The sequence below is a fragment of the Arachis stenosperma genome, chromosome 4 (genome assembly GCF_014773155.1).
Source record: "Arachis stenosperma cultivar V10309 chromosome 4, arast.V10309.gnm1.PFL2, whole genome shotgun sequence".
NCBI lineage: Eukaryota > Viridiplantae > Streptophyta > Magnoliopsida > Fabales > Fabaceae > Arachis > Arachis stenosperma.
The window spans coordinates 21,533,758-21,605,846 of record NC_080380.1 but is presented as its reverse complement, the minus strand read 5'-3'; the positions used below and the strand labels follow the sequence as shown (position 1 = coordinate 21,605,846).

At 38.1% G+C, this 72,089-nt stretch overlaps 1 long non-coding RNA gene and 3 other non-coding genes across 4 annotated transcripts; 2 read left to right on the top strand and 2 right to left on the bottom strand.

The window, feature by feature from the left end:
• Positions 1-5,367: 5,367 nt before the first annotated feature.
• Positions 5,368-5,475, bottom strand: LOC130977402 (small nucleolar RNA R71). The gene has a single exon (XR_009085093.1). It is a non-coding gene; the product is annotated as a small nucleolar RNA R71 (small nucleolar RNA).
• Positions 5,476-11,954: 6,479 nt separating this feature from the next.
• LOC130973794 (uncharacterized) lies at positions 11,955-13,462 on the bottom strand. The gene is made up of 2 exons (XR_009084299.1): positions 13,022-13,462; positions 11,955-12,264 (listed from the first exon to the last, which is right to left on the bottom strand). It is a non-coding gene; the product is annotated as an uncharacterized LOC130973794 (long non-coding RNA).
• Positions 13,463-37,648: 24,186 nt separating this feature from the next.
• LOC130978644 (small nucleolar RNA R71) lies at positions 37,649-37,756 on the top strand. Its single transcript, XR_009086265.1, has one exon. It is a non-coding gene; the product is annotated as a small nucleolar RNA R71 (small nucleolar RNA).
• A 7,517-nt stretch (positions 37,757-45,273) lies between these two features.
• On the top strand, positions 45,274-45,381 carry LOC130977908 (small nucleolar RNA R71). Its single transcript, XR_009085579.1, has one exon. It is a non-coding gene; the product is annotated as a small nucleolar RNA R71 (small nucleolar RNA).
• Positions 45,382-72,089: the final 26,708 nt, after the last annotated feature.

Sequence of the window (72,089 nt, the reverse complement as noted above, 5' to 3'; positions counted from 1 at the left end):
ATGAGAATTCCAGGAATCATGCAATGTTAGTCTAAAGCTTTAGTCTAAAGGAATTAGACATGGCCGGCTAAGCTTCAGCAGGACATTGCATTCAAGAGCTAAATTGATGATGATCAATCAGCTTTGGTGATGATAAGAACATCACCTTGAAACACTAGAATTCATTCTTAAGAACTCTGAAGAAAAATAATACATAATCTAAGCAACAAGATGAACCGTCAGTTGTCCATACTCAAGAACAATCCCCGGCAACGGCGCCAAAAACTTGGTGCACGAAATTGTGATCACTACAACTTCGCACAACTAACCAGCAAGTGCACTGGGTCGTCCAAGTAATACCTTACGCGAGTAAGGGTCGATCCCACGGAGATTGGTGGTATGAAGTAAGCTATGGTCATCTTGTAAATCTCAGTCAGGCAGACTCAAATGTATAATGGTGATGAACGAAAATAACATAAAAGATAAGGATAGGAATACTTATGTATGTCATTGGTGTAAGAGCTTCAGACAAGTGTATGAAGATGCCTTCCCTTCCGTCTCTCTGCTTTCTTACTGTCTTCATCCAATCCTTCTTACTCCTTTCCATGGCAAGCTTGTGTAGGGTTTCACCGTTGTCAATGGCTACCTCCCATCCTCGCAGTGAAAGCTAATGCACGCACTCTGTCACAGTACTGCCAATCACCGGTGTGGTTCCCTCCCCTACCGGAATAGAATCCAGTGATTCTTTTGCGTCTGTCACCAACACCCAGCAGGTTACAGGTTTGAAGCACGTCACAGTCATTCAGTCATTGAATCCTACTCAGAATACCACAGACAAGGTTAGACCTTCCGGATTCTCTTGAATGCCGCCATCAGTTCTTGCCTATACCACGAAGACTCCGGTTAAAGAATCCAAGAGATATTCACCAAGCCTCGAATGCTTGTAGAACAAGAATGGTTGTCAGTCACCTTGTTCATAGGTGAGAATGATGATGAGTGTCAATCATCACCTTCATCAAGTTGAAGAACAAGTGATATCTTGGTAAAAGAACAAGCAGAATTGAATAGAAGAACAATAGTAATTGCATTAATACTCGAGGTACAGCAGAGCTCCACACCTTAATCTATGGTGTGTAGAAACTCCACCGTTGAAAATACATAAGAACAAAAGTGATCATTGGTTTCGGCCCCAAAGAGGGAACCAGAAGAACCAAGATGAAAATACAATAGTAAAAGGTCCTACTTATAGAAAACTAGTAGCCTAGGGTGTACAGAGATGAGTAAATGACATAAAAATCCACTTCCGGACCCACTTGGTGTGTGCTTGGGCTGAGCAATGAAGCATTTTCGTGTAGAGACGTTTTCTGGAGTTAAACGCCAGCTTTCATGCCAGTTTGGGCGTTTAACTCCAAGTTTTATGCCAGTTCCGGCGTTTAACGCTGGAATTTCTTGAGGTGACTTTGAACGCCGGTTTGGGCCATCAAATCTTGGGCAAAGTATGGACTATCATATATTGCTGGAAAGCCCAGGATGTCTACTTTCCAACGCCGTTGAGAGCGCGCCAATTGGGCTTCTGTAGCTCCAGAAAACCCACTTAGAGTGCAGGGAGGTCAGAATCCAACAGCATCTGCAGTCCTTTTCAGTCTCTGAATCAGATTTTTGCTCAGATCCCTCAATTTCAGCCAGAAAATACCTGAAATCACAGAAAAACACAAAAACTCATAGTAAAGTCCAGAAAAGTGAATTTTAATTAAAAACTAATAAAAATATAATAAAAACTAACTGAAAGATACTAAAAACATACTAAAAACAATGCCAAAAAGCATACAAATTATCCGCTCATCAGAGCTACAGAAGTCCAAATGGCGCACTCTCAACTGAGTTGGAAAGTAGACATCCAGGGCTTTCCAGCAATATATAATAGTTCATATTTTTTCCGAGTTTAGATGACGCAAACTGGCATTCAATGCCAGCTTTCTGCCCTATTCTGGTGTTAAACGCCAGAAACAAGTTGCAAAGCAGAGTCAAACGCCAGAAACAAGTTACAAACTGGCGTTCAACTCCAAGGAAGACCTCTACACGTGAAAGCTTCAATGCTCAGCCCAAGCACACACCAAGTGGGCCCGGAAGTGGATTTCTGCATCATTTACTCATTTTTATACCCCTAGTAACTAGTCTAGTATAAATAGGACTTTTTACTATTGTATTTTCATCTTGGTATCTATCTTTGATCATTTAGGCGATCTTAGACATTGGGGGCTGGCCTCTCGGCCATGCCTGGACCTTCATCACTTATGTATTTTCAACGGTGGAGTTTCTACACACCATAGATTAAGGTGTAGAGCTCTGCTGTTCCTCGAGTATTAATGCATAGTACTATTGTTCTTCTATTCAATTCATGCTTATTCTTATTCTAAGATATTCATTCGCACACAAGAACATGATGAATGTGATGATTATGTGACACTCATCACCATTCTCACTCATGAACGCGTGATTGACAACCACTTCCGTTCTACATGAAAACAAGCTTGAATGTGTATCTCTTGGATTCCTAGTCCATGTGTTTGATTGCCTCTCCTGACAATAGAGCCTTCAATTCCTTGAGATCAGAGTCTTCGTGGTATAAGCTAGAATCAATTGGCAGCATTCTTGAGATCCGGAAAGTCTAAACCTTGTCTGTGGTATTCCGAGTAGGATCGGGATGGGATGACTGTGACGAACTTCAAACTCGCGACTGTAGGGCGTGGTGACAGACGCAAAAGGATAGTAAATTCTATTCCTACACGATCGAGAACCGACAGATGATTAGCCCTACGTAACCCGTAGCTGGACTATCTTCACTGAGAGGATGGACGGTAGCCATTGACAACGGTGATCCCCCTACATACAGCTTGCCATGGAAAGGAGTGTGAAGGATTGGATGAAGACAGTAGGAAAGCAGAGATTCAAAAGGAATGAGGTATCTCCATACACTTATCTGAAATTCCCACCAATTAATTACATAAGTATCTCTATCTTTATTTTATGTTTTATTTATCTTTTAATTATCAAAACTCCATAACCATTTGAATCCGCCTGTCTGAGGTTTACAAGACGACCATAGCTTGCTTCAAGCCGACAATCTCCGTGGGATCGACCCTTACTCACGTAAGGTTTATTACTTGGACGACCCAGTGCACTTGCTGTATAGTTGTGCGAAGTTGTGAAAAAGAGTTAAGATTACAATTGTGTGTACCAAGTTGTTGGCGCCATTGAGATCACAATTTCGTGCACCAAGTTTTTGGCGCCGTTGTCGAGGATTGTTCGAGTTTGGACAACTGACGGTTCATCTTGTTGCTCAGATTAGGTAATTTTCTTCTTATTTTAACCATTAGTTTATTTTCAAAATGTTTTCAAAAATCTTTCAAAATTTTTCTTCTTTTTCGTTTTTCTAAAAATAATTTTTGAAAAAAATCCAAAAGAATTTATACAATCATAAAAACCAGAAAATTTTTTTGTGTTTCTTGTTTAAGTCTAGAGTCAATTTTTAAGTTTGGTGTCTATTGCATATTTTTAATTTTCTAAAAATTTTTGAAAAAATTCATGCATTGCATTCTTCATGATCTTCAAGTTGTTCTTGACAAGTCTTCTTGTTTGATCTTTAATTTTTCTTGTTTTGTGTCTTTTGTTATTTTTCATTTGCATTTTTTAATCCATAGTGTCTAAGCATTGAAAATTTTTAAGTTTGGTGTCTTGCATGTTTTTCTTTTCTTGAAATTTTTTTAAAAAAAATGTTTTTAATGTTCACCATGATCTTCAAAGTGTTATTGGTGTTCATCTTGACATTCATAGTGTTCTTACATGCATAATTGGTTTTGATCCAAAATTTTTATGTCTTGGGTCATATTTGTGTTTATCTCTCTCATCATTAAAAATTCTTAAATAAAAAAATATATTTCCCTTATTTCTCTCATAAATTTCAAAATCTTTGGGTTGACTTAGTCAAAAAATTTTAAAATAAATTGTTTCTTGTTAGTCAAGTCAAGATTTCAATTTTAAAAATTTATCTTTTCAAAATCTTTTTCTTAATTTCATTTCAAATTTTCAAAAATTTTACTAACAATTAATGTGATTGATTTAAAAATTTGAAGTTTGTTACTTTCTTATTAAGAAAGGTACAATCTTTAAATTCTAGAATCATATCTTTTAGTTTCTTGTTAGTCAAGTAATCAATTTTAATTTTAAAAATCAAATCTTTCTAAATTTCTTTTTCAAATCTTTTTCAAAATAAATTTTAATCATGTCTTTTCAATCATATCTTTTCAAACATATCTTTTTCAAATCAAATTTAAAAAAAAGATATGATTTGAAAATTTGATTTCAAAAATCTTTTCTAACTTCTTATCTTTTAAAATTTGATTTTCAAATCTTTTTCAACTAACTAATTGACTTTTTGTTTGTTTTAAAATTCTTATATTTTTCAAAACCACCTAACTAATTTTCTCTCTCTAATTTTCGAAAACCACCTTCCCCTTTTTCAAAAATCTTTTTATTTAAATAATTGATTTAAATTTTAGTTTTATTCTATTTTTTCTCCTAATTTTCGAAACTAACATCATCAATAAAATAAAAATAAAAATATTTCTCCTCTCTCTTCTTTTAATATTTGAATTCTCTCTCTCTCTCTCTCATCTCCTTCTATTTATTTATTTATCTACTAACACTTCTCTTCTACTCATAATTCGAACCCTCTTCTCTTCTCTCCCTGTGTTCGAATTTTTCTTCTCCTATTCTTTTTTTCTTCTACTCACATAAAGGAATCTCTATACTGTGACATAGAGGATTTCTCTTCTTTTCTGTTCTCTTCTTTTTCATATGAGCAAGAACAAGGACAAGGACATTCTTGTTGAAGCAGATCCTGAACCTGAAAGGACTCTGAAGAAGAAGCTAAGAGGAGCTAAAGCACAACAATCCAGAGAAAATCTTACAGAGAATCTCGAAAAAGAAAGAGACATGGCCGAACCCAACAATAATGCAAGGAAGATGTTTCGTGACTTTACTGCACCAAATTTCAACTTACATGGAAGAAGCATCTCAATCCCTGCCATTGGAGCAAACAATTTTGAGCTAAAGCCTCAATTAGTTTCTCTGATGCAACAGAATTGCAAGTTTTATGGACTTCCATCAGAAGATCCTTTTCAGTTCTTAACTGAATTCTTGCAGATCTGTGATACTGTTAAGACCAATGGGGTTGATCCCGAGGTCTACAGGCTTATGCTTTTCCCTTTTGCTGTAAGAGACAGAGCTAGAGTATGGTTGGACTCTCAACCTAAAGATAGCCTGAACTCTTGGGATAAGCTGGTCACGGCTTTCTTAGTCAAGTTCTTTCCTCCTCAAAAGTTGAGTAAGCTTAGAGTGGATGTTCAAACCTTCAGACAGAAAGAAGGTGAATCCCTCTATGAAGCTTGGGAGAGATATAAGCAACTGACCAAAAAGTGTCCTTCTGACATGCTTTCAGAATGGACCATCCTGGATATATTCTATGATGGTCTGTCTGAATTGTCTAAGATGTCATTGGACCACTCTGCAGGTGGGTCTATTCACCTGAAGAAAACGCCTGCAGAAGCTCAGGAATTCATTGACATGGTTGCAAATAACTAGTTCATGTACACTTCTGAAAGGAATCCTGTGAGTAATGGGACGCCTCAAAGGAAGGAAGTTCTTGAAATTAATGCTCTGAATGCCATATTGGCTCAAAACAAAATGTTGACTCAGCAAGTCAATATGATTTTTCAAATTCTAAATGGATTGCAAAATACATCCAACAGTACTAAAGAGGCATCTTCTGAAGAAGAAGCCTATGATCCTGAGAACCCTGCAATAGCAGAGGCGAATTACATGGGTGAAGCCTATGGAAACACCTATAATCCCTTATGGAGAAATCATCCAAATTTCTCTTGGAAGGATCAACAAAAGCCTCAACAAGGCTTTAATAATGGTGGAAGAAATAGGTTTAGCAATAGTAAGCCTTTTCCATCATCTTCTCAGCAACAGATAGAGAATTCTGAGCAGAGTCCCTCTAGCTTAGCAAACATAGTCTCTGATCTATCTAAGGCCACTCTAAGTTTCATGAATGAAACAAGGTCCTTCATTAGAAATTTGGAGGCACAAGTGGGCCAGCTGAGTAAAACAGTCACTGAAACTCCTCCTAGTACTCTCCCAAACAATACAGAAGAGAACCCCAAAAGAGAGTGCAAGGCCATAACCTTACTTGGTGTGGCCGAATGCACAGAGGAGGAGGAGGACGTGAATCCCAATGAGGAAGACCTCCTGGGACGTTCACTGACCAATACGGAGTTTCCCTTTGAGGAACCAGAGGAATCTGAGGCTCATACAGAGACCATAGAGATTCCATTGAATTTTCTTCTGTAATTCATGAGCGCTGATGAGTACTCTTCCTCTGAAGAGGATGAAGATATTACTGAAGAGCAAGCTGCTAAGTACCTTAGAGTAATCATGAAGCTGAATGCCAAGTTATTTGGTAATGAGACTTGGGTGGATGAACCCCCCCTTGCTCACCAATGAACTGAATGACTTGGTTAGGCAGACATTACCTCAAAAGAAATAGGATCCTGGCAAATTCTTAATTCCTTGTACCATAGGCACCATGACCTTTAAAAAGACTCTGTGTGACCTGGGGTCAGGCATAAACTTAACGCCACTCTCTGTAATGGAGAAACTGGGAATCTTTGAGGTACAGGCTGCCAAATTCTCATTAGAAATGGCAGACAAGTCCATGAAAAAGGCTTACGGATAGGTAGAGGACATGCTAGTAAAGGTCAAAGGCCTTTACATCCCTGCTGATTTCATAATCCTAGACACTGGGAAGGATGAGGATGAATCCATCATCCTTGGAAGACCCTTCCTAGCCACAACAAAAGCTGTGATTGATGTGGACAGAAGAAAGTTGATCCTTCAATTGAATGAGGACTACCTTGTGTTTAAAACTCAAGGATCTCCCTCTACAACCATGGAAAGGAAGCATGAAAAGCTTCTCTTAATACATAGTCAAACAAAGCCCCCACAGCCAAACTCTAAGTTTGGTATTGGGAGGCCACAACCAAACTCTAAGTTTGGTGTTGAACCCCCACATTCAAACTCTAAGTTTGGTGTTGGGAGGTCCCAACAATGCTCTGAATATCTGTGAGACTCCATGAGAGCCCACTGTCAAGCTATTGACATTAAAGAAACACTTATTGGGAGGCAACCCAATTTTTATTTATCTATGTTATTTCATGTTATTTTCTTTTTTTTAGGTTGATGATCATGTGGAGTCACAAAAACAATTGTAAAAATTAAAGAAAAATAAAAAATAACATTGAAAATAGCACACCCTGGAGGAGAAATTTACTGGCATTTAAACACCAGTAAGGATAGCAGAATGGGCATTTAACGCCCAGTCTGGCACCATTCTGGGCGTTAAACGCCAGAAACAAGCACCAGACTGGCGTTAAATGCCAGAAACAAGCTACAATCTGGCGTTAAACGCCTGAAACAGGTTGCAACCTGGCGTTTAACGCCAGGAAAGGAATAAAAGCTGGCGTTTAACGCTAGAAACAAGCAGCAATCTGGCGTTAAACGCTAGGATTGCACGGTAAGGGCATTTTGCACGCCTAAAAGGAGCAGGGATGATAAATCTTTGACCCCTCAGGATCTGTAGAGCCCACAGGATCCCCACCTACCCTACCCCTCTCTCTCTCACACTCACCAATCAAATCATATCATATTCCCTATATCATCCTCACCAATCACCTCCATATCTCTTCTCCAAAAACACCCCACCTACCTCACTTCAAAATTCAAACACTTTTCCTCCCAAACCCAACCCTAATGATCGAAACCCAACCCTCCCATCTCCCCTATATAAACCTCTCACTACTCCTTCATATTCACACAACACAAACACCTTTTCTCCCTCTTGGCCGAACCACCTATCTCCTTCCATCTCCTCTATTTTCTTCTTCTCCTCCTTCTTTCTTTCTTTTTTTGCTCGAGGACGAGCAAACCTTTTAAGTTTGGTGTGGTAAAAGCATTGCTTTTTTATTTTTCCATAACTATTTATGGCACCTAAGGCCGGAGAAACCTCTAGAAAGAGGAAAGGGAAGACAAAAGCTTCCACCTCTGAGTCATGGGAGATGAAGAGATTCATCTCAAAGGTCCATAGCTCAGTAGTAGAGCATTTGACTACACATCAAGAGAGCTCACTCATGGACCTCAACAAGAGCATGAGGAATTCCCTCATCAAGAAATCCCTGAGATACCTCAGGGGATACATTTTCTTCCACACAACTATTGGGAGCAACTAAGGATAGGAGCACCAAAATCACTAGGGATGAAGCAACAGAGGCAAGGAAGAGACATAGAGGAGCTCAAAAGCACCATTGGTTCTTCAAGAGGAAGACGCCACCCTCACTAAGGTGGACTCATTTCTTAATCTCCTTGTCTATTTATTTTTCTATTTTCAGTTTTTGAGCTTCATGTTTGTCCATGTTTGTGTCTTCATTACATGATCATTAGTGTCAAGTGTCTATGTCTTAAAGCTATGAATAATTCCATGAATCCTTCACCTCTCTTAAATGAAAAATGTGCCTATTGACAAAAGAACAAGAAGTACTTGAATTTCAAATTTTATCTTGAAATTAGTTTAATTATTTTGATGTGGTGGCAATACTTTTTGTTTTCTGAATGAATGCTTGAACAGTGCATATTTTTTATCTTGTTGTTTATGAATGTTAAAATTATTGGCTCTTGAAAGAATGATGAACAAAGAGAAATGTTATTGATAATCTGAAAATCATAAAATTGATTCTTGAAGCCAGAAAAAGCAGTAAAAAAAAGGTAGCAAAAAAAAGAGGAAAAAAAGAAAAAGCAAGCAGAAAAAGCCAATAGCCCTTAAAACCAAAAGGCAAGGGTAAAAAGGATCCAAGGCTTTGAGCATTAATGGATATGAGGGCCTAAGGAAATAAAATCTAGGTCTAAGCGGCTAAATCAAGCTGTCCCTAACCATGCACTTGTGTCATGAAGGTCCAAGTGAAAAGCTTGAGACTGAGTGGTTAAAGTTGTGATCGAAAGCAAAAAGAGTGTGCTTAAGAACTCTGGACACCTCTAATTGGGGACTTTAGCAAAGTTGAGTCACAATCTGAAAAGGTTCACCCAGTTATGTGTCTGTGGCATTTATGTATCCGGTGGTAATATTGGAAAACAAAGTGCTTAGGGCCACGGCCAAGACTCATAAAGTAACTGTGTTCAAGAATCAACACACTGAACTAGGAGAGTCAATAACACTATCTAAAATTCTGAGTTCCTATAGATGTCAATCATTCTGAATTTCAAAGGATAAAGTGAGATGCCAAAACTGTTCAGAAGCAAAAAGCTACTAGCCCCGCTCATCTAATTGGGACTAAGTTTCATTGATATTGTGAGATTCATTGTATATTCTCTTCTTTTTATCCTATTTGATTTTCAGTTGCTTGGAGACAAGCAACAATTTAAATTTGGTGTTGTGATTAGCAGATAATTTATACTTTTTTCGGCATTATTTTTATATAGTTTTTAGTATGATTTAGTTAGTTTTTAGTATATTTTTATTAGTTTTAAGCAAAATTCACATTTCTGGACTTTACTATGAGTTTGTGTATTTTTCTGTGATTTCAGGTATTTTCTGGCTGAAATTGAGGGACCTGAGCAAAAATCTGATTTAGAGGCTGACAAAGAACTGCTGATGCTGTTGGATTTTGACCTGCCTGCACTCGAAATGGAATTTTTGGGGCTACAGAAGTCCAAATGGCACGCTCTCAACTGAGTTGGAAAGTAGACATCCAGGGCTTTCCAGCAATATATAATAGTTCATACTTTTTCCAAGTTTAGATGAAGCAAACTGGCATTCAACGCCAGCTTTCTGCCCTATTCTGGCGTTAAACGCCAGAAACAAGTTGCAAAGCAGAGTCAAACGCTAGAAACAAGTTACAAACTGGCGTTCAACTCCAAGGAAGACCTCTACACGTGAAAGCTTCAATGCTCAGCCCAAGCACACACCAAGTGGGACCGGAAGTGGATTTCTGCATCATTTACTCATTTCTGTACCCCTAGTACTAGTCTAGTATAAATAGGACTTTTTACTATTGTATTTTCATCTTGGTATCTATCTTTGATCAGTTATGCGATCTTAGACATTGGGGGCTGGCCTCTTGGCCATGCCTGGACCTTCATCACTTATGTATTTTCAATGGTGGAGTTTCTACACACCATAGATTAAGGTGTGGAGCTCTGCTGTTCCTTGAGTATTAATGCATAGTACTATTATTCTTCTATTCAATTCATGCTTATTCTTATTCTAAGATATTCATTCGCACGCAAGAACATGATGAATGTGATGATTATGTGACACTCATCACCATTCTCACTCATGAACGCGTGATTGACAACCACTTCCGTTCTACATGAAAACAAGCTTGAATGTGTATCTCTTGGATTCCTGGTCCATGTGTTTAATTGCCTCTCCTGACAACAGAGCCTTCAATTCCTTGAGATTAGAGTCTTCGTGGTATAAGTTAGAATCAATTGGCAGCATTCTTGAGATCCGGAAAGTATAAACCTTGTCTGTGGTATTCCGAGTAGGATCGGGATGGGATGACTGTGACGAACTTCAAACTCGCGACTGTAGGGCATGGTGACAGACGCAAAAGGATAGTAAATCCTATTCCTACACGATCAAGAACCGCCAGATGATTAGCCCTACGTAACCCGTAGCTAGACCATTTTCACTGAGAGGATGGACGGTAGCCATTGACAACGGTGATCCCCCTACATACAGCTTGCCATAGAAAGGAGTGTGAAGGATTGGATGAAGGCAGTAGAAAAGCAGATATTCAAAAGGAATTAGGCATCTCCTTACACTTATCTGAAATTCCCACCAATGAATTACATAAGTATCTCTATCTTTATTTTATGTTTTATTTATCTTTTAATTATCAAAACTCTATAACCATTTGAATCCGCCTGACTGAGGTTTACAAGATGACCATAACTTGCTTCAAGCCGACAATCTCCGTGGGATCGACCCTTACTCACGTAATGTTTATTACTTGGACGACCCAGTACACTTGCTGGTTAGTTGTGCGAAGTTGTAAAAAAGAGTTGAGATTACAATTGTGCGTACTAAGTTGTTGGCGCTATTGAGATCACAATTTCGTGCACCAAACACTGAAACAGAATTCCGTAGCATTGCATCCACACTTGAAGAACTCATTTGGATTCATACTGTTCTAGCTGAGTTGCGAATCACAACCTCTCATCCTGTAGTGATCTATTGCGACAACCTTAGCACCTGTCTCCTCACTGCAAACTCGGTTCTTTATGGCCGATCGAAACATTTTGCTCTTCATATGTCTTTTGTTCGAGAAAGGGTAGAGAGAGGCAATTATTTATCGAACATATTCCCTCAACAGCTCAAGTCACGGATGTTCTTACGAAGCCTCTATCAGAGTTGAGTTTCAAACTCCTCAAAGCCAAATTCAAGTTTCTCTCTTCCGACTTTCCCCTGAGTTTGAAAGGAGATATTAGGAGATAGTCCCTCCCTCTGCTTTTCTATTTTAGTGTCAAGGTTTTGAAAACCGGACCGGTCATTGAACCGCTCTAGTCACTGATTCACTGGTTTATTGGTCTAACCGGTCTAACCGTGGTTCAACCGGAAAAACCGTTCTTAATAAAATAATAAATAAATTATAAATAAACATCATAAAATATCTTTCAAATCTAAAACCCTATATAAAATATCACCAACTAAATGTAATTAATCATCAAAATACTCGAATTTACAGCAAATATGTTGACATTTAACATAATTATACTTTCTTTAAAAATAGTTGGATTGAATTGTAGTGCACAAGTTAAAAATAGAGAATATAGCCTTAATGTAGCTAAGTAAAAAAGTAAAACAAAACAGGATTCTTACGCTTGTAGGCTTCAATATAATCATTACCATACAGAAGAACTTTCTTGAAGGGATTTATGGCAACCAAAATTGTACAAGATATGATTAACAAGGTTAAATTAAAAGAACACTTTCCAGTTGTCTCACTGAGTCCAGCTAGATGGAACAAACATCACTGTGTACTATGGTAATTCTAGATCAAATCTTACTTTTCCATCAGGCAGTAAAACAACAGACTCAGTTCCAGAAGATGTTATTATCTTCACCAGCTCCCAATTACCATTTGAAAGTTGAAGCCAACACTAAACCTTCTGAAACAATGAACTTCAGAAGTAAGGGAAAGAAATAGAAAATTCTAAACTATCCATGTCTTACTAATAATGAGAACAGAAAAACTCAATCTCTTGAACTCAATAATTACATCAGTTATTCAACTAAATAATTGCATCGGTTATCATAAACTGATTTCAAAGCCTAGAAGCAGAGTGAAATTAAAAACATGAGGCATATAATCAATCAAAAGATCAATTGCAAATTTTTTAACAAGAACAGCAGTTAAGAACAATGAAATTAATAAATCATTCACGAAATTAAAAACAGCAGCAGCATTCAGCAACAAACACTTAGCATTCAGCACAAACAGCATTCAGCAACAAGACCATATCTGAACTCAACAATCAGCATTCAACAACAAACATTACAAAACATTAACCAATAATCACACTAAACCTCCAACCAGCAACCAGCAATGACAAAATAGCAACAAACATTAGTACATAAACACTCCAAAATAGTGATGACACTAAACCTGCACCCAGCAACCAGCAATTACAAAACAGCAACATTATCAAACATTACAAAACATTACACACAAATTTGAACAAAAATTCCAGAAATTAAAAAGAACAAGAACAAAGCATTCAGAAATTAAACAGAGCCATCACTTATCAGTAAACAGAGCAAATTAAAAGGAAGAAGCGAATGCGAAGCAAAATTAAACAAACCCATCAGTAACCAGAAACAAAATTAAACAGAGCCATCACTCATCACTCATCAGTAACCACTAACCATGGCAAAATTAAAAGGAAGGAGCGGATGCGAATCAAAATTAAACAAACTAACAGAGCCAGGGATGGGGGCAAGGAGAAGGAGAGAAGGGGGCAAGGGGCTCTCAGCGCTACCGAAGCTTTGTTTATTTTTTCTGGGTTGTAAACGAAATGGCGACGAGACGACGGCGAGCTGCTCCAAGGCTTGAACAGAGAAGCCAGGGATGGGGATGACGTGCCGCGCTAGAATAGAGGTCCTGGGTTTTGGCTCGGGAAAGGGGGAAGGAGGAACCCACGGAGGCGCCGACAACCACGCACGGCGGTAGTAGAATCGTTGAGGAGGAGGCTAGGGTTTTGGTTTGTCAGTATTGTGAACTTTGCTTTAGAAAGGGATGAGATGAGTGTGGCATTCACGAATGAGAGAGGGGTGTTGGGGGAAGGGGGTGACTGGGTGAGAGTGACGCGTTGCTTTTGCCTTTTTTCTTTTTTCCAAAAAACTTCAAACGGCGTCGTTTTTAAGGAACCGGTCGGTTTTCGGTTCGGTCCAACCGGCCAGTTCTGATCCGGTTCAACAGTTTTTAAACGGTTCTTGACAGAGCGGTTATAGACAGCAGACCGGACCGTTTTGGTTGCCGGTTCCCGGTTAAACCGGTTCGACCGGCCGGTCCGGTCCGGTTTTCAGAACATTGTTTAGTGTAATGGTCACTTTAGTATAATAGTCTTTTTCAGTTAGTAGGATATTTTAGTCAATTTTTCTTATGCACTTGATATAGATCTTGTATATATATTACAGATCTATCCTTCATTGTACATTGAATGGAATAATATCAATAATTTAGTTTTGCCCTTTTTCTCTTAAAAAATGTTAGTATATTCTTTTTTTACACTCTAATATTAATTACAATTAGATTACAATATTTTTCGCTATTTTCTTCTAAATTTGCCAACTAACCTCATATAATTCTCATGTAATTATCCTTTTAATTTGAATCCAGTCCTTTCACGTGCAATATTCAAATTTTCCTTTGATTATCCTTTGTCTTAATTCTTTAATTCTTTATTTTTGTTCAATGCTTCTTACCTCAATTTCTGAAGTGTATTTCATCCTTCTTTATTTTTAATGTTCGAGAACATATTCAGCTATATTCACACTCATACACACACAGAAAAAATTTTAATGTTCGAGAACATATTCAGCCATATAGAAAGAGTATTTCACAAAAAATTGTATTTTCTTCTAATATTTAGTATTAAAGCTTATTAATTTAATTGTTATAAATTTATTATTTTTCGTTGTTATTATTTTTTTTGCACATTAAGTTTACGAATGATTTTATAATATGACTTATTATATTTTTTTATTATTTTTTAAGTTAATTACTGTGAGTGATGAATTGGTTTACCGTTTACTTTCTTTTCTTGTATATTATATATTTGATAAATTGTTTTTATTATAAATTCATTATATTTTTTACTATTACTTTCTTATACAGAACATATTTGATGAATTATATTGTATTATAAATTTATGTTTTTCTTTAATATTTGGTATTAGAATTTATTAGTCTTACCTTATTGTAATTTATTTACCATTATTATTAGAAAGAAAAGAATAAATTTTATTAAAGAAGAATATAAAAGAAATGGATTTGGATTTTTTAAAGTTTAAATTTTATTTTAGAGAGTAAAGTGTGATTTTTTACTATTAATTTTATAGGTGGGACCAAGAATAAATATGAGAGAGAAACCATTCAAAAATAAAAGATCACACTTTATCCTCTAAAGTACAAATTTAAAATTTAGAAGATCCAAATTCAAAAAAAAATAGATTAAAAAGAAGATCAATATTATTACTAAAGAATAAATAACAAAAAGTATCATGTCTAATGACTCTCAAATTAACGAAAAGAACATAAAAAGTTTTCATAAAAAAGAAGTACTAGTTAATATGACTAACAAAGACTGAAAAAAAATCTTTTATTTATATCGGTAAAAATTCAAGAAAAAATTACCAAGAGAAGAAGTTTAATGCAAATATTTGACCTCTATAAGTACTGCTCGAATCTCAACAAATAATATATTTAAATTTTATTTATGTCTATTGACTCTATATTACAATTAAATATTTTAAATATTTTTTTATTATATTCTATCACAGTTAATTTTAGTAAAAATATATCATAATATTTTTATGAACGAAAATACTAGTTAGCATCTATTTCTTTACAAAACAAATCTAACAAATTTAAAAAAAAATAATTTGATTTATCCGCAAAATATTTGAAGATCATTTTAAGTTAATTTGATTTTGAATTTGAGAAATATTATATACACCATTTTGTACATTTTTTTTTCAATAATTTTAGGCAATCAAATTTTTTACATAACCAAATCTAATTAAATTATATATTTTTTTTATTTGTTCGTTTTATTTTTTTTTTCTTTTTCCTCTTCTTCCTTCTTTTTTTTTTATTTAATTTTTTTCTCTTTCTTTCTCTTTCTTCATCATCGGCATCATAATTATCGTTATCGTTATCGTTAACATTGTGTTATTCTTCTTATACGTTTTTATTCTTTGTTCTTATTATCTTGTTTGTTTGTTTATTTATTTGTGTATTTTAAAAAATTTATGAAGGAGAAGAATAAAAAAATATAATACAAAAGAAGATTAAAATTTTTATATTAAATACAAATATACAATAGAAATGAAAAATTTGTTATAAAACACACAAATTTTATCACGATAAACATATAATTCGAATTGATATCCATGCCACATTACAAAAGAGTTTGTTATTTAGAATTTAGGAGTATACTAAATAACTTTAAAATGAATTTATTTAGATAAAATTCTCCATTTTAAAAGTAAAATATAAGAACATACAACAAAAAAAATCAATTTAACAAAACATGAAAAGAAAAACATGTTAAAAAAAAGAAAAATTAGAAAAATATGTTAAGAAAAATTTTGGTGCCATGATTAAAAAAAAATACAGACAAATTGAGAAGAAAATATTTGTATGTATAGCAGATTTTTTTTATTTTTTATAACTTTTTCTTTAGCGTTTGAAATTATTAATGAAAAATAAAAAACTAAAAAATATTATTTATACTATAAAAAATATGAAATTTCACTATACATCTAAAATTTTTTGGCAACTAAATTTAATTAAATTGGCACAAACTCAAAAAAATTCACTCACATAACATGCGCGTGAAATTACATTATTCTTCTTCTTCGTGCGCCTCCTCTTCTTTTTTCTATTGGTGCTGCTGTTAATATAATTTTTGTTTCTTCTTTTCTTTCTCTTTCTCATTTGATATTGTAGTTATTTATTTTTCTTTGTTTAATTTTTTCTTCTTTTTTTAGTTTTATTTCTGTTAAGAGAGTGAAATAAGAAGAATTATGAGAAAATAAAATAAAAAGAAGAAGATGAAAAAAAAGAAATAGCAGAATATGAAGAAGAAGAGGAAGGGTTTTGAATTATGTAAAATTTATTAGAAAAGTAACATAAAAAATTTTTAACTATATAACACATAAATTTCTTATTTTTGACACCGAAATTTTGTTACAAAAGTACAAAATTGTCTTCTTTAAATGCTTCATTTTTTCTTCTTTTTTTCTTTTTTTTTGTTGCCCTTATTTCTTCTTTTAGCTTCTCATATTAGACTTGAATGAACATGTTTGGACTATATTGCAATCTTATTTAGTTGAATAAATGTGTTTCTCCTCTTTTTACTTATTTTGCAACATGATGTGTTTTTTTTTCTTCTTGTTTGTTTGATTTTCTTATTTCTTATTAAGAGAGTAAAATAAAAAAATCATGAGAAAGTAAAATATTAAGAAAAAAATGAACAAAAAAAAAAGAGGTAGAAGATGATGATAATGATAATGAAGAAGGAGGAGGAGGGGTTTTGAGTTATCATTGAGTAATTTCAGTATATTTTGAATTTAATTTCGGTACATTATCAATTTAAATAAGGTACACTTAGTCTAAACTTGTTTTAAATTGAATTTGTTTGTGTGTCATCATCGTTAAAGAATTTTAGTGCATTCAGAATTTGAACCGTTATACGTATAAAAAAAATCTATAATGACAATAACAAGAGAAAAATTCCAAATGAAAAAAAAGAGGAGGAAAAAGAAGAAGTGGTGGTGACCGCAGCCATGATAACGAAAGAGAGAAATAAAAAAAATAGAAGAGAAGAAGAAGCAACAACAACAAGAATGAAAAAAAGATGCAGCACCAATATATAGATAAAGAAGAGCGTGCACGAATTTAAAACTATTCATAATAATTTGGTTAGACTTAGTTAAATATTTTATTTAGCTGTAGAAATTTTTTCAAAAAAAAATATAATACAAATATAATTTTTTTAGATTTTTTTGTTTCCTTTATTTTAATTATAAGCATTTTAATAAAATACCGTATCTCATATTCTTAGTGTTGTTTTCCGCTGATATTTTAAATAAAAAAGTTTTTTTTATTAAAAAATAAAATATTTTTATTTAATTTAAAATTTATTTAAATACAACTTTTAAAATAATATTTTTATTTAATTTTTTTTTTAAATTAACAATACTTTCTTTAAAAAAATAAAAAATATTTTTAACATTTAAAAACTTTTTTAAAAAATTTATTTAAATATAAAAATTTTTATTTATTGAAAAAAATCTTTTAAAAAAATAAAAAATAAATACTTTTTTCAAAAGCAAGTTACTTATTCCACCAAAATCTTCACCTTGTTTTTTCCTTTTCCCAAAATACCTTCTTTCTCTCGCCCTCTTCTCCCCTCGGTTCTCGCCCCAGCTGGTGGAACCTTCTCTGCTTTCACGCCATCGGCAAAGTCTCGCTTTTTACTCTCTAAACTGCCTGCCTTCCCTTTTCTTCTTGCTCAAGTAAGTGGTTTCTTCCTTCAATCTCATAAGAATTCTTTTATGCTTCTATAATTCTATCCTTTTTGTTTGTTGTTTTTTGTTATCACTCGTCATTCATCAACCAACATGTTTAACTCCCACCGTTACAAATCCCTTATCTATCTAAACCTAAAAGTTCTATCCCGAAGAACACCACCACACATGTTCTGCACTTCACAATCACACTCTTTGACGGTTTCATACCTCATCAATAACCTTGGCTTCACCCCACAATCCGCTCTAAACACCTCAAAACGGCATAGTTTCAAGACCCCACACAAGGCAGACTTAGTCATCGCATTCTTCAAGACCCATGGATTCTCTCATTCCCAAATCGTTGCCATTGTTGCCAAGCTACCTAAGATACTTTCATCCAATCCACAAATGATCCAGCCAAAGTTTCATTTTCTGTCCTCCAAATGTGCTTCCACCGATGACATTGTTCTGCTATCCACTAGGAACCCTAGATTCTTGCATTTGAGCCTCAAGAACAACATAATCCCTACTTATGCAATGCTGAAAACCTTTTTTCAATCCGATGAGAAAACGCTCCATTGCATTGCTTCTATCCCTGGTTTATTTATGGAGGCTCGCTTGGTGAAAAATGTCAAGTTGTTGGCTGGTGCAGGAGTCTCTTAACAAATTTAAGAAATAGTCTTTTTTTAGTTTCTAGTTTAGTTTGACTCGCCACAATATATGTGCGGCTAAAGATAATATACTTAGGTAACAAAAATACATAAAAGATAAACAAATAAGTTTTGAATTCTGATTCTATTAATTGAATATTCATAAATACGGGGTTAAATTAAATGCAATCAAAGTATAAATAAATATATGATTTGGTAAAAAAATAGAAAAGATTACTTGAGAGCTGTAAAAAAAAATAGGAAAAAGATTCATTATTTAAAAGATATTTTTCCTATTTTTTTTACTAAACTAAAAAAAATCTTTGTTTTCAATTTTTTTCAATAACTTTTTGGTATTGTTTTTGTTGTATTTTATTTTATTCATTCGATCTATAACATAAATATTTTTTTACATTATAATATAGATCTAATTTGAATATTATTTAATTAGAGTCTATTAATATTGTAAATGTAAATATTAAGAACTTTAACTTTGAACTTGGTAGGATATTTTTGTTTACGACATGTGATTAAAATGGATATTACATAAAACTAGAACGTATTTGTATTTCATTCATATTCAATTCAACAATAAATAAAAATTCCATTTAGATCACTCAAATTTCAATATTTCGTTGCAAAGATTCAGCGGCGGAGAATTTATAAACAGATACAAATCTTTGTTCTCGTCCTCCATACTAAGGTATATTATAAGGCCAATAAGTTGATTCGATATTTCACTATCAACCTCTTGGCCTAAAAAAAGTAGTCTTTCTCTATAAAGTCGGTTGATTAGGATAAGATTTTATCCTTTAAGAGCCGTACATGCATCTTTAGCATACAGTTCACAAAAGATCGCAAAAATAAATCAATATGTAGATTTTGTTGTGAAATAAAAGATATATATATAATAAAAATGAATAAATAGAAAACTCTAGTATTAAAATAATTAGCTCAATAATAATTTATATATATATATATATATATAATAATATTATATGTTGTAATGTGTATATATATACAAAGATAGAAAGAAGTATTAAAAATAAAGAGAGAGAGAATTGCATATGTTTATTGTTACTATCTCAATATAATAAAGATGATTAATATTGCTATTAATATTATATGTAAAGAGTAATAGAAAAGAGAATTTAGAATACTAATAAAATAAAAGAAGAGAAGGAATTGTAGTAGAAATATAAAGAGAAGAGTATTTGATTGCAACATAAAGAGAAAATTGATCTTTATTTTGTATTATTGTGTGTTCTACGTAAAGGCTATGAATTTATAGTAGTACAAAATCAACTTTCATTAAAGGTTGGTCTTCAAATTTCTTCCTTGAAAATAAATCTCTTTGCATGGGAAAGATTATTAGCCGCCCAATTGATAAATGGGCATTCATTTCATGTTTATCCCAACACTCCCCCTTGAATGCCCATTAAGGATTATGCCTCGTTAAAACCTTACTAAAGAAAATCCAGTGGTAAAAAACTGGTGCACGAAATCGTGATCACTACAACTTCGCACAACTAACCAGCAAGTGCACTGGGTCGTCCAAGTAATAAACCTTACGCGAGTAAGGGTCGATCCCACGGAGATTGTTGGTATGAAGCAAGCTATGGTCACCTTGTAAATCTTAGTCAGGCAGACTCAAATGGGTATAGATGATGAATGAAACATAAAGATAAAGATAGAGATACTTATGTATATCATTGGTGAGAGCTTCAGATAAGTGTATGAAGATGCTTTCCCTTCCGTCTCTCTGCTTTCCTACTGTCTTCATCCAATCCTTCTTACTCCTTTCCATGGCAAGCTTATGCAAGGGTTTCACCGTTGTCAGTGGCTACCTCCCATCCTCTCAGTGGAAATGTTCAACGCACCCTGTCACGGCACGGCTATCCATCTGTCGGTTCTCGATCAGGCCGGAATAGAATCCAGTGATTCTTTTGCGTCTGTCACTAACGCCCCGCCCTCAGGAGTTTGAAGTACGTCACAGTCATTCAATCATTGAATCCTACTCAGAATACCACAGACAAGGTTAGACCTTCCGGATTCTCTTGAATGCCGCCATCAGTTCTTGCCTATACCACGAAGACTCTGATCTCACGGAATGGCTGGCTCGTTTGTCAGGCGAGCGCTCGGTTGTCAGGTGATGAGCGGATAATTTGTATGCTTTTTGGCATTGTTTTTAGTATGTTTTTAGTATCTTTTAGTTAGTTTTTAGTATATTTTTATTAGTTTTTAATTAAAATTCACTTTTCTGGACTTTACTATGAGTTTGTGTATTTTTCTGTGATTTCAGGTATTTTCTGACTGAAATTGAGGGTCCTGAGCAAAAATCTAATCCAGAGACTGAAAAGGACTGCAGATGCTGTTGGATTCTGACCTCCCTGCACTCAAAGTGGATTTTCTGGAGCTACAGAAGCCCAATTGGCGCGCTCTCAACGGCATTGGAAAGTAGACATCCTGGGCTTTCCAGCAATATATAATAGTCTATACTTTGTCCAAGATTTGATGGCCTAAACCCGCGTAGCAATCCGGCCTCAGAAATTCCAGCGTTAAACGCCGGAACTGGAATAAAAGTTGGAGTTAAACGCCCAAACTGGCATGAGAACTGGCGTTTAACTCCAGAAAAGGTCTCTACACGAATTTCCTTCATTGCTCAGCCCAAGCACACACCAAGTGGGCCAGGAAGTGGATTTTTCTGTCATTTACTCATTTCTGTAATCCTTAGGATACTAGTTTACTACTTATAGGACCTTTTTACATTGTAATCAGTACCGGATGTGACCTTATGACATTGTACACATTTTCTTCCACAGCATGAGTTTCTAAACCCCATGGTTGGGGGTGAGGAACTCTGCTGTGTCTTGATGGATTAATGCAATTACTACTGTTTCTTATTCAATCATGCTTGCTTCCATTCTAAGATAACACTTGTTCTTAATCCGGATGAATGTGATGATCCGTGACAATCATCATCATTCTCAACCATGAACACGTGCCTGACAACCACCTCTGTTCTATCTTAGATTGAGTAGTTATCTCTTGGGTTCTTTAATCGGAATCTTCGTGGTATAGGCAGGACCTGATGGCAGCATTCAAGAGAATCCGGAAGGTCTAAACCTTGTCTGTGGTATTCTGAGTAGGATTCAATGATTGAATGACTGTGACGTGCTTCAAACCTGTAACCTACTGGGCGTTAGTGACAGACGCAAAAGAGTGATTCTATTCCGGTAGGGGAGGGAACCAAACCGGTGATTGGCAGCACTGTGACAGAGTGTGTGCATTAGCTTTCACTGCGCGGATGGGAGGTAGCTGCTGACAACAGTGAGACCCTACACGAGCTTGCCATGGAAGGAGACATGCGTGTTTGATGAAGAAGACAGTAGGAAAGCAGAGATTCGGAAGATGGAGCATCTCCAAACCTCAACCCATTCTCCATTACTGCAGTACAAGTAACCATTACATGTTCTTTTGCTTCTTACAATCAATCCTGATAATTTCTGATATCCTGACTAAGATTTACAAGATAACCATAGCTTGCTTCAAGCCGACAATCTCCGTGGGATCGACCCTTGCTCACGCAAGGTATTACTTGGACGACCCAGTGCACTTGCTGGTTAGTTGTGCGGGATTGCAAAAGTGTTATTGCAATTTCGTGCACCAAGTTTTTGGCGCCGTTGCCGGGGATTGTTCGAGTTTGGACAACTGACGGTTTATTTTGTTGCTTAGATTAGGACTGTTTTATTTTTGTTGGTTTAGAGTCTTTTAGTTGAGTCTAGTTTCATATTCTAAGTTTGGTGTCAATTGCATGCTTTTGTTTCTCTTTTAAATTTTCGTTTTTGCATGTTCTTAGTCCCTTTTTGATTTATAAAAATTCTAAGTTTGGTGTCCTCTTTGTGTTTTTCTCTTTCCTCTTTTTAAAAATCAAATCTCTTTCATAAAAATTTTTTCAATCATATCTTCTTAATTGCTGTTTTCAAAATCTTTTTTTTACTAATTGATTCAGTTCTCAATTTGCTTTGATCTCATTTCCCCTCTTGATTTTCGAATTTTTCTTTATTTAAATTTCTTTTTATTGAATTTTACTTTTTTTCGGATATTTCAAAAAAAAAAATAAAATAAAAATAAACAAAATTTATCTCTTTGCAATCATTCTCATTTCCCTTTTGTCCATCATGGACTTAAGTGGAATTGATCAGTCCAGAAGGACTCTGGGGTCTTATGCTAACCCCATTACAGCTGCATATGGGAGTAGCATCTGTATACCTCCCATCAAAGCAAGCAGCTTTGAGCTAAATCCTCAACTCATTATCATAGTGCAGCAAAATTGCCAGTATTCCGGTCTTCCACAGGAAGAACCTACTGAGTTTCTGGCACAGTTCTTACAAATTGCTGACACAGTACATGATAAAGAGGTGGATCAGGATGTCTACAGACTATTACTGTTTCCATTTGCTGTAAAAGATCAAGCTAAAAGGTGGTTGAATAACCAACCTACAGCAAGCATAAAGACATGGAAACAGTTATCAGACAAATTCCTGAATCATTTTTACCCTCCAAAAAGGATGACACAGCTAAGGCTGGACATCCAAGGCTTTAAACAAGAGGATCATGAATCCCTTTATAATGCCTGGGAGAGGTATAGAGGTATGCTAAGAAAATGTCCCTCTGAAATGTTTTCAGAGTGGGTACAGTTAGACATTTTCTACTATGGGCTTACAGAAAAAGCTCAGATGTCTTTAGACCACTCAGCTGGTGGATCTATACACATGAGGAAGACAATTGAAGAAGCTCAAGAGCTTATAGACACTGTTGCTAGGAACCAATATCTATACTCTAGCAATGAGTTCTCTCCAGAAGAGGAAGTCATGACAGTAGTCACTGACTCTAATCCTCAAGAACAGGTAATGGAGCTTAATCAACAACTACTCCTGATGACAGAACAGTTAGCAGAATTTAAAGAGATGCTCAATGAAACTAAAGTTGCTAATAAAAGCATAGAACTACAGTTGAGTCAAGCAAAACAGCAAATATCTAAACAGATAACAGAAGAGTGTCAAGCAGTTCAATTGAGGAGTGGAAAGACCTTGAATAACACTGTTCAAAAGAGCAAAAAGCCAAATAAGGAACAAATGACAGAGGACAACCAAACCACTGTTCAAAATCCCTCTGAGGACAGTAAGAGCCCAGAGAGGAATATTGGCGTTCAAACGCCAGAAAGGGAAGGAAAGTTGGCGTTAAACGCCCATTCCTTGCCCAGTTCTGGCGTTCAAATGCCAGAAAGGGAAGGAAAGCTGGCGTTAAACGCCCATTCCTTGCCCAGTTCTGGCGTTCAAACGCCAGAAAGGGAAGGGAAGTTGGCGTTTAACGCCCAAACTTCACCCATTCCTGGCGTTCAAACGCCAAGGGAGGATCAGACGCCTGAGAGTGCTGACAGTAATCCCTCTAACAAGGCTTCTTCAACCACTTCTGTAAGGAATAAACCTGCAGCATCTAAGGTTGAAGAATATCAAGCCAAGATGCCTTATCCTCAGAAACTCCGCAAAGCGGAACAGGATAAACAATTTGCCCGCTTTGCAGACTATTTAAGGACTCTTGAAATAAAGATTCCTTTTGCAGAGGCACTTGAGCAAATACCTTCTTATGCTAAGTTCATGAAAGAGATCTTAAGTCATAAGAAGGATTGGAGAGAAACTGAAAAAGTGTTTCTCACTGAAGAATGCAGTGCAGTCATTCTAAAAAGCTTACCAGAAAAGCTTCAAGATCCTGGAAGCTTTCTGATACCATGCACATTGGAAGGCACTTACACCAAGGTAGCCTTATGTGATCTTGGAGCAAGTATTAATTTAATACCTGCATCCACCATCAGAAAGCTTGGGTTGATTGGAGAAGTCAAACCAACCAGGATATGCCTCCAACTTGCTGATGGCTCCATTAAACACCCATCAGGCATAATAGAGGACATGATTGTCAAGGTTGGGCCATTTGCCTTTCCAACTGACTTTGTGGTGCTGGAAATGGAGGAGCATAAAAATGCAACTCTCATTCTAGGAAGACCTTTCCTAGCAACTGGACGAACTCTCATTGATGTACAAAAGGGGGAAGTAACCTTGAGAGTCAATGAGGATGAGTTCAAGTTGAATGCTGTAAAAGCTATGCAGCATCCAGACACACCAGAGGACTGCATGGACGCTGACATTATTGACTCTCTGGTAGAAGAGATCAATATGGCTGAAAGCCTAGAATCAGAGCTTGAGGACATCTTCAAAGATGCTCAAACTGATCAGGAAGAGCCAGAGGAGGCAAAGGAATTTTCGAAAATTCCTCAGGAGGAGGATAAGCCTCCTAAGCCTGAATTCAAACCACTACCATCATCCCTGAAATATGCATTTCTGGGAGAGGGTGACACTTTTCCAGTGATTATAAGCTCTGCTTTAAATCCACAGGAAGAGGAAGCACTGATTAAAGTGCTAAGGACACACAAGACAGCTCTTGGGTGGTCCATAAGTGATCTCAAGGGTATTAGCCCAGCTAGATGCATGCACAAGATCCTGTTGGAGGATAATGCCAAACCAGTGGTCCAACCACAGAGGAGGCTAAATCCTGCCATGAAGGAGGTGGTGCAGAAAGAGGTCACTAAATTACTGGAGGCTGGGATTATTTATCCTATTTCTGATAGCCCCTGGGTGAGCCCTGTCCAAGTTGTTCCCAAAAAGGGAGGCATGACAGTGGTTCATAATGAAAAAAATGAACTGGTCCCTACAAGAACAGTCACAGGGTGGCGCATGTGTATTGACTACAGAAGACTCAATACAGCCACCAGAAAGGATCATTTTCCTTTACCATTCATAGACCAAATGCTAGAAAGACTAGCTGGCCATGATTACTACTGCTTTTTGGATGGCTATTCAGGCTATAACCAAATTGCAGTAGATCCCCAGGACCAAGAAAAAACAGCATTCACATGCCCTTCTGGCGTGTTTGCCTACAGGAGAATGCCTTTTGGTCTGTGCAATGCACCTGCAACCTTTCAGAGGTGCATGCTCTCTATCTTCTCAGATATGGTAGAGAAATTTCTGGAAGTCTTCATGGATGACTTTTCAGTATATGGAGACTCATTCAGCTCCTGTCTTAACCACCTATCACTTGTCTTGAAAAGATGCCAAGAGACTAACCTGGTTTTAAACTGGGAGAAATGTCACTTTATGGTGACTGAAGGAATTGTCCTTGGGCACAAAATCTCAAGCAGGGGAATAGAGGTGGATAAGGAAAAGGTAGAGGTAATTAAAAAATTACCACCACCTGCCAATGTTAAGGCAATCAGAAGCTTTCTGGGGCATGCAGGATTCTACAGAAGGTTTATTAAGGACTTTTCGAAAATTGCTAAACCTCTGAGTAACCTGTTAGCTGCTGACACACCATTTGTGTTTGACACACAGTGTTTGCAGGCATTTGAGACCCTGAAAGCTAAACTGGTCACAGCACCAGTCATCTCTGCACCAGATTGGGCATTACCATTTGAATTAATGTGTGATGCCAGTGATCATGCCATTGGTGCAGTGTTGGGACAGAGGCATAACAAACTTCTGCATGTCATTTATTATGCTAGCCGTGTTCTAAATGATGCACAGAAGAATTACACAACCACAGAAAAAGAATTACTTGCAGTGGTCTATGCCATTGACAAGTTTAGATCCTACTTAGTGGGATCAAAGGTGATTGTGTACACTGACCATGCTGCTCTTAAATACTTACTCACAAAGCAGGATTCAAAACCCAGGCTTATCAGATGGGTGTTGCTTCTGCAAGAGTTTGATATAGAAATAAGAGACAGAAAAGGGACAGAGAACCAAGTAGCTGATCATCTGTCCAGAATAGAGCCAGTAGCTGGGGCGTCCCTCCCTTCTACTGAGATCTCTGAGACCTTCCCAGATGAGCAACTCTTTGCCATTCAGGAAGCTCCATGGTTTGCAGATATTGCAAACTATAAAGCTGTGAGGTTCATACCCAAAGAGTACAGTTATGTGCAGAGAAAGAAACTAATTTCAGATGCCAAGTACTACCTTTGGGATGAACCATATCTCTTTAAGAGATGTGCTGACGGAGTGATCCGCAGGTGTGTACCCAGAGAGGAAGCACGAAGGATCCTATGGCACTGCCATGGATCACAGTATGGAGGACATTTTGGAAGTGAGCGAACAGCCACTAAAGTTCTCCAGTGCGGCTTCTACTGGCCTACTCTCTATAAAGATTCCCGAGAGTTTGTGCGTAACTGTGACAGTTGCCAAAGAGCTGGTAACCTGCCTCACGGATATGCCATGCCTCAACAAGGGATATTAGAGATAGAATTGTTTGATGTATGGGGAATTGACTTCATGGGGCCATTCCCACCATCATACTCAAACACCTACATTCTGGTGGCAGTGGACTATGTATCTAAGTGGGTAGAAGCAATTGCTACACCCACTAACGATACCAAGACCGTACTGAAATTCCTCCAGAAGAACATTTTCAGCAGGTTTGGCGTCCCCAGAGTGCTAATCAGTGATGGGGGCACTCATTTCTGCAATAAACAGCTATACTCTGCTATGGTTAGATATGGAATCAGCCATAAAGTGGCAACTCCGTATCATCCACAGACAAATGGGCAAGCAGAAGTCTCTAACAGAGAGCTAAAAAGAATCCTAGAACGGACTGTAATGTCCCGAAGAAAGGATTGGGCAAAGAGCTTGGATGATGCTCTGTGGGCATACAGAACAGCATTCAAGACTCCTATAGGGACCTCCCCATACCAACTGGTGTATGGGAAGGCCTGTCATTTGCCAGTGGAACTGGAGCATAAAGCCTACTGGGCAACCAGATTCCTAAACATGGATGCACAGTTAGCTGGTGAAAAAAGATTGCTCCAGCTAAATGAGCTAGAGGAGTTCAGACTCAATGCCTTTGAAAATGCTAAGATCTATAAGGAAAAGGCAAAGAAATGGCATGACAAGAGATTGTCAACCAGAGTCTTTGAGCCAGGACAAAAAGTTCTGCTCTTCAACTCTAGGCTCAGACTGTTTCCAGGAAAACTCAAATCCCGTTGGAGGGGTCCATATGTGATTACAGGAGTGTCACCATATGGATATGTTGAGCTTCAGGATATTGATTCTGACAGGAAGTTCATTGTTAATGGACAGAGAATCAAGCATTATCTTGAAGGAAATTTTGAGCAGGAATGCTCAAAACTGAGACTTGAGTAATTCTCAGTGAAAGTCCAGCTAAAGACAGTAAAGAAGCGCTTGCTGGGAGGCAACCCAGTCATTAGGAAGTTGTATGATTAGTTCTTACAGAGGCAAGTATCAAAAATGAAGGAATTCACAGAGTTACAGAAGGATTCAGCTCAAAAAGCAGAGAAAATGAGCTTACTGGCGAAAAAACGCCAGTAAGGGGCATTTTGGGCGTTAAACGCCAGAATGGGTACCATTCTGGGCGTTTAACGCCAGGAATGGTGCCATTTTGGGCGTTAAACGCCAGAATGGGCACCATTCTGGGCGTTTAACGCCAGGTGTGCAGCATCCTGGGCGTTTTGGAAAAACGCCCAGTGAGGAAGGATTTCTGGCGTTTAACGCCAGCCAGGGTACCTGGCTGGGCGTTAAACGCCCAAAAGGGGCAGCAAATGGGCGTTAAACGCCAGAATGGGTGCCATTCTGGGCGTTTAACGCCAGCTTGGTGGGGGGACCACAATTTTGTTTTCAAATCAGATTTTTTCAAACTTTCCTTTTCTCACCCATACTTTTCTACAAAATCACACTTCAATCATTCATCATTCACTTTCAAATCTTCAAAAATCAAAACCATTCTTCAAATCTATTTCAAAATAATCTCAAATCTTCTTCAAAAACTCACCCTTTTCTCAAATATTTTTCATATCTTTTCAAATTTCCTTTCAAATCTCTCTTTTGTTTTCGAAATTCTCCTCCCCCCACTCTATAAATGAACGTTCCTCACCCCTCCTTCCTCACACCATTCGAATTTTTCCCCCCTCTCTCTCTCTCTTATCTTCTTTCTTTTCTTTTTGCTTGAGGACAAGCAAAACCTCTAAGTTTGGTGTGCTTTTCCGTGATCACTAAGCCAAGATTCATCAATATCATGGCTCCCAAGGGAAAACAAACCAACTCAAGAGGAAAGAAAGAGACTAATCCAAAGAATCTTTGGAATGAAGAGAAGTTCTTAACCAAAGAACATGAAGACCATTATCACAAAATAATGGGTCTGAGGTCAGTGATCCCGGAAGTTAAATTTGATCTGAAAGAAGATGAATATCCGGAGATCCAAGAGCAAATTCGAAACAGAAGTTGGGAAGTTCTGACCAATCCTGAGACAAAGGTTGGAAGGAACATGGTTCAGGAATTCTATTCAAATCTGTGGCTAACAGATAAGCAAAGAATGACTGGAACCGCTTACCATACCCATAGAACCATGGTCAGAGGGAAAGTTATATACTTCCATCTGGACAAAATAAGAGAAATCTTCAAGTTGCCTCAACTACAAGATGATCCTGATTCCTTCAATAGGAGGATGGTGAGAGTAGATAAAGGGTTGGATCAAGTTCTAGAGGACATATGCCTCCCTGGAACTAAGTGGATAACCAATTCTAAGGGTGTCCCAAACCAACTCAAGAGGGGAGACCTCACGCCAATTGCAAGAGGTTGGCTAGACTTTATTGGGCGTTCCATACTGCCCACTAGCAACCGTTCTGAGGTCACCATCAAGAGAGCAGTGATGATTCATTGCATTATGCTTGGAAAAGAGGTGGAGGTTCATCATGTGATTGCTTGTGAGATCTACACAATTGCAAATAGGAATTCCACTGTAACCAAATTGGCTTACCCAAGCTTGATCTCCTTGCTCTGTAAAGAGGCTGGGGTGAAGATAGAAGAAGATGAATTCATACCCATTGAACATCCAATCACCAAGAAGACAATGGAAGGAGCAAGAGAAGCAGGGGCGTGAAATCAAGGAACTGAAGCGCCAAAAGCTCTCCTCTCAAGCTGAGGGAGCATCCACTTCTCAAAATCAAGGTTGTTGAGTCCTAACTCTGTGAAAACCTCTATCATTAGGAGCCTCTGTTTTTCGTTTTTTTTTATTTTATTTTCCTTTCTTTTGTTTTCTATTTTTAGTCTCATCTTATATCTATATTTGAGTCTTGTTCTTAGTTCATGATTAATAAAATTGAAATTTTATGCCTTAAAGTTATGAATGTCCTATGAATCCATCACCTCTCTTAAAAGAAAAATGCTTTAATCACAAAAGAACAAGAAGTACAGGGTTTCGAAATTTATCTCTGAAACTAGTTGAATTAGTTTGATGTGGTGACAATACTTTTTGTTTTCTGAATGAATGCTTGAACATTGCATATGTCTTTTGAATTTGTTGTTTTAAGAATGTTAAAATTGTTGGCTCTTGAAAGAATGAGGAGAAAGAGAACTGTTATTGAGGATCTGAAAAACCATCAAATTGATTCTTGAAGCAAGAAAAGCAGTGAAAAAAAAAAATTTTCGAAAAAAAAAAGAAGAAAAAAAAAAGAAAAAGAAAAAAAAAGAGAAGGAAATAAAGTTGTGATCCAAGGCAACAAGAGTGTGCTTAAGAACCCTGGACACCTCTAATTGGGGACTTTAGCAAAGCTAAGTCACAATCTAAAAAGGTTCACCCAATTATGTGTCTGTGGCATGTATGTATCCGGTGGTAATACTGGAAGACAGAGTGCTTTGGGCCACAGCCAAGACTCATACACTGGCTATGTTCAAGAATCAATATACTTAACTAGGAGAATCAATAACACTATCTGAGTTCTGAGTTCTTATAGATGCCAATCATTCTGAACTTCAAAGGATAGAGTGAGATGCCAAAACTGTTCGGAGGCAAAAAGCTACTAGTCCCGCTCATCTAATTGGAGCTGTGTTTCTTTGATATTTTGGAGTCTATAGTATATTCTCTTCTTTTATCCTATTTTGATTTTCAGTTGCTTGGGGACAAGCAACAATTTAAGTTTGGTGTTGTGATGAGCGGATAATTTGTATGCTTTTTGGCATTGTTTTTAGTATGTTTTTAGTATCTTTTAGTTAGTTTTAGTATATTTTTATTAGTTTTTAATTAAAATTCACTTTTCTGGACTTTACTATGAGTTTGTGTGTTTTTCTGTGATTTCAGGTATTTTCTGACTGAAATTGAGGGTCCTGAGCAAAAATCTGATCCAGAGACTGAAAAGGACTGCAGATGCTGTTGGATTCTGACCTCCCTGCACTCAAAGTGGATTTTCTGGAGCTACAGAAGCCCAATTGGCGCGCTCTCAACGGCATTGGAAAGTAGACATCCTGGGCTTTCCAGCAATATATAATAGTCCATACTTTGTCCAAGATTTGATGGCCCAAACCCGCATAGCAATCCGGCCTCAGAAATTCCAGCGTTAAACGCCGGAACTGGAATAAAAGTTGGAGTTAAACGCCCAAACTGGCATGAGAACTGGCGTTTAACTCCAGAAAAGGTCTCTACACGAATTTCCTTCATTTCTCAGCCCAAGCACACACCAAGTGGGCCAGGAAGTGGATTTTTCTGTCATTTACTCATTTCTGTAATCCTTAGGATACTAGTTTACTACTTATAGGACCTTTTTACATTGTAATCAGTACCGGATGTGACCTTATGACATTGTACACATTTTCTTCCACAGCATGAGTTTCTAAACCCCATGGTTGGGGGTGAGGAGCTCTGCTGTGTCTTGATGGATTAATGCAATTACTACTGTTTCTTATTCAATCATGCTTGCTTCCATTCTAAGATAACACTTGTTCTTAATCCGGATGAATGTGATGATCCGTGACAATCATCATCATTCTCAACCATGAACACGTGCCTGACAACCACCTCTGTTCTATCTTAGATTGAGTAGTTATCTCTTGGGTTCTTTAATCGGAATCTTCGTGGTATAGGCAGGACCTGATGGCAGCATTCAAGAGAATCCGGAAGGTCTAAACCTTGTCTGTGGTATTCTGAGTAGGATTCAATGATTGAATGACTGTGACGTGCTTCAAACCTGTAACCTACTGGGCGTTAGTGACAGACGCAAAAGAGTGATTCTATTCCGGTAGGGAGGGAACCAAACCGGTGATTGGCAGCACTGTGACAGAGTGTGTGCATTAGCTTTCACTGCGCGGATGGGAGGTAGCTGCTGACAACAGTGAGACCCTACACGAGCTTGCCATGGAAGGAGACATGCGTGTTTGATGAAGAAGACAGTAGGAAAGCAGAGATTCGGAAGATGGAGCATCTCCAAACCTCAACCCATTCTCCATTACTGCAGTACAAGTAACCATTACATGTTCTTTTGCTTCTTACAATCAATCCTGATAATTTCTGATATCCTGACTAAGATTTACAAGATAACCATAGCTTGCTTCAAGCCGACAATCTCCGTGGGATCGACCCTTGCTCACGCAAGGTATTACTTGGACGACCCAGTGCACTTGCTGGTTAGTTGTGCGGGATTGCAAAAGTGTTATTGCAATTTCGTGCACCATCAGGCGATCAACCATGCATCGTGTATCAGGAATCCAAGAGATATTCACCCAATCTAAGGTAGAACGGAGGTGGTTGTCAGTCACACGTTCATAGGTGAGAATGATGATGAGTGTCACGGATCATCACATTCATCAAGTTGAAGAACAAGTGATATCTTGGAATAAGAACAAGCAGAATTGAATAGAAGAACAATAGTAATTGCATTAATACTCGAGGTACAGCAGAGCTCCACACCTTAATCTATGGTGTGTAGAAACTCCACCGTTGAAAATACATAAGAACAAAAGTGATCATTGGTTTCGGCCCCAGAGAGGGAACCAGAAGAACCAAGATGAAAATACAATAGTAAAAGGTCCTACTTATAGGGAACTAGTAGCTTAGGAATTACAAAGATGAGTAAATGACATAAAAATCCACTTCCGGGCCCACTTGGTGTGTGCTTGGGCTGAGCATTGAAGCATTTTCGTGTAGAGACTATTCTTGGAGTTAAACGCCAGCTTTTGTGCCAGTTTGGGCGTTTAACTCCCATTTTGGTGCCAGTTCCGGCGTTTAACGCTGGGAATTCTGAAGGTGACTTTGAACGCCGGTTTGGGCCATCAAATCTTGGGCAAAGTATGGACTATTATATATTTCTGGAAAGCCCAGGATGTCTACTTTCCAACGCCGTTGAGAGCGCGCCAATTGGGCTTCTGTAGCTCCAGAAAATCCACTTCGAGTGCAGGGAGGTCAGAATCCAACAGCATCTGCAGTCCTTTTCAGTCTCTGAATCAGATTTTTGCTCAGGTCCCTCAATTTCAGCCAGAAAATACCTGAAATCACAGAAAAACACACAAACTCATAGTAAAGTCCAGAAAAGTGAATTTTAACTAAAAACTAATAAAAATATACTAAAAACTAACTAAATCCTACTAAAAACATACTAAAAACAATGCCAAAAAGCGTACAAATTATCCGCTCATCACAACACCAAACTTAAATTGTTGCTTGTCCCCAAGCAACTGAAAATCAAATAAGATAAAAAGAAGAGAATATACTATAGACTCCAAATTATCAATAAAACTTAGCTCCAAATTAGATGAGCGGGACTAGTAGCTTTTTGCCTCCGAACAGTTTTGGCATCTCACTTTATCCTTTGAAATTCAGAATGATTGGCTTCTTTAGGAACTCAGAATCCAGATAGTGTTATTGATTCTCCTAGTTAAGTATGATGATTCTTGAACACAGCTACTTATTGAGTCTTGGCCGTGGCCCAAAGCACTCTGTTCTCCAGCATTACCACCGGATACATACATGCCACAGACACATAATTGGGTGAACCTTTTTAGATTGTGACTCAGCTTTGCTAGAGTCCCTAATTAGAGGTGTCCAGGGTTCTTAAGCACACTCTTTTTGCCTTGGATCACAACTTTATTTCTTTCTTTTTCTTTCTTTTTCTTTTTCTCCCTTTTTTTCGTTTTTTTTTATATTCACTGCTTTTTCTTGCTTCAAGAATCATTTTTATGATTTTTTCAGATCCTCAGTAACATGTCTCCTTTTTCATCATTCTTTCAAGAGCCAACAATTTTAACATTCATGAGCAACAAATTCAAAAGACATATGCACTGTTTAAGCATACATTCAGAAAACAAAAAGTATTGTCACCACATCAAACTAATTAAGCTAGTTTTAAAGATGAATTCGAAATCCTGTACTTCTTGTTCTTTTGTGATAAAAACAGTTTTTATTTAAGAAAGGTGATGGATTCATAGGACATTCATAACTTTAAGGCATAGACACTAATGATCATAAGACACAAACATGGATAAACATAAGCATAATTTTTCGAAAAACAAGAAAATAAAGAACAAGGAGATTAAAGAACGGGTCCACCTTAGTGATGGCGGCTTGTTCTTCCTCTTGAAGGTCTTATAGAGTGCTTGAGCTCCTCAATGTCTCTTCCTTGTCTTTGTTGCTCTTCTCTCATGATTCTTTGATCTTCTCTAATTTCATGGAGGAGAATGGAGTGTTCTTGGTGCTCCACCCTTAGTTGTCCTATGTTGGAACTCAATTCTCCTAGGGAGGTGTTTAGTTGCTCCCAATAGTCTTGTGGAGGAAAGTGCATCCCTTGAGGCATCTCAGGGATCTCATGATGAGAGGGGTCTCTTGTTTGCTCCATCCTCTTCTTAGTAATGGGCTTGTCCTCATCAATGGGGATGTCTCCCTCTATGTCAACTCCAACTGAATAACAGAGGTGACAAATGAGATGAGGGAAGGCTAACCTTGCCAAGGTAGAGGACTTGTCCGCCACCTTATAGAGTTCTTGGGCTATAACCTCATGAACTTCTACTTCTTCTCCAATCATGATGCTATGAATCATGATGGCCCGGTCTAGAGTAACTTCGGACCGGTTGCTAGTGGGAATGATTGAGCGTTGGATAAACTCCAACCATCCTCTAGCCACGGGTTTGAGGTCATGCCTTCTCAATTGAACTGGCTTCCCTCTTGAATCTCTCTTCCATTGGGCGCCCTCTTCACAAATGTCAGTGAGGACTTGGTCCAACCTTTGATCAAAGTTGACCCTTCTTGTGTAAGGATGTTCATCTCCTTGCATCATAGGCAAGTTGAATGCCAACCTCACATTTTCCGGACTAAAATCCAAGTATTTCCCCCGAACCATAGTAAGCCAATTCTTTGGATCCGGGTTCACACTTTGATCATGGTTCTTGGTCATCCATGCATTGGCATAGAACTCTTGAACCATTAAGATTCCGACTTGTTGAATGGGGTTGGTAAGAACTTCCCAACCTCTTCGGATCTCATGTCGGATCTCCGGATATTCACTCTTTTTGAGTGAAAAAGGGACCTCGGGGATCACCTTCTTCAAGGCCACAACTTCATAGAAGTGGTCTTGATGCACCCTTGAGATGAATCTCTCCATCTCCCATGACTCGGAGGTGGAAGCTTTTGCCTTCCCTTTCCTCTTTCTAGAGGTTTCTCCGGCCTTAGATGCCATAAATGGTTATGGAAAAACAAAAAGCAATGCTTTTACCACACCAAACTTAAAAGGTTTGCTCGTCCTCGAGCAAAAGAAGAAAGAAGAGAGTAGAAGAAGAAGAAAAATGGAGGAGATGGAGGAGGCTATGTGGTTCGGCCAAAGGGGGAAGGAGTGGTTTTTAGGTTGTGTGAAAATGAAGGAGTGAAGAAGGGTTTATATAGGAGAGGGGGGCTCATGGTTCGGTCATGTATGGGTGGGTTTGGGAGGAAAAGTGGTTTGAATTTGAAGGGTGAAGTAGGTAGGGTTTTATGAAGGATGGATGTGAGTGGTGAAGAGAAAGATGGGATTTGATAGGTGAAGGGTTTTTGGGGAAGAGGTATTGAGGTGATTGGTGAATGGGTGAAGAAGAAAGAAGGTGGTGGGGTTGGTGGGGATCCTGTGGGGTCCACAGATCCTGAGGTGTCAAGGAAAAGTCATCTCTGCACCAAATGGCATGCAAAATTGCATTTTTAGCCAATTCTGGCGTTAAACGCCGGGCTGGTGCCCCTTTCTGGCGTTTAACGCCAGGTTCTTGCCCTTTCCTGGCGTTTAACGCCAGTCTGGTGCCCCTTTCTGGCATTAAACGCCCAGAATGGTGCCAGACTGGGTGTTAAACGCCCATCTGCTAACCTTACTGGCGTTTAAACGCCAGTAGGTTCTTCCTCCAGGGTGTGCTGTTTTTCTTCCTATTTTTCATTCTGTTTTTGCTTTTTCAATTGATTTTGTGACTTCTCATGATCATCAACCTACAGAAAACATAAAATAACAAAGGAAAATAGATAAAATATAACATTGGGTTGCCTCCCAACAAGCGCTTCTTTAATGTCAGTAGCTTGACAGAGGGCTCTCATGGACCCTCACAAATGATCAGAGCAATGTTGGAACCTCCCAACACCAAACTTAGAGTTTGAATATGGGGGTTCAACACCAAACTTAGAGTTTGGTTGTGGCCTCCCAACACCAAACTTAGAGTTTGACTGTGGGGGCTCTGTTTGACTCTGTTTTGAGAGAAGCTCTTCATGCTTTCTCTCCATGGTGACAGAGGGATATCCTTGAGCCTTAAACACTAAGGATTCCTCATTCACTTGAATGATCAGTTCACCTCTATCAACATCAATCACAGCCTTTGCTGTGGCTAGGAAGGGTCTGCCAAGGATGATAGATTCATCCATGCACTTCCCAGTCTCTAGGACTATAAAATCAGCAGGGATGTAATGGTCTTCAATCTTCACCAAAACATCCTCTACAAGTCCATAAGCTTGTTTTCTTGAGTTGTCTGCCATCTCTAGTGAGATTCTTACAGCTTGTACCTCAAAGATCCCTAGCTTCTCCATTACAGAGAGAGGCATGAGGTTTACACTTGACCCTAAGTCACACAGAGCCTTCTTGAAGGTCATGGTGCCTATGGTACAAGGTATTGAAAACTTCCCAGGGTCTTGTCTCTTTTGAGGTAATTTCTGCCTAGACAAGTCATCCAGTTCTTTGGTAAGCAAAGGAGGTTTGTTCTCCCAAGTCTCATTTCCAAATAACTTGTCATTTAGCTTCATGATTGCTCCAAGGTATTTAGCAACTTGCTCTTCAGTGACATACTCATCCTCTTCAGAGGAAGAATACTAATCAGAGCTCATGAATGGCAGAAGTAAATTCATTGGAATCTCTATAGTCTCATTTTGAGCCTCAGATTCCCATGGTTCCTCATTAGGGAACTCATTGGAGGTCAGTGCACGCCCATTGAGGTCTTCCTCAGTGGCGTTTACTGCCTCTCCTTCCTCTCCAAATTCGGCCATGTTGATGGCCTTGCACTCTCCTTTTGGATTTTCTTCTGTATTGCTTGGAAGAGTACTAGGAGGGAGTTCAGTAACTTTCTTGCTCAGCTGTCCCACTTGTGCCTCCAAATTTCTAATGGAGGACCTTGTTTCAGTCATGAAACTTTGAGTGGTTTTGATTAGATCAGAGATCATTGTTACTAAGTCAGAGGGGTTCTGCTTAGAATTCTCTGTCTGTTGCTGAGAAGATGATGGAAAAGGCTTGCCATTGCTAAACCTGTTTCTTCCACCATTATTGTTGTTGAAACCTTGTTGAGGTCTCTGTTGATCCTTCCATGAGAAATTTGGGTGATTTCTCCATGAAGAATTATAGGTGTTTCCATAGGGTTCTCCCAGGTAATTCACCTCTTCCATTGAAGGGTTCTCAGGATCATAAGCTTCTTCTTCAGATGAAGCATCCTTAGTACTGCTTGGTGCATTTTGCATTCCGGACAGACTTTGAGAAATCAAATTGACTTGTTGAGTCAATATCTTGTTCTGAGCCAGAATGGCATTCAGAGTATCAATCTCAAGAACTCCTTTCTTCTGATTTGTCCCATTGTTCACAGGATTCCTTTCAGAAGTGTACATGAATTGGTTATTTGCAACCATTTCAATTAGTTCTTGAGCTTCTGTAGGCGTCTTCTTCAGATCTTATCCAAAGACATCTTGAAAGTTCAGAGAGACCATCATAGAAAATACCTATGATGCTCCATTCAGAAAGCATGTCAGAAGGACATTTTCTGATTAATTGTTTGTATCTTTCCCAAGCTTCATAGAGGGATTCTCCATCCTTCTGTCTGAAGGTTTGGACTTCCACTCTAAGCTTACTCAATTTTTGAGGTGGAAAGAACTTTGCCAAGAAGGCATTGACTAGCTTTTCCCATGAGTCCAGGCTTTCTTTAGGTTGTGAGTCCAACCATGTCCTAGCTCTGTCTCTTACAGCAAAAGGGAATAGCATAAGTCTGTAGACCTCAGGGTCAACCCCATTAGTCATGACAGTGTCACAGATTTGCAAGAATTCAGCTAAAAACTGATGAGGATCTTCCAATGGAAGTCCATGGAACTTGCAATTCTGTTGCATTAGAGAAACTAATTGAGGCTTAAGCTCAAAGTTGTTTGCTCCAATGGCAGGGATAGAGATGCTTCTCCCATAGAAGTTGGGAGTAGGTACAGTAAAGTCACCCAGCACCTTCCTTGCATTGTTGGCATTGTTGTTGTTTTCGGCTGCCATGTGTTCTTCTTCTTTGAAGAATTCGGTTAGGTCCTCTACAGAGAATTGTGCCTTAGCTTCTCTTAGCTTTCGCTTCAAGGTCCTTTCAGGTTCAGGGTCAGCTTCAACAAGAATGCCTTTGTCTTTGTTCCTGCTCATATAAAAGAGAAAAGAACAAGAAAATGTAGAATCCTCTATGTCACAGTATAGAGATTCCTTGAGGTGTCAGAGAAGAAGAAAAATAGAAGGAAGAAGGAGAAGAATTCGAACTTAGTCAGATAGAGTTCGAATTGTGCATTGAGGAGGAGTGGTACTCCATAAATAGAAGGATGTGAGAAGAGGGGAAGAGATTTTTCGAAAATTAAAAAGAGTTTAAAAACATTTTGAAAAACTTTAATTTGATTTTCGAAAATCAAGAGTGAGAAAGAGATCAAGTAATTTTTGAAAAAGATTTTGAAATTAGAAATAAAAAAGATATGATTAAAAACTGTTTTTGAAAAAGATGTGGTTAAAAAGATATGATTAAAAAGTTATGGTTTTAAAAAGATATGATTGAAAAGATATGATTTGAAAACAATTTTAAAAAGATTTGATTTTAAAAATTAATGACTTTGCCTACAAAGTAAAGATATGATTCAAACATTAAACCTTTCTCAACAGAAAAGGCAACATACTTGAAATGTTGAATCTAATCATTAATTGATAGCAAGTATCTTTGAAAAAGGAAAGAAATTGATTTTGAAAACATTTGATTGAAAAGATTTGATTTGAAAAAGATTTGATTTTGAAAAACTTTGAAAACTTGAAAAAAATTTGCATTAAAAACAGAATCTTCCCTCTTGTGCCATCCTGGCGTTAAACGCCCAGAATGGTGCACATTCTGGCGTTTAACGCCCAATGCACTACCTTTTTGGGCGTTAAACGCCCAGCCAGGCACCCTGGCTGGCGTTTAAACGCCAGTCTGCCTTCTTCACTGGGCGTTTTGAACGTCCAGCTTTTTCTGTATAATTCCTCTGCAGTATGTTCTGGATCTTCAATTCTCTGTATTATTGACTTGAAAAGACACAAATTAAAAATATTTTTGGATTTTTAATAATGAGGAATAATCAAAATGCAACTAAAATTAATTAACAATGCATGCAAGACACCAAACTTAGCAGTTTGTATACCATTGACACTAACAAATTGAGAATGCATATGAGACACAACAAAACACTCAAGACAAGAGAATTTAAGGATCAGAACAAGGATGATCACTTAAGACACATGGATGAATGCAAGAAGAACAGAAACATGCAATTGACACCAAACTTAACATGAGACACTAGACTCAACAAAAAACATACAATATTTTTTTTGGTTTTTATGATTTTGTAATTTTTTTGGATTTTTCGAAAATTAAGTGGAAAAGAAATAAAGATATCAAAATTCTTAATGAGAATTCCAGGAATCATGCAATGTTAGTCTAAAGCTTTAGTCTAAAGGAATTAGACATAGCTAGCCAAGCTTCAGCAGGACATTGCATTCAAGAGCTAAATTGATAAGAATCAATCAGCTTTGGTGATGATAAGAACATCACCTTGAAACACTAGAATTCATTCTTAAGAACTCTGAAGAAAAATACCTAATCTAAGCAACAAGATGAACCGTCAGTTGTCCATACTCGAAACAATCCCCGGCAACGGCTCCAAAAACTTGTTGCACGAAATCGTGATCACTACAACTTCGCACAACTAACCAGCAAGTGCACTGGGTCGTTGGTGCACGAAATTGTGATCACTACAACTTCGCACAACTAACCAGCAAGTGCACTGGGTCGTCCAAGTAATACCTTACGTGAGTAAGGGTCGATCCCACGGAGATTGTTGCTATGAAGCAAGCTATGGTCACCTTGTAAATCTCAGTCAGGCAGACTCAAATGGGTATGGTGATAAACGAATAAAGCATAAAGATAAAGATAGAGATACTTATGTATATCATTGGTGAGAGCTTCAGACAAGCGTATGGAGATGCCTTCCCTTCCGTCTCTCTGCTTTCCTACAGTCTTCATCCAATCCTTCTCACTCCTTTCCATGGCAAGCTCGTGTAGGGTTTCACCGTTGTCAGTGGCTACCTCCCATCCTCTCAGTGAAAACGATTGCATATGCTCTGTCACAGCACGCGGAATTCAGCTGTCGGTTCTCGGTCAGGCCGGAATAAAATCCATCGATTCTTTTGCGTCTGTCACTAATGCCCCGCCTGCTAGGAGTTTGAAGCACGTCACAGTCATTCAATCATTGAATCCTACTCAGAATACCACAGACAAGGTTAGACCTTCCGGATTCTCTTGAATGCCGCCATCAGTTCTTGCCTATACCACGAAGACTCCGGTTAAAGAATCCAAGAGATATTCACTAAGCCTCGGATGCTTGTAGAACAAGAATGGTTGTCAGTCACTTTGTTCATGAGTGAGAATGATGATGAGTGTCAATCATCACCTTCATCAAGTTGAAGAACAAGTGATATCTTGGACAAAGAACAAGCGGAATTGAATAGAAGAACAGTAGTAATTGCATTAATACTCGAGGTACAGTAGAGCTCCACACCTTAATCTATGGTGTGTAGAAACTCCACCGTTGAAAATACATAAGAACAAGGTCTAGGCATGGCCGTGAGGCCAGCCTCCCAATGATCTAAGATAGCATAAGACTCAAAGATAGCTACCAAGATGTCAAATACAATAGTAAAAGGTCCTACTTATAGAAAACTAGTAGCCTAAGGTGTACAAAGATGAGTAAATGACATAAAAATCCACTTCTGGGCCCACTTGGTGTGTGCTTGGGCTGAGCAAATGAAGCTTTTTCGTGTAGAGACTCCTTTTGGAGTTAAACGCCAGCTTTTATGCCAGTTTGGGCGTTTAACTCCCATTTAGGTGCCAGTTCCGGCGTTTAACGCTGGAATTTCTTGAGGTGACTTTGAACGCCGGTTTGGGCCATCAAATCTTGGGCAAAGTATGGACTATCATATATTGCTGGAAAGCCCAGGATGTCTACTTTCCAACGCCGTTGAGAGCGCGCCAATTGGGCTTCTGTGGCTCCAGAAAATCCACTTTGAGTGCAGGGAGGTCAGAATCCAACAGCCTCTGCAGTCCTTTTGAGTCTCTGAATCAGATTTTTGCTCAGATCCCTTAATTTCAGCCAGAAAATACCTTAAATCACAGAAAAACACACAAACTCATAGTAAAGTCCAGAAAAGTGAATTTTAACTAAAAACTAATAAAAATATAATAAAAACTAACTAAAAGATACTAAAAACATACTAAAAACAATGCCAAAAAGCGTATAAATTATCCGCTCATCACAACACCAAAGTTAAATTGTTGCTTGTCGTCAAGCAACTGAAAATCAAATAAGATAAAAAGAAGAGAATATACTATAGACTCCAAATTATCAATGAAACTTAGCTCCAAATTAGATGAGCGGGACTAGTAGCTTTTTGCCTCCGAATAGTTTTGGCATCTCACTTTATCCTTGAAATTCAGAATGATTGGCTTCTTTAGGAACTCAGAATCCAGATAGTGTTATTGATTCTCCTAGTTAAGTATGATGATTCTTGAACACAGCTACTTTTTGAGTCTTGGCCGTGGCCCAAAGCACTCTGTCTTCCAGTATTACCACCGGATACATACATGCCACAGACACATAATTGGGTGAACCTTTTCAGATTGTGACTCAGCTTTGCTAGAGTCCCCAATTAGAGGTGTCCAGGGTTCTTAAGCACACTCTTTTTGCCTTGGATCACAACTTTATTTCTTTCTTTTTTCTTTCTTTTTCTCTTTCTCCCCTTTTTTTTCGTTTTTCTCCTTCTTTTTTTTTTTTTTTTTGTATTCACTGCTTTTTCTTGCTTCAAGAATCATTTTTATGATTTTTCAGATCCTCAGTAACATGTCTCCTTTTTCATCATTCTTTCAAGAGCCAACAATTTTAACATTCATGAACCACAAATTCAAAAGACATATGCACTGTTCAAGCATACATTCAGAAAACAAAAAGTATTGTCACCACATCAAACTAATTAAGCTAGTTTTAAAGATGAATTTGAAATCCTGTACTTCTTGTTCTTTTGTAATAAAAACAGTTTTCTTTTAAGAAAGGTGATGGATTTCATAGGACATTCATAACTTCAAGGCATAGACACTAAGACACTAATGATCATAAGACACAAACATAGATAACCATAAGCATAAAATTCGAAAAATAAGAAAGTAAAGAACAAGGAGATTAAAGAACGGGTCCACCTTAGTGATGGCAGCTTGTTCTTCCTCTTGAAGGCCTTATGGAGTGCTTGAGCTCCTCAATGTCTCTTTCTTGTCTTTGTTGCTCATGATGAGAGGGGTCTCTTGTTTGCTCCATTCTTTTCTTAGTGATGGGCTTGAGGTCATGCCTTCTCAGTTGAACCGGCTTCCCTCTTGAATTTCTCTTCCATTGAGTGCCCTCTTCACAAATGTTTATGAGGACTTGGTCCAACCTTTGATCAAAGTTGACCCTTTTTGAGTTTGAAAGGGATCTCAGGGATCACCTTCTTCAAGGCCACAACTTCATAGAAGTGGTCTTGATGCACCCTTGAGATGAATCTATCCATCTCCCATGACTCGGAGGTGGAAGCTTTTGCCTTCCCTTTCCTCTTTCTAGAGGTTTCTCCGGCCTTGGATGCCATAAATGGTTATGGAAAAACAAAAAGCAATGCTTTTACCACACCAAACTTAAAAGGTTTGCTCGTCCTCGAGCAAAAGAAGAAAGAAGAGAGTAGAAGAAGAAGAAATGAGGAAGAATGGAATGGCTTTGTGTTTCGGCCATTAGGGGAAGAAGTAGTGTTTAGGGTGTGTGAAAATGAAGGAGTGATGATGATAGTGGGATTTGATAGGTGGGGGTTTTTGGGGAAGAGGTATTGAGGTGATTGGTGAATGGGTGAAGAAGAGAGATGGTGGTGGGGTTGGTGGGGATCCTGTGGGGTCCACAGATCCTGAGGTGTCAAGGAAAAGTCATCCCTGCACCAAATGGCAATCAAAATCACGTTTTGTGCCAAATCTGGCGTTAAACGCCGGGCTGGTGCCCCTTTCTGGCGTTTAACGCCAGGTTCTTGCCCTTTCCTGGCGTTTAACGCCAGTCTGGTGCCCCTTTCTGGCGTTAAACGCCCAGAATGGTGCCAGACTGGGCGTTAAACGCCCAACTGCTAGCATCACTGGCGTTTAAACGCCAGTGAGTTCTTCCTCCAGGGTGTGCTGTTTTTCTTCCTGTTTTTCATTCTGTTTTTGCTTTTTCAATTGATTTTGTGACTTCTTATGATCATCAACCTACAAAATAAAATAAAATAACAAAGAAAAATATATAAAATATAACATTGGGTTGCCTCCCAACAAGCGCTTCTTTAATGTCAGTAGCTTGACAGAGGGCTCTCATGGAGCCTCACAGATACTCAGAGCAATGTTGGAACCTCCCAACACCAAACTTAGAGTTTGAATGTGGGGGTTCAACACCAAACTTAGAGTTTGGTTGTGGCCTCTCAACACCAAACTTAGAGTTTGACTGTGGGGGCTCTGTTTGACTCTGATTTGAGAGAAGCTCTTCATGCTTCTTCTCCATGATGACAGAGGGATATCCTTGAGCCTTAAACACATAGGATTTTTCATTCACTTGAATGATCAGTTCACCTCCATCAACATCAATCACAGCCTTTGCTGTGGCTAGGAAGGGTCTGCCAAGGATGATGGATTCATCCATGCACTTCCCAGTCTTTAGGACTATGAAATCAGTAGGGATGTAATGGTCCTCAATCTTCACCAAAACATCCTCTACAAGTCCATGAGCTTGTTTTCGTGAGTTGTCTGCCATCTCTAGTGAGATTCTTGCAGCTTGTACCTCAAAGATCCCTAGCTTCTCCATTACAGAGAGAGGCATGAGGTTCACACTTGACCCTAAATCACACGGAGCCTTCTTGAAGGTCATGGTGCCTATGGTACAAGGTATTGAAAACTTTCCAGGATCTTGTCTCTTTTGAGGTAATTTCTACCTAGACAAGTCATCCAGTTCTTTGGTGAGCAAAGGAGGTGCATCCTCCCAAGTCTCATTTCCAAATAACTTGTCATTTAGCTTCATGATTGCTCCAAGGTATTTAGCAACTTGCTCTTCAGTGATATACTCATCCTCTTCAGAGGAGGAATACTCATCAGAGCTCATGAATGGCAGAAGTAAGTCCAATGGAATCTCTATGGTCTCATTTTGAGCCTCAGATTCCCATGGTTCCTCATTGGGGAACTCTGTGGAGGTCAGTGCACGCCCATTGAGTCCTTCCTCAGTGGCGTCCACCTCCTCTCTTTCCTCTCCAGATTCGGCCATGGTTATGGCTTTGCACTCTCCTTTTGGATTTTCTTTTGTATTACTTGGGAGAGTACTAGGAAGGAGTTCAGTAATTTTCTTACTCAGCTGTCCCACTTGTGCCTCCAAATTTCTAATGGAGGATCTTGTTTCAGTCATGAAACTTTGAGTGGTTTTGATTAGATCAGAGACCATGGTTGCTAAGTCAGAGGGGTTCTGCTTAGAATTCTCTGTCTGTTGCTGAGAAGATGATGGAAAAGGCTTGCCATTGCTAAACCTGTTTCTTCCACCATTATTGTTATTGAAACCTTGTTGAGGTCTCTCTTGATTCTTCCATGAGAAATTTGGATGATTTCTCCATGAAGAATTATAGGTGTTTCCATAGGGTTCTCCTATGTAATTCACCTCTTCCATTGAAGGGTTCTCAGGATCATAAGCTTCTTCTTCAGATGAAGCATCCTTAGTACTGTTTGGTGCATTTTGCATTCCAGACAGACTTTGAGAAATCAAATTGACTTGTTGAGTCAATATCTTGTTCTGAGCCAAAATGGCATTCAGAGTATCAATCTCAAGAACTCCTTTCTTCTGATTAGTCCCATTGTTCACAGGATTTCTCTCAGAAGTGTACATGAATTGGTTATTTGCAACCATTTCAATTAGCTCTTGAGCTTCTGTAGGCGTCTTCTTCAGATGAAGAGATCCTCCAGCAGAGCTATCCAAAGACATCTTGGATAGTTCAGAGAGACCATCATAGAAAATACCTATGATGCTCCATTCAGAAAGCATATCAGATGGACACTTTCTGATTAATTGTTTGTATCTTTCCCAAGCTTCATAGAGGGATTCTCCTTCCTTCTGTCTGAAGGTTTGGACTTCCACTCTAAGCTTACTCAATTTTTGAGGTGGAAAGAACTTTGCCAAGAAGGCATTGACTAGCTTTTCCCAAGAGTCCAGGCTTTCCTTAGGTTGAGAGTCCAACCATATTCTAGCTCTGTCTCTTACAGCAAAAGGGAATAGCATCAGTCTGTAGACCTCAGGGTCTACCCCATTAGTCTTGACTGTGTCACAGATTTGCAAGAATTCAGCTAAAAACTGATGAGGATCTTCCAATGGAAGCCATGGAACTTGCAATTCTGTTGCATTAGAGAAACTAATTGAGGCTTAAGCTCAAAGTTGTTTGCTCCAATGGCAGGGATAGAGATGCTTCTCCCATAGAAATCGGGAGTAGGTGCAGTAAAGTCACCCAGCACCTTCCTTGCATTGTTGGTATTGTTGTTGTTTTCGGCTGCCATGGGTTCTTCTTCCTTGAAGAATTCGGTCAGGTCCTCAACAAAGAGTTGTGCCTTAGCTTCTCTTAGCTTTCGCTTCAAGGTCCTTTCAGGTTCAGGGTCAGCTTCAACAAGAATGCCTTTGTCTTTGTTCCTGCTCATATGAAAGAGAAGAGAACAAGAAAATATGGAATCCTCTATGTCACAGTATAGAGATTCCTTGAGGTGTCAGAGGAAAAGAAAAATGGAAGACAGAGGTAGAAAATTCGAACTTATCAAAGAAGATAGAGTTCGAATTTTGCATTAAGGAATAGTGTTAGTCCATAAATAGAAGGATGTGAGAAGAAGGGAAGTAATTTTCGAAAATTAAGTAAAAGATTTTGAAAACATTTTGAAAAACATTTAATTAATTTTCGAAAATAAAAGTGGGAAAGAAATCAAGTGATTTTTGAAAAAGATTTTGAAATTAGAAATTAAAAAGATTTGATTGAAAACTATTTTGAAAAAGATGTGGTTGAGAAGATATGATTGGTTTTTTTAAAAGATGTGATTAAAAAGATATGATTGAAAAGTTATGGTTTTAAAAAGATGTGATTGAGAAGATATGATTTGAAAACAATTTTAAGAGATATGATTTGAAAACAATTTTTAAAAGATATGATTTGAAAACAATTTTAAAAAGATATGATTTTAAAAATTAATGACTTGCCTAACAAGAAAAGATATGATTCAAACATTAAACCTTTCTCAACAGAAAAGGCAACAAATTTGAGATGTTCAATCAAATCATTAATTGTTAGTAAGTATCTTTGAAAAAGGAAAGAAATTGATTTTGAAAACATTTGATTGAAAAGATATGATTTGAAAAAGATTTAATTTTGAAAAACTTTGAAAACTTGAAAAAAATTGATTTGAAAAACAAAATCTTCCCCCTTTGCCATCCTGGCGTTAAACGCCCAGAATGGTATCCATTCTGGCGTTTAACGCCCAAAATGCACCCTTTTTGGGCGTTAAACGCCCAACCAGGTACCCTGGCTGGCGTTTAAACGCCAGTCTGTCTTCTTTACTGGGCATTTTCGAATGCTCAGCTTTTTCTGTATAATTCCTCTGCAGTATGTTCTGAATCTTCAATTCTTTGTGTTATTGACTTGAAAAGACACAAATTAAAAATATTTTTGGATTTTTAATAATCAAAATGCAACAAGAATCAAATAACAATGCATGCAAGACACCAAACTTAGCAGTTTGTATACTACTGACACTACATGAGACACATAAACACTCAAGTCAAAAGAATTCAAAGATCAGAGAAAGAAATCATCAAGAATCACTTGAAGATCCTTGAGACACATGAATGAATGTATGCAATTGACACCAAACTTAAGATGAAACACTAGACTCAAGCAAGAAACATCAAATATTTTTGGTTTTTATGATTTTGTGAATTTTTTTTTTTCGAAAATTAAGTGGAAAAAGAAAATAAAGGTATCAAAATTCTTAATGAGAATTCCAGGAATCATGCAATGTTAGTCTAAAGCTTTAGTCTAAAGGAATTAGACATAGCTAGCTAAGCTTCAGCAGGACATTGCATTCAAGAGCTAAATTGATGATGATCAATCAGCTTTGGTGATGATAAGAACATCACCTTGAAACACTAGAATTCATTCTTAAGAACTCCGAAGAAAAATACCTAATCTAAGCAACAAGATGAACCGTCAGTTGTCCATACACGAACAATCCCCGGCAACGGCGCCAAAAACTTGGTGCACGAAATTGTGATCACTACAACTTCGCACAACTAACCAGCAAGTGCACTGGGTCGTCCAAGTAATACCTTACGTGAGTAAGGGTCGATCCCACGGAGATTGTTGCTATGAAGCAAGCTATGGTCACCTTGTAAATCTCAGTCAGGCAGACTCAAATGGGTATGGTGATAAACGAATAAAGCATAAAGATAAAGATAGAGATACTTATGTATATCATTGGTGAGAGCTTCAGACAAGCGTATGGAGATGCCTTCCCTTCCGTCTCTCTGCTTTCCTACAGTCTTCATCCAATCCTTCTCACTCCTTTCCATGGCAAGCTCGTGTAGGGTTTCACCGTTGTCAGTGGCTACCTCCCATCCTCTCAGTGAAAACGATTGCATATGCTCTGTCACAGCACGCAGAATTCAGCTGTCGGTTCTCGGTCAGGCCGAAATAAAATCCATCGATTCTTTTGCGTCTGTCACTAACGCCCCGCCTGCTAGGAGTTTGAAGCACGTCACAGTCATTCAATCATTGAATCCTACTCAGAATACCACAGACAAGGTTAGACCTTCCGGATTCTCTTGAATGCCGCCATCAGTTCTTGCCTATACCACGAAGACTCCGGTTAAAGAATCCAAGAGATATTCACTAAGCCTCGGATGCTTGTAGAACAAGAATGGTTGTCAGTCACTTTGTTCATGAGTGAGAATGATGATGAGTGTCAATCATCACCTTCATCAAGTTGAAGAACAAGTGATATCTTGGACAAAGAACAAGCGGAATTGAATAGAAGAACAGTAGTAATTGCATTAATACTCGAGGTACAGCAGAGCTCCACACCTTAATCTATGGTGTGTAGAAACTCCACCGTTGAAAATACATAAGAACAAGGTCTAGGCATGGCCGTGAGGCCAGCCTCCCAGTGATCTAAGATAGCATAAGACTCAAAGATAGCTACCAAGATGTCAAATACAATAGTAAAAGGTCCTACTTATAGAAAACTAGTAGCCTAAGGTGTACAAAGATGAGTAAATGACATAAAAATCCACTTCTGGGCCCACTTGGTGTGTGCTTGGGCTGAGCAAATGAAGCTTTTTCGTGTAGAGACTCCTTTTGGAGTTAAACGCCAGCTTTTATGCCAGTTTGGGCGTTTAACTCCCATTTAGGTGCCAGTTCCGGCGTTTAACGCTGGAATTTCTTGAGGTGACTTTGAACGCCGGTTTGGGCCATCAAATCTTGGGCAAAGTATGGATTATCATATATTGCTGGAAAGCCCAGGATGTCTACTTTCCAACGCCGTTGAGAGCGCGCCAATTGGGCTTCTGTAGCTCCAGAAAATCCACTTCGAGTGCAGGGAGGTCAGAATCCAACAGCCTCTGCAGTCCTTTTGAGTCTCTGAATCAGATTTTTGCTCAGATCCCTCAATTTCAGCCAGAAAATACCTGAAATCACAGAAAAACACACAAACTCATAGTAAAGTCCAGAAAAGTGAATTTTAACTAAAAACTAATAAAAATATAATAAAAACTAACTAAAAGATACTAAAAACATACTAAAAACAATGCCAAAAAGCGTATAAATTATCCGCTCATCAGTCGTCCAAGTAATAAACCTTACGCGAGTAAGGGTCGATCCCACGGAGATTGTTGGTATGAAGCAAGCTATGGTCACCTTGTAAATCTTAGTCAGGCAGACTCAAATGGGTATAGATGATGAATGAAACATAAAGATAAAGATAGAGATACTTATGTATATCATTGGTGAGAGCTTCAGATAAGTGTATGAAGATGCTTTCCCTTCCGTCTCTCTGCTTTCCTACTGTCTTCATCCAATCCTTCTTACTCCTTTCCATGGCAAGCTTATGCAAGGGTTTCACCGTTGTCAGTGGCTACCTCCCATCCTCTCAGTGGAAATGTTCAACGCACCCTGTCACGGCACGGCTATCCATCTGTCGATTCTCGATCAGGCCGAAATAGAATCCAGTGATTCTTTTGCGTCTGTCACTAACGCCCCGCCCTCAGGAGTTTGAAGCACGTCACAGTCATTCAATCATTGAATCCTACTCAGAATACCACAGACAAGGTTAGACCTTCCGGATTCTCTTGAATGCCGCCATCAGTTCTTGCCTATACCACGAAGACTCTGATCTCACGGAATGGCTGGCTCGTTTGTGAGGCGAGCGCTCGGTTGTCAGGCGATCAACCATGCATCGTGTATCAGGAATCCAAGAGATATTCACCCAATCTAAGGTAGAACGGAGGTGGTTGTCAGTCACACGTTCATAGGTGAGAATGATGATGAGTGTCACGGATCATCACATTCATCAAGTTGAAGAACAAGTGATATCTTGGAATAAGAACAAGCAGAATTGAATAGAAGAACAATAGTAATTGCATTAATACTCGAGGTACAGCAGAGCTCCACACCTTAATCTATGGTGTGTAGAAACTCCACCGTTGAAAATACATAAGAACAAAAGTGATCATTGGTTTCGGCCCCAGAGAGGGAACCAGAAGAACCAAGATGAAAATACAATAGTAAAAGGTCCTACTTATAGGGAACTAGTAGCTTAGGAATTACAAAGATGAGTAAATGACATAAAAATCCACTTCCGGGCCCACTTGGTGTGTGCTTGGGCTGAGCATTGAAGCATTTTCGTGTAGAGACTCTTCTTGGAGTTAAACGCCAGCTTTTGTGCCAGTTTGGGCGTTTAACTCCCATTTTAGTGCCAGTTCCGGCGTTTAACGCTGGGAATTCTGAAGGTGACTTTGAACGCCGGTTTGGGCCATCAAATCTTGCGCAAAGTATGGACTATTATATATTTCTGGAAATCCCAGGATGTCTACTTTCCAACGCCATTGAGAGCGCGCCAATTGGGCTTCTGTAGCTCCAGAAAATCCACTTCGAGTGCAGGGAGGTCAGAATCCAACAGCATCTGCAGTCTTTTTTAGCCTCTGAATCAGATTTTTGCTCAGGTCCCTCAATTTCAGCCAGAAAATACCTGAAATCACAGAAAAACACACAAACTCATAGTAAAGTCCAGAAAAGTGAATTTTAACTAAAAACTAATAAAAATATACTAAAAACTAACTAAATCCTACTAAAAATATACTAAAAACAATGCCAAAAAGCGTACAAATTATCCGCTCATCAAAAACCTTAGTGAAGGAAAAAGAGTACAATATCCTTTAGTGATGGGGACTGCCTCATTAAAAACCTTGTCAAGAAAAACCCAATGGGAAAAAACCTGACCAAGGGAAAAAGAGTACAGTCTCCCCCTCTTGCCGACATCACTTAATGTCTCGAAATCGGCGCATTCCAATCTCATGTACCAATCTTTCAAAGGAGAATTTTGGGAGTGACTTTGTAAATAAATCTGCCAGATTGTCACTTGAGCGGATCTGTTGGACATCAATTGTCCCTTGATTTTGAAGGTCATGAGTGAAGAAGAATTTGGGAGAAATATGCTTTGTTCTATCACCTTTTATATGCTCGATCTGCAGGCCGAGACAAAACTTAGTCTTTCCAAGATCTTTCATCTCAAACTCTTCTTTTAGAGTTTTTATAATTGTTGGAATCTCTTCAGGAATCCCAATGATATTTAAATCTTCAACGTACACAGCAATTATAATGAACCCAGATGTAGTTTTCTTTATGAAAACACATGGGCAGATATCATCATTTTTGAATCCGTTTTTGGCCAGATACTCAGTAAGACGATTATACCACATTCGTCCAGATTGCTTTAGACCATATAAAGATCTTTGCAATTTGCCTGAGTATAACCCTTGCGAATCTTCCTTGGATGGTTTAGATATCTTTAGTCCTTCGGGGACTTTCATATAGATATCCCGATCTAATGAGCCGTATAAATAGGTTGTTACCACATCCATTAAATGCATATGCAGTTTATGATATGCAGATAAACTGACCAAATAACGCAATGTTATTGCATCCACTACTGGAGAATACGTTTCTTCATAATCTATACCGGGCCTTTGTGAAAAACCTTGTGCCACAAGTCGGGCTTTATAGCGCACAACTTTATTTTTCTCATTTCGTTTTCTCACAAATACCCATTTGTATCCAACAGGTTTTACATCTGCAGGTGTACGGACTACAGGTCCAAAGACTTCACGTTTTGCAAGTGAGTCTAATTCAGCCTTCATGGCTGCTTCCCATTTTGGCCAATCATTTCTTTGTCGACATTCTTCAACTGATCTTGGCTCAATATCCTTACTTTCATGCATGATATTTAATGCCACATTATATGCAAATATTTCATTGACAATTGTCTTATTTCGGTTCCATTTCTTTCCTGTAAAGACATAATTTATCGAGATCTCGTCATTTTCACAATTTTCAGGTACCTGAACGTCTTCTGGCATTATATCAGAATTTTGGACAACTTCAGGTGTCTTTACTATGTCTTTTTCAACAGGAATATTATTTACCTCTTTTCTCTTTCGAGAATTTTTGTCTTTGGAACCAACAGGCCTGCCACGCTTCTGGCGTGTATTTGCTTCCGTGGCTATTTGTCCTACTGGGACATCAATTCGAATTGGAGCATTTTTTGCCCTGCCACGCTTCTGGCGTGAATTTGCTTCAGTGGCTACTTGTCCTACTGGGACGTCAATTCGAATTGAGGCATTTTCCGCTGGTATGTAAGATTTGGTTATCCTCTTTGTATCGGAAAATGCATCAGGCAATTCATTTGCTATTCTTTGCAAATGTATGATCTTTTGAACTTCTAGTTCACATTGCCCTGATCGAGGATCTAAATGCATCAACGATGATGCATTCCAATTAAGTTCCTTTTCAGGAAGCTTATTTTCTCCCCTAATGTTGGAAATTTTGATTCATCAAAATGACAATCCGCAAACCGGGCTTTAAACACATCACCAGTTTGTATCTCAAGATACCTCACTATAGAGGGAGAATCATATCCAACATATATCCCCAATTTTTTTTGGGGTCCCATTTTGGTGCGATTAGGTGGTGCAATGGGAACATATATCGCACACCCAAATATTCTTAAATGGGAAACATTTGGCTGCTGGCCAAAAGCTAATTGTATAGGAGAGAATTGATGATAACTCGTTGGCCTCAAACGAATAAGTGCTGCGGCATGTAAAATAGCATGCCCCCAAACCGAGGTTGGGAGATTTGTTCTCATAAGCAAGGGTCTAGCAATTAATTGGAGGCGCTTAATAAGTGATTCTGCTAACCCATTTTGTGTGTGAACATAAGCTACTGGATGTTCAACACTTATTCCATTAGCCATACAATAAGCATCAAAAGCTTGGGAAGTAAATTCACCAGCATTATCAAGACGAATTGCTTTAATTGGATTTTCTGGAAATTGTGCTTTTAATCGAATAATTTGAGCCAGTAATCTCGCAAACGCCAGGTTGCGAGAAGATAATAAGCCCACATGTGACCATCTCGAAGATGCGTCTATCAGGACCATAAAATATCTAAAAGATCCACATGGTGGATGTATAGGTCCACATATATCACCTTGAATCCTTTCTAGGAATTCAGGGGACTCAAATTCAATCTTTACTGGTGATGGCCTTAAAATTAACTTCCCTCGAGAACATGCAGCACAACAAAATTCACTAGTTTTAAGAATCTTCTGGTTCTTTAGTGAATGTCCATGAGAGTTTTCAATAATTCTTCTCATCATGGTTGTTCCCGGATGACCCAAACGGTCGTGCCAAGTTATGAATTCATTTGGGCTAGTAAACTTCTGGTTTACAGTGGCATGTGATTCAATTGCACTAACCTTAGTATAATACAACCCAGATGAAAGAGAGGATAATTTTTCTAATATAACTTTCTTATTTGAATCATGAGTTGTGATATATAAATACTCATGATTTTCCTCATTCATAGTCTCAATATGATATCCATTTCGTCGAATATCTTTAAAGCTCAACAAGTTCCTCAAAGACTTGGTAGATAATAGTGCATTATCTATTATAAATTTTGTTCCTCCAGGAAACAAAATTATAGCTCTTTCGGAGCCTTCTATCACATTGCCTGAGCCAATAATAGTATTAACATATTCCTCTTTTGGCACAAGATGGGTAAAATATATATCACTTTTGAAAATAGTGTGCGAACTTGCACTATCCGCAAGGCATACATCTTCATTACATATCCTTGCCATTCTCTTAAAAAATAAATAATAATAAAATGAGTAGTATGCACAGTTAAATTGAATACTTGATCAGAATTATTTTTCTAAGAAACACTGTACATAAAATAATGTCATATACTGAAATTTTATTTTAAAATTTGACACGTTTAATAATTTCAAAATTCATATTAATATTTCATTATTTATGTACATCACATTTGAAACTTAAATACATAGAAAATAAAACTTAACAATAAGTTCTTTACATTATTTATTTACATATATACTTCACAATCCCACATATTAAACTATTCCATCATTGATCAAATGACCAATATTTCCTTCAAGATCCTCAAAGAAATCAGATACATCATAATGAGTGGTGGAGTTCTCAGCATCATTTGAAACAAAATTTGTTTCCTTTCCTTTGTCGTCCTTTTTCAAAGATGCCTGGTAAAGATCGACTAGGTGCCTTGGGGTACGACAGGTACGTGACCAATGGCCCTTTCCACCACAACGGAAACACTTATCCTCTGTTGATTTATTCTGCCCGATATTCCTTTCTTTATCCCACTTCTGGTGAGATCCTCTCTTTTGAACATAATTCTTTTTCCTTCCATAATTTTTCTTATTATTAAAACCTTGCCATTTACCTCTTCTTGGGTAATTTGCCACATTTACTTCAGGAAATGGGGCAGTGCCAGCTGGGCGCGCTTCATGATTTTTCAATAACAACTCATTGTTGCGTTCAGCAACAAGAAGGCAAGAAATTAACTCATAATATTTTTTAAACCCTTTTTCTCGATACTACTGCTGCAGGAGCACATTCGAGGCATGGAAGGTTGAGAAAGTTTTCTCCAACATATCATGATCAGTTATTTTTCCCCCCACACAATTTCATTCGTGAGGTGATTCGAAACATTGCAGAATTATATTCATTTATAGATTTAAAATCTTGTAAACGCAAATGCGTCCATTCATACCGGGCTTGAGGAAGTATCACCGTTTTCTGATGATTGTACCTTTCTTCAAGGTCTTTCCAAAAATCTGCAAGATCTTTTAATGTGAGATATTCATTTTTCAACCCTTCGTCAAGATGACGACGAAGGAAAATCATGGCTTTGGCTTTATCCTTCTGGGATGCATTATTTTCAGCCTTAATGGTATCTCCAAGATGTATTGAATCAAGATGGATTTCAGCATCTAATATCCATGATAAATAATTGTTTCCAGATATATCAAGAGCATTGAATTCAAGATGAGAGAGTTTCGACATAATGAAAAATTGTTACCTGAGTCTTCCTAAAAATTTGATCAGAGTCTCGTGCTGATAACGTGTTGTGAAATAAAAGATATATATATAATAAAGATGTATAAATAGAAAACTCTAGTATTAAAATAATTAGCTCAATAATAATTTTTATATATATAATAATATTATATGTTGTAATGTGTATATATATACAAAGATAGAAAGAAGTATTAAAAATAAAGAGAGAGAGAATTGCATATGTTTATTGTTACTATCTCAATATAATAAAGATGATTAATATTGTTATTAATATTATATGTAAAGAGTAATAGAAAAGAGAATTTAGAATACTAATAAAATAAAAGAAGAGAAGGAATTGTAGTAGAAATATAAAGAGAAGAGTATTTGATTACAACATAAAGAGAAAATTGATCTTTATTTTGTATTATTGTGTGTTCTACGTAAAGGCTATGAAGCCTTATTTATAGTAGTACAAAATCAACCTTCATTAAAGGTTGATCTTCAAATTTCTTCCTTGAAAATAAATCTCTTTGCATGGGAAAGATTATTAGCCGCCCAATTGATAAATGGGCATTCATTTCATGTTTATCCCAACAGATTTCAACCCCTTTTTTATTACTTTATGACTCTTTTCCAGAATGGACTTTTTAAAATTTCTAACGAAGGGAAAGGAAAGGTCTTTTTAACTCTGTTATCGGCTATTTGTTGCGTACCAGAGTTTTGGTGCTCTTGTCTGCTGACTTGAGGAAGCAGGTGGATGAAATAAAGGAATTAGGGATTGATCCTTCAACGGTTAAGTTCGCCATAGCTTTGCAAGCCAAAAAGACTGTACGGAAATCACTGTGGGATGCGAAAGTCAATGTCTTGAAGAGCTGGGTTGGTCTAAAGAAACAATGTCCGAAGCATTCAGGAGGAACCCTTTATGTATGCTATCATCTAAGGATAAGATTAATGAGGTGATGAAACTTTGGGTCAATCAGTTAGGTTGGGACCCTTTGTCTCTTGCCAAGATTCACTACAACATTTTTTGTCTATTGCAACATATATTCAAAACAACACTTTAAAAATGTTGTCTAAAATATATATATACAACACTTTATACTAGTGACAAAAAATAGAACTATAACAACATATTTTTAATCAACACATTATAAATGATACCTTTAATAAATTAAAAGACATTTATTAAGTGTTGCTCCATCAAATATACAAAAGCAACTATTATAAAGTAATATCTTACTTTTTATAAGAGTTATCTTTAAATTTATTTTAAACTTTATTTTTTAAGTGTTGCCTAAAATTTTTAATGTCTCTTTTAAAAAATAAATTTTATCTTTAATATATATTTTAATTTTAATTATCATTTGTTATCAATTTAAAAATAAAACAAATTCAAATTAATAACAAAAAATAATAAAACGCATAGTTAATTAAGATTAGAAAATCAAAGAAGACCACAAAAAGAGGATTAGGGTTCTCTATTGCACGAAAAAAAAGAGAAGAGAGGAGGAAAAAATACACGGTGAGGGGAGAGAGACAGAGAGTGATGAAGAGAAGAAAAGAAAGGAAGAACGGCCATCAAATGAGAAAGAAGAGAAAGAAGGAGAAGAAGACGACGGAGAGAGAAGTTGCCACCGCCACTTTCTTCACCTACAGCACCGTTTCTGCCTTGCGCTGTTGTTGTTGTTTCTACCTTGCGCTGCCAGATCCGCCACTGCTGTAATCCCTCTTTTCTGCTCACCGTCGTCGTGTTTCTCATTGCTCGAGCTCGCGCCTTGTTCTGCTCTGCTCCGTCGTGTTTTTCTGCTCGCGCCGTTCTAAAACCTCTGCTCTGCTCCGCGTTCTGAAACCTTTTCTCTGCTCCGCTGTGGTGCCGTGCTCTATCCTCTCAGGCAAATCGATAATTCTCCGCCATTCACCTCTTTCACTCAAGCCTCTCGCCTCAGCCTCGGTCCTCAGGCATCTCTTCCTCCATCGTCGTCGTTGAAGGCTTGTAGATTGATTTTACATACTACTTGATTAATTTAGTTGAATTGTTGAATTAATTACAATATTTCTAGTATACATCTCTCTCTCTCTCCACGCACATCTCTTTCACTTTAATCGATTGAAGAAGCTCACATAATCTTTTTATTCTTTTCATTGTTTTTTCAGTTTCGAGTTCGATCATGTCGAAGGACAAAGACTTTACCGATTTGTCGCTCACCTTCAAATACCTCTTAGGTTTGATTTAAATCGTTGTTTCTTTTTCGAGTAATCACAATTTAGCAATTTAATGTGATTTTAGTTTAATTGTTGTTTCTTAGGTTTGTATTTTGTTGTTCTGTTTTGTGTTTGGGAGTGCTTAGTTGCCAATCTTTGAACACAGGCATCTTATGTCTCTATGTTTTCCTCTGAAGATTATCAATGAAGTGTTACTAATGGTGGGCTTCAAAAAAAGATGAATGATGAAAAAAAAAGATTACAAGGTGCTGCACTTGCTCTATTCTGTTTATTTTTAAGAACTTTGTCTTACTCCTCTAAAAAATTAGTGGTTTGAGTTATGTACAGTTTATTTATCAATAAAAAGTTTGGAAATGTTGATAGTGCACTAATTATATATAACTAATTCACATGAATTAATTTTTATGGGAGAATCGATTTTCCTCTGTTCTTCACAATGCACATTCATGTATGGCATTTTACTAAGCTGATGAAAAGCTTTTTTTTAGTTGAATCAAAATGTATTCTTATTTCATTTATTTATGTATTCTTTTCACATTGTGTCAAAATATGGAAGATTGTGCACATTGTTATGGTTATTGAACTTTTGTGTTGGACCATAGCAGCAATCAAACTCTAAAGCCCATGACCGACTCTGTCCATCTCCACCGCAAACAAAAGCACTTACTTGTCTGGTCTGATTTTCATGTAAGAGACGGCATTGCCATATACATTTACAAACCTTATAAAAGAATGAAAATTGATGCTAGAAGAAAGGCAGAGGTATCAAGCAATTATAAGAGCCAATTTCTTGCAAACATGAGGTTGATTTTCTCAGTTTCAATCTGATTGATTATGCTAAACTTGTGTCTAGATTTTGGTATCTACTTTTGTTTTATCAAACATGTAATTAGGATCCTTTTTTTTGGTGCATTGCAGCCATGAATTGAGGACACCTATGGCTGCAATAATTGGGCTACTCGACATTCTTATGTCCGACGACTGTCTAACCAACAAACAGTGTGCAACGGTTACTCAGATAAGAAAATGCTCGACGGCGCTGCTACGGCTTCTTAATAAACATCTTGGATCTTAGCAAGGTGACATATTTAATTATTTTGCTCAAGAACATTCAATTATAAGTTCCTTGAAAAAAATATGCACTTACTTGTTTGGAAAAACTTTCTAAAGATTCATAGAATATAAGTGGAATCAGGAAAGCTAGTTCTAGAAGATGCTGAATTCAACTTGGGAAGGGAACTTGAAAGACTAGTGGATATGTTTTCTGTGCAATGCATGAATCACAATTGGTGCACGAAATTGCAATAACACTTTTGCAATCCCGCACAACTAACCAGCAAGTGCACTGGGTCGTCCAAGTAATACCTTGCGTGAGCAAGGGTCGATCCCACGGAGATTGTCGGCTTGAAGCAAGCTATGGTTATCTTGTAAATCTTAGTCAGGATATCAGAAATTATCAGGATTGATTGTAAGAAGCAAAAGAACATGTAATGGTTACTTGTACTGCAGTAATGGAGAATGGGTTGAGGTTTGGAGATACTCCATCTTCCGAATCTCTGCTTTCCTACTGTCTTCTTCATCAAACACGCATGTCTCCTTCCATGGCAAGCTCGTGTAGGGTCTCACTGTTGTCAGCAGCTACCTCCCATCCGCGCAGTGAAAGCTAATGCACACACTCTGTCACAGTGCTGCCAATCACCGGTTTGGTTCCCTCCCCTACCGGAATAGAATCACTCTTTTGCGTCTGTCACTAACGCCCAGTAGGTTACAGGTTTGAAGCACGTCACAGTCATTCAATCATTGAATCCTACTCAGAATACCACAGACAAGGTTTAGACCTTCCGGATTCTCTTGAATGCTGCCATCAGGTCCTGCCTATACCACGAAGATTCCGATGAAAGAACCCAAGAGATAACTACTCAATCTAAGGTAGAACAGAGGTGGTTGTCAGGCACGTATTCATGGTTGAGAATGATGATGATTGTCACGGATCATCACATTCATCCGGATTAAGAACAAGTGTTATCTTAGAATGGAAGCAAGCATGATTGAATAAGAAACAGTAGTAATTGCATTAATCCATCAAGACACAGCAGAGCTCCTCACACCCAACCATGGGGTTTAGAAACTCATGCTGTGGAAGAAAATGTGTACAATGTCATAAGGTCACATCCGGTACTGATTACAATGTAAAAAGGTCCTATAAGTAGTAAACTAGTATCCTAAGGATTACAGAAATGAGTAAATGACAGAAAAATCTACTTCCTGGCCCACTTGGTGTGTGCTTGGGCTGAGCAATGAAGGAAATTCGTGTAGAGACCTTTTCTGGAGTTAAACGCCAGTTCTCATGCCAGTTTGGGCATTTAACTCCAACTTTTATTCCAGTTCCGGCGTTTAACGCTGGAATTTCTGAGGCCGGATTGCTACGCGGGTTTGGGCCATCAAATCTTGGACAAAGTATGGACTATTATATATTGCTGGAAAGCCCAGGATGTCTACTTTCCAATGCCGTTGAGAGCGCGCCAATTGGGCTTCTGTAGCTCCAGAAAATCCACTTTGAGTGCAGGGAGGTCAGAATCCAACAGCATCTGCAGTCCTTTTCAGTCTCTGGATCAGATTTTTGCTCAGGACCCTCAATTTCAGTCAGAAAATACCTGAAATCACAGAAAAACACACAAACTCATAGTAAAGTCCAGAAAAGTGAATTTTAATTAAAAACTAATAAAAATATACTAAAAACTAACTAAAAGATACTAAAAACATACTAAAAACAATGCCAAAAAGCATACAAATTATCCGCTCATCACAACACCAAACTTAAATTGTTGCTTGTCCCCAAGCAACTAAAAATCAAAGTAGGATAAAAGAAGAGAATATACTATAGACTCCAAAATATCAAAGAAACACAGCTCCAATTAGATGAGCGGGACTAGTAGCTTTTTGCCTCCGAACAGTTTTGGCATCTCACTCTATCCTTTGAAGTTCAGAATGATTGGCATCTATAAGAACTCAGAACTCAGATAGTGTTATTGATTCTCCTAGTTAAGTATATTGATTCTTGAACATAGCCAGTGTATGAGTCTTGGCTGTGGCCCAAAGCACTCTGTCTTCCAGTATTACCACCGGATACATACATGCCACAGACACATAATTGGGTGAACCTTTTTAGATTGTGACTTAGCTTTGCTAAAGTCCCCAATTAGAGGTGTCCAGGGTTCTTAAGCACACTCTTGTTGCCTTGGATCACAACTTTATTTCCTTCTCTTTTTTTTTTCGAAATTTTTTTTTTCACTGCTTTTCTTGCTTCAAGAATCAATTTGATGGTTTTTCAGATCCTCAATAACAGTTCTCTTTCTCCTCATTCTTTCAAGAGCCAACAATTTTAACATTCTTAAAACAACAAATTCAAAAGACATATGCACTGTTCAAGCATTCATTCAGAAAACAAAAAGTATTGTCACCACATCAAACTAATTCAACTAGTTTCAGAGATAAATTTCGAAACCCTGTACTTCTTGTTCTTTTGTGATTAAAGCATTTTTCTTTTAAGAGAGGTGATGGATTCATAGGACATTCATAACTTTAAGGCATAAAATTTCAATTTTATTAATCATGAACTAAGAACAAGACTCAAATATAGATATAAGATGAGACTAAAAATAAAAATAGAAAACAAAAGAAAAACGAAAAAAATAGGCTCCTAATGATAGAGGTTTTCACAGAGTTAGGACTCAACAACCTTGATTTTGAGAAGTGGATGCTCCCTCAGCTTGAGAGGAGAGCTTTTGGCGCTTCAGTTCTTTGATTTCACGCCCCTGCTTCTCTTGTTCCTTCAGCAATTTGCAGATCATGCAGTTCTGATTCTGCTGTTCTTCCTTCAGTTGCTCCATAGTCTCTTGCAGCTTGTTGATGGATGCTTCTAGGCTGGCCCAGTAGCCAATTTCAGGGAATTCAGGGAGGAACTCATGCGCCCTCCTCTTGATAGAGTTGTCTTGCACTTGTCCTTCCATTGACTTCTTGGTGATTGGATGTTCAATGGGTATGAACTCATCTACTCCCATCTTTACCCCAGCCTCTTTACAGAGCAAGGAGATCAAGCTTGGGTAGGCCAATTTGGCTTTAGTGGAATTCTTATTTGCAATTGTGTAGATCTCACAAGCAATCACATGATGCACCTCCACTGCTTTTCCAAGCATAATGCAGTGAATCATCACTGCTCTCTTGATGGTGACCTCAGAACGGTTGCTAGTGGGCAGTATGGAACGCCCAATAAAGTCTAGCCAACCTCTTGCAATTGGCTTGAGGTCTCCCCTCTTGAGTTGGTTTGGGACACCCTTTGAATTGGTTATCCACTTAGTTCCAGGGAGGCATATGTCCTCTAGAACCTGATCCAACCCCTTATCTACTCTCACCATCCTCCTATTAAAGGAATCAGGATCATCTTGTAGTTGAGGCAACTTGAAGATTTCTCTTATTTTGTCCAGATGGAAGTATATAACTTTCCCTCTGACCATGGTTCTATGGGTATGGTAGGCAGTTCCAGTCATTCTTTGCTTATCTGTTAGCCACAGATTTGAATAGAATTCCTGAACCATGTTCCTTCCAACCTTTGTCTCAGGATTGGTCAGAACTTCCCAACCTCTGTTTCGAATTTGCTCTTGGATCTCCGGATATTCATCTTCTTTCAGATCAAATTTAACTTCCGGGATCACTGACCTCAGACCCATTATTTTGTGATAATGGTCTTCATGTTCTTTGGTTAAGAACTTCTCTTCATTCCAAAGATTCTTTGGATTAGTCTCTTTCTTTCCTCTTGAGTTGGTTTGTTTTCCCTTGGGAGCCATGATATTGATGAATCTTGGCTTAGTGATCACGGAAAAGCACACCAAACTTAGAGGTTTTGCTTGTCCTCAAACAAAAAGAAAAGAAAGAAGATAAGAGAGAGAGAGAGGGGGAGAAAATTCGAATGGTGTGAGGAAGGAGGGGTGAGGAACGTTCATTTATAGAGTGGGGGGAGGAGAATTTCGAAAACAAAAGAGAGATTTGAAAGGAAATTTGAAAAGATATGAAAAATATTTGAGAAAAAGGTGAGTTTTTGAAGAAGATTTGAGATTATTTTGAAATAGATTTGAAGAATGGTTTTTGATTTTTGAAGATTTGAAAGTGAATGATGAATGATTGAAGTGTGATTTTGTAGAAAAGTATGGGTGAGAAAAGGAAAGTTTGAAAAAATCTGATTTGAAAACAAAATTGTGGTCCCCCCACCAAGCTGGCGTTAAACGCCCAGAATGGCACCCATTCTGGCGTTTAACGCCCATTTGTTGCCCCTTTTGGGCGTTTAACGCCCAGCCAGGTACCCTGGCTGGCGTTAAACGCCAGAAATCCTACCTCACTGGGCGTTTTTCCAAAACGCCCAGGATGCTGCACACCTGGCGTTAAACGCCCAGAATGGTGCCCATTCTGGCGTTTAACGCCCAAAATGGCACCATTCCTGGCGTTAAACGCCCAGAATGGTACCCATTCTGGCGTTTAACGCCCAAAATGCCCCTTACTGGCGTTTTTTCGCCAGTAAGCTCATTTTCTCTGCTTTTTGAGCTGAATCCTTCTGTAACTCTGTGAATTCCTTCATTTTTGATACTTGCCTCTGTAAGAACTAATCATACACCTTCCTAATGACTGGGTTGCCTCCCAGTAAGCGCTTCTTTACTGTCTTTAGCTGGACTTCTGCTGAGAATCACTCAAGCCTTAGTTTTGAGCATTCCTGCTCAAAATTTCCTTCAAGATAGTGCTTGATTCTCTGTCCATTAACAATGAACTTCCTGTCAGAATCAATATCCTGAAGCTCAACATATCCATATGGTGACACTCCTGTAATCACATATGGACCCCTCCACCGGGACTTGAGTTTTCCTGGAAACAGTTTGAGCCTGGAGTTGAAGAGCAGAACTTTCTGTCCCGGCTCAAAGACTCTGGTTGACAATCTCTTGTCATGCCACTTCTTTGCCTTTTCCTTATAAATTTTTGCATTTTCAAAGGCATTGAGTCTGAACTCCTCTAGCTCATTTAGCTGGAGCAGTCTTTTCTCACCAGCTAACTGTGCATCCATGTTTAGGAATCTGGTTGCCCAGTAGGCTTTATGTTCCAGTTCCACAGGCAAATGACAGGCCTTCCCATACACCAATTGGTATGGAGAGGTTCCTATAGGAGTCTTGAATGCTGTTCTGTATGCCCACAGAGCATCATCCAAGCTCTTTGCCCAATCCTTTCTTCGGGCCATTACAGTCCGTTCCAGGATTCTTTTAGCTCTCTGTTAGAGACTTCAGCTTGCCCATTTGTCTGTGGATGATACGGAGTTGCCACTTTATGGCTGATTCCATATCTAACCATAGCAGAGTATAGCTGTTTATTGCAGAAATGAGTGCCCCCATCACTGATTAGCACTCTGGGGACGCCAAACCTGCTGAAAATGTTTTTCTGGAGGAATTTCAGCACAGTCTTGGTATCATTAGTGGGTGTGGCAATTGCTTCTACCCACTTAGATACATAGTCCACTGCCACCAGAATGTAAGTGTTTGAGTATGATGGTGGGAATGGTCCCATGAAATCAATTTCCCATACATCAAACAATTCTATCTCTAATATTCCTTGTTGAGGCATGGCATATCCGTGAGGCAGGTTACCAGCTCTTTGGCAACTGTCACAGTTACGCACAAACTCTCGGGAGTCTTTATAGAGAGTAGGCCAGTAGAAGCCGCACTGGAGAACTTTAGTGGCTGTTCGCTCACTTCCAAAATGTCCTCCATACTGTGATCCATGGCAGTGCCATAGGATCCTTCGTGCTTCCTCTCTGGGTACACACCTGCGGATCACTCCGTCAGCACATCTCTTAAAGAGATATGGTTCATCCCAAAGGTAGTACTTGGCATCTGAAATTAGTTTCTTTCTCTGCACATAACTGTACTCTTTGGGTATGAACCTCACAGCTTTATAGTTTGCAATATCTGCAAACCATGGAGCTTCCTGAATGGCAAAGAGTTGCTCATCTGGGAAGGTCTCAGAGATCTCAGTAGAAGGGAGGGACGCCCCAGCTACTGGCTCTATTCTGGACAGATGATCAGCTACTTGGTTCTCTGTCCCTTTTCTGTCTCTTATTTCTATATCAAACTCTTGCAGAAGCAACACCCATCTGATAAGCCTGGGTTTTGAATCCTGCTTTGTGAGTAAGTATTTAAGAGCAGCATGGTCAGTGTACACAATCACCTTTGATCCCACTAAGTAGGATCTAAACTTGTCAATGGCATAGACCACTGCAAGTAATTCTTTTTCTGTGGTTGTGTAATTCTTCTGTGCATCATTTAGAACACGGCTAGCATAATAAATGACATGCAGAAGTTTGTTATGCCTCTGTCCCAACACTGCACCAATGGCATGATCACTGGCATCACACATTAATTCAAATGGTAATGCCCAATCTGGTGCAGAGATGACTGGTGCTGTGACCAGTTTAGCTTTCAGGGTCTCAAATGCCTGCAAACACTGTGTGTCAAACACAAATGGTGTGTCAGCAGCTAACAGGTTACTCAGAGGTTTAGCAATTTTTGAAAAGTCCTTAATAAACCTTCTGTAGAATCCTGCATGCCCCAGAAAGCTTCTGATTGCCTTAACATTGGCAGGTGGTGGTAATTTTTCAATTACCTCTACCTTTGCCTTATCCACCTCTATTCCCCTGCTTGAGATTTTGTGCCCAAGGACAATTCCTTCAGTCACCATAAAGTGACATTTCTCCTAGTTTAAAACCAGGTTAGTCTCTTGGCATCTTTTCAAGACAAGTGATAGGTGGTTAAGACAGGAGCTGAATGAGTCTCCATATACTGAAAAGTCATCCATGAAGACTTCCAGAAATTTCTCTACCATATCTGAGAAGATAGAGAGCATGCACCTCTGAAAGGTTGCAGGTGCATTGCACAGACCAAAAGGCATTCTCCTGTAGGCAAACACGCCAGAAGGGCATGTGAATGCTGTTTTTTCTTGGTCCTGGGGATCTACTGCAATTTGGTTATAGCCTGAATAGCCATCCAAAAAGCAGTAGTAATCATGGCCAGCTAGTCTTTCTAGCATTTGGTCTATGAATGGTAAAGGAAAATGATCCTTTCTGGTGGCTGTATTGAGTCTTCTGTAGTCAATACACATGCGCCACCCTGTGACTGTTCTTGTAGGGACCAGTTCATTTTTTTCATTATGAACCACTGTCATGCCTCCCTTTTTGGGAACAACTTGGACAGGGCTCACCCAGGGGCTATCAGAAATAGGATAAATAATCCCAGCCTCCAGTAATTTAGTGACCTCTTTCTGCACCACCTCCTTCATGGCAGGATTTAGCCTCCTCTGTGGTTGGACCACTGGTTTGGCATTATCCTCCAACAGGATCTTGTGCATGCATCTAGCTGGGCTAATACCCTTGAGATCACTTATGGACCACCCAAGAGCTGTCTTGTGTGTCCTTAGCACTTTAATCAGTGCTTCCTCTTCCTGTGGATTTAAAGCAGAGCTTATAATCACTGGAAAAGTGTCACCCTCTCCCAGAAATGCATATTTCAGGGATGATGGTAGTGGTTTGAGTTCAGGCTTAGGAGGCTTATCCTCCTCCTGAGGAATTTTCGAAAATTCCTTTGCCTCCTCTGGCTCTTCCTGATCAGTTTGAGCATCTTTGAAGATGTCCTCAAGCTCTGATTCTAGGCTTTCAGCCATATTGATCTCTTCTACCAGAGAGTCAATAATGTCAGCGTCCATGCAGTCCTCTGGTGTGTCTGGATGCTGCATAGCTTTTACAGCATTCAACTTGAACTCATCCTCATTGACTCTCAAGGTTACTTCCCCCTTTTGTACATCAATGAGAGTTCGTCCAGTTGCTAGGAAAGGTCTTCCTAGAATGAGAGTTGCATTTTTATGCTCCTCCATTTCCAGCACCACAAAGTCAGTTGGAAAGGCAAACGGCCCAACCTTGACAATCATGTCCTCTATTATGCCTGATGGGTGTTTAATGGAGCCATCAGCAAGTTGGAGGCATATCCTGGTTGGTTTGACTTCTCCAATCAACCCAAGCTTTCTGATGGTGGATGCAGGTATTAAATTAATACTTGCTCCAAGATCACATAAGGCTACCTTGGTGTAAGTGCCTTCCAATGTGCATGGTATCAGAAAGCTTCCAGGATCTTGAAGCTTTTCTGGTAAGCTTTTTAGAATGACTGCACTGCATTCTTCAGTGAGGAACACTTTTTCAGTTTCTCTCCAATCCTTCTTATGACTTAAGATCTCTTTCATGAACTTAGCATAAGAAGGTATTTGCTCAAGTGCCTCTGCAAAAGGAATCTTTATTTCAAGAGTCCTTAAATAGTCTGCAAAGCGGGCAAATTGTTTATCCTGTTCCGCTTTGCGGAGTTTCTGAGGATAAGGCATCTTGGCTTGATATTCTTCAACCTTAGATGCTGCAGGTTTATTCCTTACAGAAGTGGTTGAAGAAGCCTTGTTAGAGGGATTACTGTCAGCACTCTCAGGCGTCTGATCCTCCCTTGGCGTTTGAACGCCAGGAATGGGTGAAGTTTGGGCGTTAAACGCCAACTTCCCTTCCTTTTCTGGCGTTTGAACGCCAGAACTGGGCAAGGAATGGGCGTTTAACGCCAGCTTTCCTTCCCTTTCTGGCGTTTGAACGCCAGAACTGGGCAAGGAATGGGCGTTTAACGCCAACTTTCCTTCCCTTTCTGGCGTTTGAACGCCAATATTCCTCTCTGGGCTCTTACTGTCCTCAGAGGGATTTTGAACAGTGGTTTGGTTGTCCTCTGTCATTTGTTCCTTATTTGGCTTTTTGCTCTTTTGAACAGTGTTATTCAAGGTCTTTCCACTCCTCAATTGAACTGCTTGACACTCTTCTGTTATCTGTTTAGATATTTACTGTTTTGCTTGACTCAACTGTAGTTCTATGCTTTTATTAGCAACTTTAGTTTCATTGAGCATCTCTTTAAATTCTGCTAACTGTTCTGTCATCAGGAGTAGTTGTTGATTAAGCTCCATTACCTGTTCTTGAGGATTAGAGTCAGTGACTACTGTCATGACTTCCTCTTCTGGAGAGAACTCATTGCTAGAGTATAGATATTGGTTCCTAGCAACAGTGTCTATAAGCTCTTGAGCTTCTTCAATTGTCTTCCTCATGTGTATAGATCCACCAGCTGAGTGGTCTAAAGACATCTGAGCTTTTTCTGTAAGCCCATAGTAGAAAATGTCTAACTGTACCCACTCTGAAAACATTTCAGAGGGACATTTTCTTAGCATACCTCTATACCTCTCCCAGGCATTATAAAGGGATTCATGATCCTCTTGTTTAAAGCCTTGGATGTCCAGCCTTAGCTGTGTCATCCTTTTTGGAGGGTAAAAATGATTCAGGAATTTGTCTGATAACTGTTTCCATGTCTTTATGCTTGCTGTAGGTTGGTTATTCAACCACCTTTTAGCTTGATCTTTTACAGCAAATGGAAACAGTAATAGTCTGTAGACATCCTGATCCACCTCTTTATCATGTACTGTGTCAGCAATTTGTAAGAACTGTGCCAGAAACTCAGTAGGTTCTTCCTGTGGAAGACCGGAATACTGGCAATTTTGCTGCACTATGATAATGAGTTGAGGATTTAGCTCAAAGCTGCTTGCTTTGATGGGAGGTATACAGATGCTACTCCCATATGCAGCTGTAATGGGGTTAGCATAAGACCCCAGAGTCCTTCTGGACTGATTAATTCCACTTAAGTCCATGATGGACAAAAGGGAAATGATAATAATTGCAAAGAGATAAATTTTGTTTATTTTTATTTTTTTTTTTTGAAATAACCGAAAAAAATAAAATTCAATAAAATAAAATAAAAGGAAAATAAAAGAAAATTCGAAAATTAAAAATAAAATAAGATCAAAGCAAATCGAGAACTGAATCAATTAGTGAAGAAAAAGATTTTGAAAACAGCAATTAAGAAGATATGATTGAAAAATTTTTATGAAAAAGATTTGATTTTTAAAAAGAGGAAAGAGAAAAACAGCAAAAAGACACCAAACTTAAAATTTTTAGAAATCAAACACTAATTTTTTCGAAAATTTTAAGAGAAAAACACAAAGAGGACACCAAACTTAGAATTTTTATGAATCAAAAAAAAGGGACTAAGACTATGCAAAAACGAAAATTTAAAAGAAAAACAAAAGCATGCAATTGACACCAAACTTAGAATATGAAACTAGACTCAACTAAAGGACTCTAAACCAACAAAAATAAAACAGTCCTAATCTAAGCAACAAGATAAGCCGTCAGTTGTCCAAACTCGAACAATCCCCGGCAACGGCGCCAAAAACTTGGTGCACGAAATTGCAATAACACTTTTGCAATCCCGCACAACTAACCAGCAAGTGCACTGGGTCGTCCAAGTAATACCTTGCGTGAGCAAGGGTCGATCCCACGGAGATTGTCGGCTTGAAGCAAGCTATGGTTATCTTGTAAATCTTAGTCAGGATATCAGAAATTATCAGGATTGATTGTAAGAAGCAAAAGAACATGTAATGGTTACTTGTACTGCAGTAATGGAGAATGGGTTGAGGTTTGGAGATGCTCCATCTTCCGAATCTCTGCTTTCCTACTGTCTTCTTCATCAAACACGCATGTCTCCTTCCATGGCAAGCTCGTGTAGGGTCTCACTGTTGTCAGCAGCTACCTCCCATCCGCGCAGTGAAAGCTAATGCACACACTCTGTCACAGTGCTGCCAATCACCGGTTTGGTTCCCTCCCCTACCGGAATAGAATCACTCTTTTGCGTCTGTCACTAACGCCCAGTAGGTTACAGGTTTGAAGCACGTCACAGTCATTCAATCATTGAATCCTACTCAGAATACCACAGACAAGGTTTAGACCTTCCGGATTCTCTTGAATGCTGCCATCAGGTCCTGCCTATACCACGAAGATTTCGATGAAAGAACCCAAGAGATAACTACTCAATCTAAGGTAGAACAGAGGTGGTTGTCAGGCACGTGTTCATGGTTGAGAATGATGATGATTGTCACGGATCATCACATTCATCCGGATTAAGAACAAGTGTTATCTTAGAATGGAAGCAAGCATGATTGAATAAGAAACAGTAGTAATTGCATTAATCCATCAAGACACAGCAGAGCTCCTCACCCCCAACCATGGGGTTTAGAAACTCATGCTGTGGAAGAAAATGTGTACAATGTCATAAGGTCACATCCGGTACTGATTACAATGTAAAAAGGTCCTATAAGTAGTAAACTAGTATCCTAAGGATTACAGAAATGAGTAAATGACAGAAAAATCCACTTCCTGGCCCACTTGGTGTGTGCTTGGGCTGAGCAATGAAGGAAATTCGTGTAGAGACCTTTTCTGGAGTTAAACGCCAGTTCTCATGCCAGTTTGGGCGTTTAACTCCAACTTTTATTCCAGTTCCGGCGTTTAACGCTGGAATTTCTGAGGCCGGATTGCTACGCGGGTTTGGGCCATCAAATCTTGGACAAAGTATGGACTATTATATATTGCTGGAAAGCCCAGGATGTCTACTTTCCAATGCCGTTGAGAGCGCGTCAATTGGGCTTCTGTAGCTCCAGAAAATCCACTTTGAGTGCAGGGAGGTCAGAATCCAACAGCATCTGCAGTCCTTTTCAGTCTCTGGATCAGATTTTTGCTCAGGACCCTCAATTTCAGTCAGAAAATACCTGAAATCACAGAAAAACACACAAACTCATAGTAAAGTCCAGAAAAGTGAATTTTAATTAAAAACTAATAAAAATATACTAAAAACTAACTAAAAGATACTAAAAACATACTAAAAACAATGCCAAAAAGCATACAAATTATCCGCTCATCAACAATCTAGAGACTATCTTAGACCTATCTGGTTAGTATATAATATGAATTATATTTTAGTATGAATCTAAAATCTAATTTTGGTGACTAGAAATCTCTTCAACAATGATTCTGATGCATCTTGTTAATTGGTTGCCCTTGCAGATGATATGCCAAAGCTAATTTGCGGTGACTTTGCTAGAGTAGTCCAAAGTTTTGCAAATTTGATCAACAACTCAATTAAATTTACTCCTTGTAAGCCAAAATTTATGTGTTAGTTTTTTTAGACAAGTAGTGTTGGTGAAGTTAAGCCATACATATTTGTTGATACAATAATCTAATAATATAAATGTGATTGGCTTGCCCAGTATAGCACTTGAATGATTAAGTTTTTGTTGGATGAACTCATGCCCTGCCAGGATGAACTCATCACAAATCTTAATGGAAATGAAGGCATGCATATATTACTCCCTCTGTTGTTTTTGTTGTTTGGTTTATGTTAATAGTCTATAATTTAGTGCTAACTGGAATTTTTCACCACTTATTGTATTAGTGATTCAAATGATATTGGATCAAGGGGGATTAGAATGCTGGCGGCTACTGAGATGCCAAATCATGGAAAACAAGCTTGTGTAATTCCTGGTAATGATCTTATTTATGTTAGATTTTTGTTTTACATTTTTAATCATATTGAAATCGGTACTTAACTAGGGGTGACCGGCTCAACTTGACTAAAATTTACAGGTTTGTCGGATTTTGCTGAAGTTTACAGCTTTATTGGAAGCATTTTTGATCCTGACACTAGAGGCCATGTTCATAAGCTGCAGGAAATAGATCCTATAAATTTTGAAACGGTAAGCTCTTCATGAACCACCAAGGCCCTCAAACGTCATCAGTATTTGGTAAAGCTACGGTAACATTTATGAGAGTTGTGAACTAATTTAATCTTCCAAGTGTATATTTTGGACAACTTATAACTATAGCCCCAACTATATCTATCTTTCTGATGGATTAAAGCAGTTGGTGCAATTTGACTTTCAATGAGGTTTTAAATGCAGTTGTCAGCATAATGATCATTGCTATTTGATATTCAAACTTGATTATGCTATTTTATATACCTCATAACTTGTTCATATATTCCTATCATGATATGCAAAATGGATAAGAGTATAAGTTAGCTACCATTTTCAAGGTCAAAATACCAAAACAAGTTTTCCTTTTCAGAACTGCCTGCAATCTTTGTCAAAGAAGATCTGGTGATTATTTTTATGTTCAAGTAGAGAACTAATTGTTTAGTGAACAAGTTAGAGAACTAATTGTTTTTCAACTAATAAAATTGGTTTTCAAGATTTTGCAACAAGAAAAATAAGAATGCTATATATTCACCAACTATTGAAATATATCTGATAAGAATTATAACTAACACTATATTTCAACAAGAAAAATAAGAATGCTATATATTCATGAAAAGTGATAATTTTGTTTGACTATATTTCAACTATAATTTATATAATGATAAATCGTGATGCTAATGATAAAATTGTGGCAGGTTGCTTGTCATAATTGGTCAGATGAGAAGTGGGTAACAGTGCTGAAAAACTGTTATAAAGAACTTGAAGAGAATGGAAAAGTGATTATCTTTGAGATGATCATGCCTGAAGAACCAGATTCAAGCAATGCCTCTAAGCTTGTCTCTATTGTTGACAATTCTAAGTTCCTTCATGCTGGAGGCAAGGATAGAACAGAGAAAGAATTTGGGAAGCTAAGCAAAGACGGTTTCTTTTTCGGTTTGGTATGCTTCTATTTTTGCTGTGCAATTTTGTTATTTATTTGTTTTGAACTTTGGTTTGGTTCTTCAATTTGTCAAACTGGTTGAAACTAAAATCAAATTAAGAAACACTGAACCCTATCATTATTTTCAGTTTCAGTTTTGACAAGAACTCCTTGCACTATTATTTCAATTTCAGTTTCTTCACTTTTGTTTCCGTTATCTTTTGCCATTCATTCATTTTTTAATGATAAGTTGTTCATTTTTTGTTGTGTATTATTTGCAGAT